General features: G+C 41.5%; 3 protein-coding genes and 1 long non-coding RNA gene across 7 annotated transcripts in view; 1 reads left to right on the top strand and 3 right to left on the bottom strand.

Annotated features, from left to right (window-relative positions):
* Positions 1–30,208: 30,208 nt before the first annotated feature.
* On the top strand, positions 30,209–38,330 carry LOC149979220 (uncharacterized). Its single transcript, XR_016485130.1, has 3 exons — positions 30,209–30,339; positions 30,420–30,469; positions 36,719–38,330. It is a non-coding gene; the product is annotated as an uncharacterized LOC149979220 (long non-coding RNA).
* LOC110537797 (H/ACA ribonucleoprotein complex subunit 2-like protein) lies at positions 37,367–41,297 on the bottom strand. Its single transcript, XM_021624188.3, has 4 exons — positions 40,736–41,297; positions 40,408–40,477; positions 40,201–40,306; positions 37,367–38,329 (listed from the first exon to the last, which is right to left on the bottom strand). Exons 1-4 carry the CDS (start codon positions 40,914–40,916, stop codon positions 38,204–38,206), a joined length of 483 nt encoding a protein of 160 aa, XP_021479863.2. The 5' UTR covers positions 40,917–41,297; the 3' UTR covers positions 37,367–38,203.
* Positions 41,298–47,618: 6,321 nt separating this feature from the next.
* Positions 47,619–60,325, bottom strand: LOC110537796 (grpE protein homolog 2, mitochondrial). Its single transcript, XM_021624187.3, has 4 exons — positions 60,039–60,325; positions 51,175–51,334; positions 50,944–51,025; positions 47,619–50,608 (listed from the first exon to the last, which is right to left on the bottom strand). The coding sequence occupies exons 1-4, from the start codon at positions 60,119–60,121 to the stop codon at positions 50,292–50,294; spliced, it is 642 nt and encodes a 213-aa protein (XP_021479862.3). The 5' UTR covers positions 60,122–60,325; the 3' UTR covers positions 47,619–50,291.
* A 9,581-nt stretch (positions 60,326–69,906) lies between these two features.
* The window catches only part of LOC110537794 (actin filament-associated protein 1-like 1), a 36,639-nt gene continuing 34,456 nt past the window's right edge, over positions 69,907–72,089 (bottom strand). For all 4 annotated transcript variants that reach the window (XM_021624182.3, XM_021624183.3, XM_021624184.3 and 1 more), the window contains exons 15-18: positions 71,845–72,018; positions 71,474–71,664; positions 70,955–71,083; positions 69,907–70,764 (exon numbers count right to left, since the gene is read on the bottom strand). In XM_021624182.3, the coding sequence (XP_021479857.3) occupies positions 70,738–70,764; positions 70,955–71,083; positions 71,474–71,664; positions 71,845–72,018 (521 nt within the window). In that variant the 3' untranslated portion in view covers positions 69,907–70,737. The remainder of the gene's footprint in view (positions 70,765–70,954; positions 71,084–71,473; positions 71,665–71,844; positions 72,019–72,089) is intronic.

The raw sequence follows: 72,089 nt of genomic DNA, 5'->3' as shown, positions 1-72,089 counted from the left end.
AAACCACAGTTCAGCTCATCTCAGCTCAACGCTGATTGCCAAAATGTTTTATCAATGGAGGCCAAATCAAATCAAATCAAATGTATTTCTATAGCCCTTCTTACATCAGCTGATATATCAAAGTGCTGTACAGAAGCCCAGCCTAAAACCGCAAACAGCAAGCAATGCAAGTGTAGAAGCACGGTGGCTAGGGAAAACTCCCTAGAAAGGCCAAAACCTAGGAAGAAACCTAGAGAGGAACCAGGCTATGAGGGGTGGCCAGTCCTCTTCTGGCTGTGCTGGGTGGAGACTATAACAGAACATGGCCAAGATGTTCAAATGTTTATAAATGACCAGCATGGTCAAATAATAATAATCACAGTAGTTGTCGAGGATGTAACAGGTCAGCACCTCAGGAGTAAATGTCAGTTGGCTTTTCATAGCCGATCATTGAGAGTATCTCTGCCGCTCCTGCTGTCTCTAGAGTTGAAAACAGCAGGTCTGGGACAGGTAGCACGTCTGGTGAACAGGTCAGGATTCCATAGCCGCAGGCAGAACAGTTGAAACTGGAGCAGCAGCATGGCCAGGTGGACTGGAGTCATCGTGCCAGGTAGTCCTGAGGCATGGTCCTAGGGCTCAGATCCTCCGAGAGAGAGAGACAGAAATAGAGAAAGAAAGAAAGAAAGATAGAAAGAAAGAAAGAAAGAGAATTAGAGAACATACTTAAAGTGACACAGGACACCGTATAAGAACGGAGAAATACTCCAGATATAACAGACTAACCCTAGCCCCCCGACACATAAACTACTGCAGCATAAATACTGGAGGCTGAGACAGGAGGGGTCAGGAGACACAAATGCTTTCTGGCATCAATCAATCAAATTCTATGCCAGGAACATGTTATACTCTTTTGGTCCAGACAGCATCAGATACAGGGCTAAACATACTGAGACAGATTGATGCTGTTTCCCTCGCTCTGAGGATTTCTCCGGTAAGATTCAGCCACTTGCGAATTGACGGAAAATTATAAAAACACACAGAGAGACGAAAGATAAATTATTTTATCATTTGTATTTTTTTGTTCATCAAATATTTGGGCAGCCTGGCTTCCCTTGGTGTCCAAGAACACATGCAACTGTGCTAATGTAAACTCCAGTGTAATTGTGTTTCCATAGCTCGGGTTCATTTCTGTTTCCATCTACACAGGCCAGCATCCGTGTCTCACTGGGCCATGGATCCAGGGGACCTGCTCTGACTTAGGGCCAAAGCCAGGCCAGCTGGAATTTAAATGTCAACGGCTAACACCTTTTCAAAAGGCAACTGTCTTGATGATGCAGAGGTTGTTGATTCTGCTATACCCAAGTCTTTAGTGGCACACTACTGATGCAATAACAATTACACTAGAGCTTACATTAGCAGAATACTAGCGACACAATGGTGTGGGGTAAGTCTTAGGTGGAAATGCACCGTTAAGGAAGTGGCAGACATTGAAAAATATAGGGGAAGCACTCCCTATGTGTTCAGTGTGTGTCCCACTCCCAGGTCGCCTGCTTGTGGTCTTGTCCCAGCCTGCCTCCCTTGTCACCTTGGCGGGCCGCACTGTGAGCCCCTATACGAACCACCTCGCCCCTATACCCATCCACTCGTCCCACAGGTTTCATTCAATGGGACGGGAGCACACAGGAGTAAACAAACACAAACACACAGAGAAACAGAGATGTTGGCGACTGTCGCCAGCTAACCCCCGCACCACAGTGTCCCTGTCTGAGGAGACGATTACATGTTTGTTGTCTGATGAGAGTCTCTGGTGACAGACTGTGTGACGACGCTCAGATCCACTGATACTCCCTGTCTCTCACATCTTCCATTGCACCCAAACACATCAACACAGTCATCCATCATATCAAACCACAGAGGCGTTTATCCCCTGACAGCGTTTATTGCCATGTATACTGTAAAGTCATAGAGTTACAGCCATAGAAAAAGTATCTCCAGAACCAAATTGCTGCGGTCTGAGGGGCTCCGCAGATTCTAGTGATTCTATTTCTTTGGTAACAACCCAGCTAGCACATAATTCTCTGAGAACCATATGTTTCTTAGAGCTTGGTAAGAGTGTGGTTGTTAACAGAATGTTATGTTTTAATGTCCTCCAACTGGTTTGACATTGGGAATGTTCTTCTGTGGGAATTTCGGTACTCATGGTTCTATTTAAAGTAATGTCCTCAGAAATGTTTCAAGAACATTAAGTAACAACATTCGTCTTTGTGAATTTCAGTACTTCCACAGACCATTGCACACAAGTTTCGATGTGGTTCTATTTAAAGTCATATTTTTGCTACATTCTGGGAATGTTAGAAAAATGTTATGACTTAAGCAATGTTCTCAGAACATTCAGAGAATTTATGGTTCTCTTTTATGTCAGTTCTTGGCAATATTTTGTGAATTGTTAAGTGTGTTCAGGTGTGTTGGCAGGGACCACTAATTGGCCACACCAGGGGTGTATTCATTACAGAAACCGTTTACCGTATAAGAACCAAGCGCAAGAAAACAGAGATACGGGGAGCGACCTATCTGAATTTGTCCAATAGAAACTCTCATTTGCATTTTCCGTTTGGAGTAAATTGTTTCTGTTGCAAAACGTTTTGCAACAGAATATTTTTCAAAGGGTTAAACTAAGAACATTAACAACAACAGTTACTGTATATTAAAAATATTGTTTAAACGTCTTAAAGTATATAAACTTAACTGTTGGAACCAAGACTTAAAAATAACTGAAGGTGGGAAAGTTGGAGCATAACTAATGAAATTACAGTTAAGAAAAATGTATGCTTAATCCAATAGTGACTCAATAATCCATGCTTTCCAGGAATGTTATCAAGTCAAAAAGTTATGGACGGAGCTATAAAGTTGTCTTTCAGAAGTATTACAATGTAAACATACTTTGAATCCATCTGCATATTTCAAGACATGGCATATGGGGGTGTAGTGAGATACCCAAAAGGGCTAGATGATTCTCTTCTCATCACTCAATCAATTCGCCATCATTAACACAATGGAAAAATCAAAATAATTATTATTTGAAATATTGAAATAGCATGGGCGACTGAGAAAAATGAATTGGTACAATTTAAGGCCAATTGACAAACAATAATGCAGGCATTAGGGATGGGTGATGTGAGCATGAGGGTCTGGGCAGATGATATGTAGTCGTTGTTTGTGTGCATCTGTAAGTTGTTGTTCGTATGTATAAGTTTGTATCTGGAATGGGGGGGAAAAGGTCACAACATTTAGAGAATGTTATTTAATTACCTTCAAATAACCTATCATTTCTGTTCTTAGAGCATTAAGAAAACTTTCAGGTAACAGGAGTAAAACATTCTCAGAACCTCCCTGCAACCTAAAAATGAACGTTGCCAGAAAAGGCTAAATGTTCACTTCTGTTCTCAGATCGTTCCCACAGCCAATGTAAAAACCAAAAACATACGTTCCCACAACTTCCAAGGAACCAAATGTGCTAGCTGGGAATCAAGTGAGTCTGGGTCTTCCAACATTCAGACACTTATCTCTCAGCACCTCACCATTGTTGGAACAGAGCCAGGAAGGGGGAACAGAGACAAACTGCAGGGGTAAACTCCATATAAACTCCGGTATGGCCTCTAGGCCATACCGCCAGGTATCACACACACAAGTTTAACCTCCACAACCACTGTGCTGTTAAACATACTGAGCTGTCCAGGTACAGTAGATGGATTGGAAAGGCTCGGTGTAGATAATAATCACATTTCCCATTGACCTTTCACCTGTTACACTTTTCTGATAAAATGTAATCATACTGTCTGATAGCCTTTTGCTCACATCAGATAAGAGACAGAAACAAGCCCTGGCAGTCATTTTATCTGTAGCCAGCTTTCTATGGTCATACACGTTGCTTTGATCAGATTGCAAGTCAAGAATGGAACTTTTCGTTGCACTCAGGTGTAAGGCTGTGGTGGTCACGAAATTTAGTCAGCCAGTGATTGTCAAGCAAATAACTGTCGGTCTCACTTAGCATCTCCTGGCTCCATACACAGCCTACAAGCCACTTGATGCAGACCTTTGGAACATCTACATTTTAAAAAGTAGAATAAATCCATGTAATATAGCCTACACCTTCCCAATAAATCCATAATTTATTTTAGACAGGTCTAAAGAAGCATGATATTAATCAAATGTAGTCTATTTCAGAAGAACAGAATAGTAAAACTCTTGAGTTGTCCTTATGCTAGGTCCTGATCTGGTTATGCCAAATGGCTGTGGGCTACACTAGTTAATTTAGCAGACACGATTATTTTAGAATTACGTGTAATTATTTTAAAGTATGAAGAATACAACTGAACAGAGCTGAATGAAATATAAATTATATTTTCTCCAAGCGATTTGAGGGTGTGCGCACATGCGGCTATTCTGTGTTGAGCGGCTAACAAAGAAACATGCTTACCTTAGTTATTAACGTAACTTTAGTTGTTCTACAAACGTTGGGCTATTTATTTTGATGTTTAACACATTGTAAGACTGCATGATGCGACTAATGATGATTAGAAAAAAGTCGCATGAAAAGGCATGAGCTCTGCTTTGTGTTTTGCGGAGGCTGTCGCCTTCTTCAGGCTCGCATTCACAATTTGACAATCACTTGAAAATACCTCAAATAGTGTGGCCGTAAGTGCACCCTAAAATAGTGTGGCCTCTCAGTCACACGGCTATCCTTCATGTGATTGTCCTTAAGGTCCTTAACCAATTCCGAGGTGCAATATTGAAGATATTGGAAGAACATTCCACATTTACTTTTCGTCAGCCAACAATATGAGTAGGCCTAACGAACAGCAAAAGCACTAGTCTATGTCAATCTACTATCCCCCACACTGTATTGCAAAAGACGGACCTATTCTATTCTGTGCAATAAATACATATTCCAAACATAGTCTGGGACAGTTGTGGGATGAGATAGATCCCAATTTAATACAACCACTAGCATACATTTTTTTAATGCAATGTGGCTGACGCAACAGGTCAGAGTGTTTAGCTTTAAATGTTTCTTAAACTATTAGGCTATCTCTTCACATTATAGGCGTAGCAATGCGCACATGGCAGTAATGCTTTTATTATTAATGTGCATTTTTATGGTGAAAATTACCTTCCCCAAACGTGAAACTCACGCGCTGCTTATGTATGCCAGTTAGCTCCCATGTAAAGCGTATTAAATGCGCTTAATTTTAATACATTATTTGGCCACTTTAGCTGTGATACAAACCTTATCAAAACATATAGACCTATGGGCTAGGCTACATGAGGTGTGCGACTATGATTAGAAAAAGTAGCAAAAAAATGCATTATTTTCTTGCCTTATTCTGGGCAACATTCACAAGTGATAATATATAATTTCGAAGTGATAGGCTAGTATTGTCACCATCAGCCTATTCTTGATTCAATCTTGTCTTTCCATATGCTAAATAATATACAGTACCAATCAAAAGTTTGGACACACCTACTCATTCAAAGCTTTTTCTTTATTTTTACTATTTTCTACATTGTATAGTAATAGTGAAGACATCAAAACTATGAAATTACATGTAGTAACCAAAAGTGTTAAACAACTAAAAATATATTTTATATTTGAGATTCTTCAAAGTAGCCACCCTTTGTCTTGATGACAGCTTTGCGCATTATTGGCATTCTCTCAACCAGCTTCACCTGGAATGCTTTTTCAACAGTCTTGAAGGAGTTCCCACATATGCTGAACACTTGTTGGTTGCTTTTCCTTCACTCTGTGGTCCAATTCATCCCAAACCATCTCAATTGGGTTGAGGTTGGGTGATTGTGGAGGCCAGGTCATCTGATGTAGCACTCCATCACTCGCCTTCTTGATCAAATTGCCCTTACACAGCTTGGAGTTGTGTTGGGTCGTTGTCCTGTTGAAAAACACATTTTAGTCCCACTAAGCGCAAACCAGGTGGGATGGCGTATCGCTGCAGGATGCTGTGGCAGCCATGCTGGTTAAGTGAGCCTTGAATTCTATATATAAATCACCAACAACGTCACCAGCAAAGCACCCCCACACTATCACACCTCCTTCTCCATGCTTCACGGTGGGAAATACACCTACGGAGATAATCCATTCACCTACTCTGCGTCTTACAAAGACACGGCAGTAAGAACCAAAAATTTAAAAAATTGGACTCATTAGACCAAAGGACAGATTTCCACCGGTCCATTGCTCGTGTTTCTTGACCCAAGCAAGTCTCTTCTTCTTATTGGTGTCCTTTAGTAGTGGTTTCTTTGCAGCAATTTTACCATGAAGGCCTGATTCATGCAGTCTCCTCTGAACAGTTGATGCTGAGATGTGTCTGTTACTTGAACTCTGTGAAGTATTTATTTGGGCTGCAATCTGAGGTGCAGTTAACTCTAATGAACTTATCCTCTGCAGTAGAGCTAACTCTGGGTCTTCCTTTCCTGTGGTGGTGCCCATGAGAGCCAATTTCATCATAGCGCTTGATGGTTTTTGTGACTTCACTTGAAGAAACGTTAAAAGTTATTGAAATTTTCCGGATTGACTGACCTTCGTGTCTTAAAGTAATGATGGACTGTCGTTTCTCTTTGCTTATTTGAGCTGTTCTTGCCATAACATGGACTTGGTATTTTACCAAGTAGGGCTATCTTCTGTATATATCTTCTAAATATTGTGCAACATGAGCTCATGGTCTCTCGTGAAGTGTTTGATGAGATTTTCGATTACATTTGAATTTGTATCAGAGTGATTAGAGGGACAATATAGTGCCAGGCAGTTAGCAAGTTTGGTAGGCTACTAACGACCATCAGCAGCATCAGAGCATGGAGAAGCCTAATTACCGTGACCAAATGGTCACGTGGAATTTGACTGCCTTCATGACTGGTGACTGCCGTGTGGTGGTAATACAGTCACTGCAACAGCCCTACTCAGGTGTAAACTGCTGGAGCTGACAGGAGTTTATGAACAGTGAGACAGAGGTGAGGGATTTGAGAACAAGTCCCCACAAGCAGACAGAGAAAGCAAATACAGGTCGCCTCAACGTTGTCCAGTTGGCTCACTGACAACCTACTTTTACACACAAACTTACACAGATGCACAAGAACACACACACTGCACAAGCAAAGGCACAAACATGCGCAAGCACATACACATACAGAGATGGCAAATTATAATGCAGTTTTTTTAGTATTTGACTGAAATACTGTATATGACTGACAGCACAGGGGGATGTTTAAGAAAACAGTTTAAGTCGTTTAAAGGATCTTTTCCAGTAAACTTCACACTCCCCCTCCCCCTTGGCAGTATGTTAGACGGTATCCTAGCTATCTCATTTGGTTCCTTGGAAGATATGTAACAGATGTTTTTGGTTTCACATTAGTTGTAGAAACGAAGCCATTCTGAGAACAGAACTGACAATTTCGCCTGTTCTGGGAACATTTATTTTTAGTCTAAATGGAGGTTCTGAGAATGTTTTACTCTGGTTCCTTTCATTGAAAGTTTTCATGGGAGTTTTTATTAGCCCTCTGAGAACATTAATTATAGGTTATTTTAAAGGTAATTAAATAACCTTCTGAGAACAATCTCAAAATGTTGTGAAGGTTTTATGATATTATTGAGTTTTCTTAACACACTAAGAACCGAATTTAAAGGTTATTTGGAGGTTTTTGAACAACTTCCTTAAAACGTTCACTGAATTTTTCAATAAGGCTTTTAATAACACTGCTAGCTTATTTTGTGTTAACCCTTGAAGTCCAAGCATAGACAGGGCACATGGAAATGAATCTGCTTAGCCATGCATTAATCATGCAAATATGCCTTAAATCATGCAAACACATTTCTTTTTTATTGTGGCATTGTGATCTTATGTTCTCTATCATTGGAATGAATCCACTGCACCAACAGGATGGAGCTAGCATGCCATGTTCTTTTAAGTATACAAAACTGTTTGTTTTAGTACACATGTCAAACTCATTTCATGGAGGGTTGAATGTCTGCAGATTTTCACTCCAACCTTGTACTTGATTGATGAATTGAGGTCACTAATTAGTAAGGAACTCCCCTCACCTGGTTGTCTTGAAAGGAAAACCCCAAAACCTGCAGACCCTCGGCCCTCCATGGAATGAGTTTTACACCACTGTTTTAGTCTATTCAAAAGACCCCATTTCAAGGGAACAAGAACTCATTAAGATCAGGGTTGGCAAATTAGTCGGTGCACTTAACAAGATAGAGCAAGGGTATTCAACCGGGGGTCCGTGGCCCCCTAGGGGTCTGCGGTGGTATTTGATTTAATAAATAAATAAAAAGTGAACATTTTCCACCCAATGTTTTTGTGAATCTTGCAAGGAACAACAAAACAAACTAATTTAAACAAATAACCAAAAAATGGTTTAACAAATCAACATATATTTTATATTTGAGATTCTTCAAAGTAGCCACCCTTTGCCTTGATGACAGTTCAATAAAGGTTAAATAAAAAATAATAATCATAGCACACTCTTGGCATTCTCTCAACCAGCTTCGTGAGGAATGCTTTTCAAGCAGTCTTGAAGGAGTTTGCACATATGCTGAGCACTTGTTGGCTGCTTTTCCTTCACTCTGCAGTCCAACTCATCCAAAACTATCTCAATTGGGATGAGTTAGGGTGATTGTGGAGGCCAGGTCATGTGATAAAGCACTCCATCATTCTCCTTCTTGGTCAAATAGCCCATACACAGCCTGGATTTCCATCGATCTAATCTCCATTGCTTGTGTTTCTTGGCCCAAGCAAGTCTCTTCTTCTTTTTGGTGTCTGTTAGTAGTGGTCTCTTTGGGTGGGCTATTTACCGATGGACTATGTATAGCTGCAGCGATCGGTTAGCTGCTCAGATAGCAGATGTTTAAAGTTGGTGAGGGAGATAAAAGTCTCCAACTTCAGCGATTTTTGCAATTCGTTCCATTCACAGGCAGCAGAGTACTGAAAGGAAAGGCGGACAAATTAGGTGTTGGCTTTAGGGATGGTCAGTGAGATACACCTGCTGGAGCGCGTGCTACGGGTGGGTGTTGCCATCGTGACCAGTGAACTGAGATAAGGCGGAGCTTTACCTAGCATGGACTTCAAATCAAACAAAATTTATTTATATAGCCCTTCGTGGATCAGCTGATATCTCAAAGTGCTGTACAGAAACCCAGCCTAAAACCCCAAACAGCAAGCAATGCAGGTGTAGAAGCACGGTGGCTAGGAAAAACTCCCTAGAAAGGCCAAAACCTAGGAAGAAACCTAGAGAGGAAGTGGGGTGGCCAGTCCTCTTCTGGCTGTGCCGGGTGGAGATTATAACAGAACATGGCCAAGATGTTCAAATGTTCATAAATGACCAGCATGGTCCAATAATAATAAGGCAGAACAGTTGAAACTGGAGAAGCAGCACGGCCAGGTGGACTGGGGACAGCAAGGAGTCATCATGTCAGGTAGTCCTGAGGCATGGTCCTAGGGCTCAGGTTCTCTGAGAGAGAGAAAGAAAGAGAGAAAGAGAGAATTAGAGAGAGCACACTTAAATTCACACAGGACACCGAATAGGACAGGAGAAGTACTCCAGATACATATGAACCTAGCCCCCCGACACATAAACTACTGCAGCATAAATACTGGAGGCTGAGACAGGAGGGGTCAGGAGACACTGTGGCCCCATCCGAGGACACCCCCGGACAGGGCCAAACAGACTTGTAGATGAAGTGGAGCCAGTGGGTCTGGCGACGAATATGTAGCGAGGACCAGCCGACTAGAGCATACAGGTCGCAGTGGTGGGTGGTATAAGGTGCTGTAGTAACAAAACGGATGGCACTGTGATAAACTGCATCCAGTTTGCTGAGTAGAGTATTGGAAGTTATTTTGTAGATGACATCGCCAAAGTCGAGGATCGGTAGGATAGTCAGTTTTACTAGGGTAAGTTTGATGGCGTGAGTGAAGGAGGCTTTGTTGCGGAATAGAAAGCCGACTCTAGATTTGATTTTAGATTGGAGATGTTTGATATGAGTCTGGAAGGAGAGTTTACAGTCTAGCCAGACACCTAGGTACTTATAGATGTCCACATATTCTAGGTCGGAACCATCCAGGGTGGTGATGCTAGTCAGGCGTGCGGGTGCAGGCAGCGAACGGTTGAAAAGCATGCATTTGGTTTTACTAGCGTTTAAGAGCAGTTGGAGGCCACGGAAGGAGTGTTGTATGGCATTGAAGCTCGTTTGAAGGTTAGATAGCACAGTGTCCATAGAAGGGCCAGAAGTATACAGAATGGTGTCGTCTGCATAGAGGTGGATCAGGGAATCGCCCGCAGCAAGAGCAACATCATTGATATATACAGAGAAAAGAGTCGGCCCGAGAATTGAACACTGTGGCACCCCCATTGAGACTGCCAGAGGACCGGACAACATGCCCTCCGATTTGACACACTGAACTCTGTCTGCAAAGTAGTTGGTGATCCAGGCAAGGCAGTCATTAGAAAAACCGAGGCTACTGAGTCTGCCGGTAAGAATATGGTGATTGACAGAGTCGAACGCCTTGGCCAGGTCGATGAAGATGGCTGCACAGTACTGTCTTTTATCGATGGCGGTTATGATATCGTTTAGTACCTTGAGCGTGGCTGAGGTGCACCCGTGACCGGCTCGGAAACCAGATTGCACAGCGGAGAAGGTACGGTGGGATTCGAGATGGTCAGTGATCTGTTTGTTGACTAGGCTTTCGAAGATCTTAGATAGGCAGGGCAGGATGGATATAGGTCTGTAGCAGTTTGGGTCCAGAGTGTCTCCCCCTTTGAAGAGGGAGATCTCCTGGCTGAAAGTGGAGGAGAGATTGACTTCATCAATAATTTTATTTATGAGAGGTATTGACATGTTGAATGCAACAATGTCTAAACTATTGCACACAGTTCGGACACTCATGCATATCCCACAAGACATGCCACAAGAGGTCTCTTCACAGTCCCCAAGTCCAGAGCAGATTATGGGAGACACACAGTACTACAAAGAGTACTACAAAGAGCCATGACTACATGGGACTATTCCATATCAAGTAACTGATGCAAGCAGTAAAATTAGATTAAAAAAACTGATAAAAAAAACACCTTATGGAACAGCAGGGACTGTGAAGCAACACAAACATTGGCACACACACATGAATACACACACACACACACGATAACATACGCACTATACATACATATGGATTTAGTACTGTAGACACAGTTGAAGTCGGAAGTTTACATACACCTTAGCCAAATACATTTAAACTCAGTTTCCACAATTCCTGACATTTAATCCTAGTAAAAGGATTCTTAAAATAAATAAAAGTTGAAATTGAAATTGAAGTTGAAATATTCTCTCTACTATTATCAGAATAATAGTAGAGAGAATGATTTATTTCAGCTTTTATTTCTTTCATCACATTCCCAGTGGGTCAGAAGTTTACATACACTCAATTAGTATTTGGTAGCATTGCCTTTAAATTGTTTAACTTGGATCAAACTTTTCGGGTAGCCTTGCACAAGCTTCCCACAATAAGTTGGGTGAATTTTGGCCCATTCCTCCTGACAGAGTTGGTGTAACTGAGTCAGGTTTGTAGGCCTCCTTGCTCGCACACGCTTTTTCAGTTCTGTCCACATATTTTGTATAGGATTGAGGTCAGGGGTTTGTGATGGCCACTCCAATACCTTGACTATGTTGTCCTTAAGCCATTTTTGCCAAATGACGCCAAATATGCTGGGGTCATTGTCCATTTGGGAGACAACATTTGCGACCAAGCTTTATCTTCCTGACTGATGTCTTGAGATGTTGCTTGAATATATCCACATAATGTTCCTCCCTCATGATGCCATCTATTTTGTGAAGTGCACCAGTCCCTCCTGCAGCAAAGCACCCCCACAACATGATGCTGCCACCCACGTGATTCACGGTTGGGATGGTGATCTTTGGCTTGCAAGCCTCCCCTTTTTTCTCCAAACATAACGATGGTCATTGTGGCCAAACAGTTTTGTTTTTGTTTCATCAGGCCAGAGGACATTTCTCCAAAAAATCTTTGCCCCCATGTGCAGTTGCAAACCGTAGTCTGGCTTTTTTTATAGCGGTTTTGGAGCAGTGGCTTCTTCCTTGCTGAGCAGCCTTTCAGGTTATGTCGATATAGGATTTGTTTTATTGTGGATATAGATACTTTTGCACCTGTTTCCTCCAGCATCTTCACAAGGTCCTTTGCTCTTGTTCTGGGATTGATTTGCACTTTTCGCACCAAAGTACGTTCATCTCTAGGAGACAGAACGCGTTTCCTTCCTGAGCGGTATGACGGCTGCATGGTCCCATGGTGTTTATACTTGCGTACTATTGTTTGTACAGATGAACGTGGTCCCTTCAGGTGTTTGGAAATTGCTCCCAAGGATGAACCAAACTTGTGGAGGTCTACAATTTTTTTTTCTGAGGTCTTGGCTGATTTCCTTTGATTTTCCCATGATGTCAAGCAAAGAGGCACTGATTTTGAAGGTAGGCTTTGAAATACATCCACAGGTACACCTCCAATTGACTCAAATAATGTCAATTAGCCTATCAGAAGCTTCTAAAGCCATGACATAATTTTATGGATTTTTCCAAGCTGTTTAAAGGCACAGTCAACTTAGTGTATGTAAACTTCTGACCCACTGGAATTGTGATACAGTGAATTATAAGTTAAATAATCTGTATGTAAACAATTGTTGGAAAAAGGACTTGTGTCATGCACAAAGTAGATGTCCTAACCGACTTGCCAAAACTATAGTTTGTTAACAAGAAATTTGTGGAGTGGTTGAAAAATGTGTTTTAATGACTCCAACCTAAGTGTATGTAAACTTCCGACATCAACTGTATGTGGTAGTGGTGGAGTAGGGACCCGAGGGCACACAGTGTGTTGTGAAATCTGTGAATGTATTGTAATGTTTTCAAATGGTATAAACTGCCTTAATTTTGCTGGACCCCAGCTGCTTTGGCAACAGCTAATCTGGATCCATAATAAATACAAATACAACATTCAAAACTTACATAGTGTGTTTAGGAATAGTTCTAAGTGAATGAAGATATGAAAGTTGTGTGTGGAAAAGATTTGGATACTAAGCTGATTGAAATATGGATAAGAAGAGGACTGAAATTTGGAAAATAAGAGTAATGAAATTTAGCTTTTAAGTACTGAGTGAATGAGAGCTGTCAGGGGACTAGCTCCGGTGTGAAAGACGTCTGAATGAATACCCCAACCATTTCTGTGTGAGCTGAGTTTTCCAGTTCTGTTTGAGCTGAGTTTTTCAATCTGTAACGTTATTCTGTTATTCGGTTCTGTTATCTAGGGGTTCCATCCACCACCGCTCATCGTGGTCTGGGACTACTAGCACAAGTGTTATTGAGCACGGGGTGTTTTATACGTATAGGAAGTAGCGGCAAGAGAACCGTTGAAGATACATATGATGTAGGATGTAACGATAGAAAAGTATACGTGGTCTGAACCATTGATAATAGCACGGGGTGTTATTGTTATTGTAGGCATTTAGTAATTGTTGAAGATGCACATGGGGTGGGGTGGGTGTAAATACCTAAGTCCACCACCGCCCGTCGGATCTACAGGTATATTATAACATGTCTCAGGATCTCAATCGAGCCTCATCAATTTACAGAAAAACTCATAATAAACATTGATAAAAGATACATCTGTTATGCATGGAACTTTAGATAAACTTCTCCTTAATGCAACCGCTGTGTCAGAGGATAACATGTCTCATTAGTAACGAGGATAACATGTCTCATTAGTAACGAGGATAACATGTCTCAGATGGTAACATGACTTATTAGAGATAACATGACTCATCAGTGGAGTTTGATGTAGAACGTTATTATGTATGTGGAGACGAAAGGAGAAAGTACTATTTCCGAATATGCTGTTACTAGAGATAAAGTAACATATGAGAAGTATAATGGGTTAAGAGAGATAAAGTAACATATGAAGAGTATAATGGGTTACTAGAGATTTGATGAATTAACAATAGAAAAATGTATAATATACAACTTGTAAGGGGTGTAAAACGTATTAAGAGAAATTAATAGTATAATGGGTTACTATATTTTATAAAGTAACAATATAGCAATGTATAATGTGTTACTAGAGTTTAACTTGCTAGGTAGAGACTTAGTATGGACAGAGCACGCCATCTATGAAAGTTGATCCCAGAAAGTGACTCTAATCTCGAGAGCTACCTTAAAAATGGAAGCTCCCTCCAAAGTTAATTCTCGTCCCTTCTGAATTGGCAGATGTTTTTTATAAATTCAGTGCACTACATGTTAATCCTAAAATAATAGACATTTAATAAGTGTAAAGCAGAAAGTGAATATCCAACAGAAATTGGTCATAAATATTAGGATTAACATTGTTAGGGTAGACTAAAATGAAAACAATGTCTTCGAATATGGAGAAAGTTATCATGTTTGCTTTGTTTTTTAACCTTTAAATAGGGAGAAAAGCAGAACATTGTTTGAGAGTGATCCGAGTTTCTTAGCAGTGGAGATTGAGAAGGTCTTCCTATTGGGATGAAGGGAGTCATTGAGGGATACAGATATGGAGACTAGTGAAAATAACAATACATTTTTTATTTAACCAGGCAACCAGGCAAGCTGGGTCAATTGTGCGCCACCCTATGGGACTCCCAATCATGGCTGGTTGTGATACAGCCTGGAATCGAACCAGGGTCTGTACTGGCGCCTCTAGCACTGAGATGCAGTGTTTTTGACCGCTGCACCACTCAGGACCCCAATATTACCATTCAATAAAGTGAATGGTAATATTAGTGGCTTTCAGATAGCACTCTAATAATGTAATATCTTAGTAATTTGATGAGTAAATGTTTCAGTACAAGGTCACATGATGAACAGGGACTGATATTAAATTAGAGGCCGCCATCTGGTGTTTTGGTTAGAGATAAGTTTCCTTTGGAATAATAGATAGCCGCCAGTACTCACTGAACTCAAACAGGCTGTAAGGGGGACAGTGGGGAAATTTGGGAAAGAGGTTATGAATAATTGAATAAGAGACGTTTTTGACAATTTCCAATTATTATTACTCAATTCTATAGTTTGCAAAAAACAGAAGCGATTTAACAAAGTAATGTCATCTAAAACAATTATCTGTTTCCATTACGTGGAACTGTGTCCAGAATTGAATTAGATTCAAGTAAATGATTTAGTACTCCCAAATATTAAGCTGATAAGCTAGTCTTAGCAGGTTTGTTAAATAACTAGTTTCATATTTTGACTAGTTTATGTCCCAGGGACAGTTAGTAAAGATCATATGTCAATGCAACAGGTTATCAACAGGTCAGCATTATAAACATCATCTGATGTGTCTGAAGTATAGTTCTGTATACGCATGGTTTTATCACTTCCTGCCCAAGATGCAGTAATCTCGATTAAGATTAATAATTTTTAGGACTGATTAAGATGTGCAAACTAAGTACATGTTTATTTTCTTTTCCCAGGACTTATGGAATGTCCTCTACCATTTTATTTTCATGTTTATCAATGATTCTGTATCGCTCCCTTTGAAATGCTTTCTGAGGCAGGTGCCTTGGGAGTTATTATAAAGGTACCCAGATCCGTCTGTTATCCTGTCTCAGATAGCGGAACCCCTTGCCAACAGCCAATGAAATTGCAGGGCGCCAAATACAAATCAACAGAAATCTCATAAATCAAATTTCTCAAACATACAAGTATTAGGCACCATTTTAAAGATGAAATTATCGTTAATCCAGCCACAGTGTCTGATTTTAAAAATGCTTTACAGCGAAAGCTCCACAAACGATTATGTTAGGTCACCACCAACTCACAGAAAAACTCTGCCATTTTTCCAGCCAAAGAGAGGAGTCACAAAAAGCACAAAGAGATAAAATGAATCACTAACCTTTGATGATCTTCATCAGATGACACTCATAGGACTTTATGTTACACAATACATGTATGTTTTGTTCGGTAAAGTTCATATTTATATCCAAAAATCTTATTTTACATTGGCGTGTTACGTTCAGATTGGGTCTGCTGAATGGTCAGGATTTCTCCCTAAGGATTAGCCCTCTGACATCCTAAACCTGCAACTCTGCAGTGAGATCGCCAAGATGATAGGGGAGTATAAGCCAATTTACAGTGTGTTGTTATTCTCTTTATACTGACTTGCCTAGTTAAATAAAGGTTTTTGTATTAAGAATATTGGTAGTAGTAATAATTTGTCATACAGTGAGAAATTGGTCTGGATTTCCTGAATCAGAAATGCCCTAAACTAAACTGTTGTTCTGGTCTGTCCTCTCTCTAAGTTTTGGTGAATATGAGCACAGATGGTATCTAGATGCATGGAAGGGATAATTTGAAGAAGAACCGTGTGAACCTCACCCCCTCTTACTGGCTGAAGTAATGGCGACAATGTTGTTCACTGTGATCCTTCTCCACTTCTGCCGTGAGACTTGAGTCCGATCAGCAACCTGTACACAGCATCCAGTCGAAGCTATTAACTGCCCTTTCTCTCATGTATTTTCTCTCAGGAGTGTGACATGAGTCCACGTGGTGTGAGCATGGAGATCCTGTCTAAACTTATCTCATGATGCTGGTGTACTGGTAGGAAAATGGACAAAACATAATGGACCGTAAAGGACAGTGGCGGCTCAGTTGAGAGAAATCGGGACATTGTCAAGGGCCATCCACTTTCAACAAGTGCCATTAGGAGGATGAACTGAAACACTATCTGAAGGGAGGGGGGGTGGTCAACCGTGCCCGTAATTGATTTTTGATTGTGGAGGTGTCCACACTGCAAAATGTATAATACTTTAGACTAGAAATGCATTGAGATACCGATCTGTCATTAACATGCCACTTGTGACAAAAGCTCCAGCTGAAATGTCATTGCCAGGATCCATAAATTAAAGTGTGTAATGAAGCATATGTGTAACTGTATGAAGCGAAGGTCTTAAGCCATGGTTTTACAAATTGGATTGTACAACTCAGAAGGAAGGGTTTGAAAGTGTCTGTCGTTTTATGTGTTGATTTGGTTTACTTACTACTTTGATTGTAGATTTTAGCTTTATTATGATGATTATGAATGAAATTAGCTTGACTCCCGTTAATTTAAGTTGAACCTTTATTATGATATATTATAATGATGTATTTTGATATAGAAGCTCAAATATAAATACTTACATTAAAATGTAATGATAATTATCACAGATGGAATGTGATGGAACATTTTTAAATTGTGATTTTCTAATATCCAATTTCTGTTTTCTATGTTTGTGCTTTTCTAATAACCAATTTCTGTGTTCATGCAAGTGACTGATCATTTATTTTTGCTTATTTGAGCTGTTTTTGCCATAATATGGACTTGGTCTTTTACTAAATAGGGCTATCTCCTGTATACCATCCTTACCTTTTCACAACACAACTGACTGTCTCAAGTGACTGATTGAACAAATCCTCACTATCAGTATCTGCAATTTGTCAGTACGCCCAGAACCTTGTTTTGAGAACGAAACCATATTTCAGTTTCAAGGTTTCAGCTTGGAGTGAAGAAGCCTTATGAGGTATTGGTCTGTCACATGCATGAGCCAGTATTGATCAGTCACATGCACAAACCAAACGTTAATTAATTAATTATGAATGATGAATAAGCTAAGTACTGAAATTCCCAAAGAAGAAACGTAACATTCTAGGAACAATTCTAGAACATTACTTTAAATATAACCATGATGAAACCTGTAGACAATTTTAGAACATTCCCAATGTCAAACTATTTGGAGAATGTTCCTGGAACATTACCAAAACATTTATTAAATGTAACCATGTTTGAACTTTTAGGAAATGTTCTGTTAAAGTAATGAAATAGCAAGAAACCAAAAAAAATTCAAGTTATTTAAATGTGCTGAGAATGTTCCAAAGCCAAAACTCTCCTGCATCATTACCAGAAGTTGGGAGTTGTAGCAATGAGACAAGATAGTAGCCACTAAAAAAACAATTGTTACCACGAAATTGGGGAGAAAAAGAGTTAAAATAAAAAATAAAATAAACATAAAAAAGAAATTGTTGCAACCCCTATTACTAGCCTTTTCAATCTCTCTTTTGTGTCGTCTGAGATTCCTAAAGATTGGAAAGCAGCTGCGGTCATCCCCCTCTTCAAAGGGGGGGACACTCTTGACCCAAACTGCTACAGACTGCTACATCTATCCTAAGGTCTTCGAAAGCCAACAGATTACCAACCATTTCAAATCCCACCATACCTTCTCCGCTATGCAATCTGGTTTCAGAGCTGATCATGGGTGCACCTCAGCCACGCTCAAGGTTCTAAATTATATCTTAACCGCCATCGATAAGAAACAATACTGTGCAGCCGCATTCGTCGACCTGGCCAAGCCTTTCGATTCTGTCAATCACCACATCCTCATTGGCAGACTCAACAGCTTTGGTTCCTCAAATGATTGCCTCGCCTGGTTCACCAACTACTTCTCCGACAGAGTTCAGTGTGTCAAATCTGAGGGCCTGTTGTCCGGACCTCTGGCAGACTCTAAGGGGGTGCCACAGGATTTAATTCTCGGGTCGACTCTCTTCTCTGCATATATCAATGATGTCGCTCTTGCTGCTGGTGAGTCTCTGATCCAACTCTACGCAGACGACACCATTCTGTATACTTCTGGCCCTTCTTTGGACACTGCGTTAACCAGTTGCATCTCTAGGGGCGCTATTTCATTTTTGGATAAAAAACGTTCCCGTTTTAAGCGCGATATTTTGTCACAAAAAGATGCTCGACTATGCATATAAAAGAAAACACTCTGAAGTTTCAGAATCTGCAAAGATTTTGTCTGTAAGTGCCCCAGAACTCATTCTACAGGCGAAACCAAGATGATACGTTAAACAGGAAATGAGCAGAATTTCTGAAGCTCTGTTTTCTAATGTCTCCTTATATGGCTGTGAATGCGACAGGAATAAGCTTAGACCTTCTGCCGTTTCCCCAAGATGTCGGCAGCATTGTGACGTATTTGTAGGCATATCATTGGAAGATTGACCATAAGAGACTACATTTTCCAAGTGTCCGCCTGGTGTCCTGCGTCGAAACTGGTGCGTAAAGCCATGTGCAAGTATTTTTCCATTTGATTGAGAGGGGAAACCATGCTTCCACGAACGATATATCATCGAAGAGATATGTGAAAAACACCTTGAGGATTGATTCTAAACAACGTTTGCCATGTTTTCAGTCGATATTATGGAGTTAATTTGGAAAAAAGTTCGCGTTTTGAGGACTGAATTTTCGGGTTTTTTTGGTAGCCAAATGTGATGTACAAAACGGAGCTATTTCTAATACACAAATAATATTTTTGGAAAAACTGAGCATCTGCTATCTAACTGAGAGTATCCTCATTGAAAACATCTGAAGTTCTTCAAAGGTAAATTATTTTATTTGAAGGCGTTTATGTTTTTGTTGAAATGTTGAGTGCTGGATGCTAACGCTAATGCTAACGCTAAATGCTACGCTAGCTAGCTACTTTTACACAAATGATTGTTTTCCTATGGTTGAGAAGCATATTTTGAAAATCTGAGATGACAGTGTTGTTTACAAAAGGCTAAGCTTGAGAGATGGCATATTTATTTCATTTCATTTGCGATTTTCATGAATAGTTAACGTTGTGTTATGCTAATGAGCTTGCTGATAGATTTACACAATCCTGGATACAGGGTTTTTTTTTTTTAGCTAAACGTGACGCAGAAAACGGAGCGATTTGTCCTAAACAAATAATCTTTCAGGAAAAACTGAACATTTGCTATCTGAGAGTCTCCTCATTGAAAACATCTGAAGTTCTTCAAAGGTAAATGATTTTATTTGAATGCTTTTCTGTTTTTTTGTGTAAATGTTGCCAGCTGAATGCTAATGCTAAATGCTACGCTAAATGCTACGTTAGCCATCAATACTGTTACACAAATGCTTGTTTTGCAATGGTTGAGAAGCATATTTTGAAAATCTGAGATGACAGTGTTGTTAACAAAAGGCTAAGCTTGAGAGCTAGCATATTTATTTCATTTCATTTGCGATTTTCATGAATAGTTAACGTTGTGTTATGGTAATCAATCAATCAATCAATCAATCAAATTTATTTTATATAGCCCTTCGTACATCAGCTGATATCTCAAAGTGCTGTACAGAAACCCAGCCTAAAACCCCAAACAGCAAGCAATGCAGGTGAAGAAGCACGGTGGCTAGGAAAAACTCCCTAGAAAGGCCAAAACCTAGGAAGAAACCTAGAGAGGAACCAGGCTATGTGGGGTGGCCAGTCCTCTTCTGGCTGTGCCGGGTGGAGATTATAACAAAACATGGTCAAGATGTTCAAATGTTCATAAATGACCAGCATGGTCGAATAATAATAAGGCAGAATAGTAGAAACTGGAGCAGCAGCACAGTCAGGTGGACTGGGGACAGCAAGGAGTCATCATGTCAGGTATTCCTGGGGCATGGTCCTAGGGCTCAGGTCCTCCGAGAGAGAGAAAGAAAGAGAGAATTAGAGAGAGCATATGTGGGATGGCCAGTCCTCTTCTGGCTGTGCCGGGTGGAGATTATAACAGAACATGGCCAAGATGTTCAAATGTTCATAAATGATCAGCATGGTCGAATAATAATAAGGCAGAACAGTTGAAACTGGAGCAGCAGCACAGCCAGGTGGACTGGGGACAGCAAGGAGTCATCATGTCAGGTAGTCCTGGGGCATGGTCCTAGGGCTCAGGTCCTCCGAGAGAGAGAAAGAGAGAAGGAGAGAATTAGAGAACGCACACTTAGATTCACACAGGACACCGAATAGGACAGGAGAAGTACTCCAGATATAACAAACTGACCCTAGCCCCCCGACACATAAACTACTGCAGCATAAATACTGGAGGCTGAGACAGGAGGGGTCAGGAGACACTGTGGCCCACTCCGAGGACACCCCCGGACAGGGCCAAACAGGAAGGATATAACCCCACCCACTTTGCCAAAGCACAGCCCCCACACCACTAGAGGGATATCTTCAACCACCAACTTACCATCCTGAGACAAGGCTGAGTATAGCCCACAAAGACCTCCGCCACGGCACAACTTAAGGGGGGGGGGGGGGGGGGCGCCAACCCAGACAGGATGACCACATCAGTGACTCAACCCACTCAGGTGACGCACCTCCTCCAGGGACGGCATGAGAGAGCCCCAGTAAAGCCAGTGACTCAGCCCCTGTAATAGGGTTAGAGGCAGAGAATCCCAGTGGAAAGAGGGGAACCGGCCAGGCAGAGACAGCAAGGGTGGTTCGTTGCTCCAGAGCCTTTCCGTTCACCCTCCCACTCCTGGGCCAGACTACACTCAATCATATGACCCACTGAAGAGATGAGTCTTCAGTAGAGACTTAAAGGTTGAGACCGAGTTTGCGTCTCTGACATGGGTAGGCAGACCGTTCCATAAAAATGGAGCTCTATAGGAGAAAGCCCTGCCTCCAGCTGTTTGCTTAAAAATTCTAGGGACAATTAGGAGGCCTGCGTCTTGTGACCGTAGCGTACGTGTAGGTATGTACGGCAGGACCAAATCAGAGAGATAGATAGGAGCAAGCCCATGTAATGCTTTGTAGGTTAGCAGTAAAACCTTGAAATCAGCCCTTGCTTTGACAGGAAGCCAGTGTAGAGAGGCTAGCACTGGAGTAATATGATCACATTTTTTGGTTCTAGTCAGGATTCTAGCAGCCGTATTTAGCACTAACTGAAGTTTATTTAGTGCTTTATCCGGGTAGCCGGAAAGTAGAGCATTGCAGTAGTCTAACCTGGTAGTGACAAAAGCATGGATTAATTTTTCTGCATCATTTTTGGACAGAAAGTTCCTGATTTTTGCAATGTTACGTAGATGGAAAAAAGCTGTCCTTGAAATGGTCTTGATATGTTCTTCAAAAGAGAGATCAGGGTCCAGAGTAACGCCGAGGTCCTTCACAGTTTTATTTGAGACGACTGTACAACCATTAAGATTAATTGTCAGATTCAACAGAAGATCTCTTTGTTTCTTGGGACCTAGAACAAGCATCTCTGTTTTGTCCGAGTTTAAAAGTAGAAAGTTTGCAGCCATCCACTTCCTTATGTCTGAAACACATTCTTCTAGCAAGGGCAATTTTGGGGCTTCACCATGTTTAATTGAAATGTACAGCTGTGTGTCATCTGCATAGCAGTGAAAGTTAACATTATGTTTTCGAATAACATCCCCAAGAGGTAAAATATATAGTGAAAACAATAGTGGTCCTAAAACGGAACCTTGAGGAACACCGAAATTTACAGTTGATTTGTCAGAGGACAGACCATTCACAGAGACAAACTGATATCTTTCCGACAGATAAGATCTAAACCAGGCCAGAACTTGTCCGTGTAGACCAATTTGGGTTTCCAATCTCTCCAAAAGAATGTGGTGATCGATGGTATCAAAAGCAGCACTAAGGTCTAGGAGCACGAGGACAGATGCAGAGCCTCGGTCCGATGCCATTAAAATGTCATTTACCACCTTCACAAGTGCCGTCTCAGTGCTATGATGGGGTCTAAAACCAGACTGAAGCATTTCGTATACATTGTTTGTCTTCAGGAAGGCAGTGAGTTGTTGCGCAACAGCCTTTTCTAAAATTTTTGAGAGGAATGGAAGATTCGATATAGGCCGATAGTTTTTTATATTTTCTGGGTCAAGGTTTGGCTTTTTCAAGAGAGGCTTTATTACTGCCACTTTTAGTGAGTTTGGTACACATCCGGTGGATAGAGAGCCGTTTATTATGTTCAACATAGTAGGGCCAAGCACAGGAAGCAGCTCTTTCAGTAGTTTAGTTGGAATAGGGTCCAGTATGCAGCTTGAAGGTTTAGAGGCCATGATTATTTTCATCATTGTGTCAAGAGATATAGTACTAAAACACTTGAGTGTCTCTCTTGATCCTAGGTCCTGGCAGAGTTGTGCAGACTCAGGACAACTGAGCTTTGAAGGAATACGCAGATTTAAGGAAGAGTCCGTAATTTGCTTTCTAATAATCATAATCTTTTCCTCAAAGAAGTTCATGAATTTATCACTGCTAAAGTGAAAGTCATCCTCTCTTGGGGAATGCTGCTTTTTAGTTAGCTTTGCGACAGTATCAAAAAGGAATTTCGGATTGTTCTTATTTTCCTCAATTAAGTTAGAAAAATAGGATGATCGAGCAGCAGTAAGGGCTCTTCGGTACTGCACAGTACTGTCTTTCCAAGCTAGTCGGAAGACTTCCAGTTTGGTGTGGCGCCATTTCCGTTCCAATTTTCTGGAAGCTTGCTTCAGAGCTCGGGTATTTTCTGTGTACCAGGGAGCTAGTTTCTTATGAGAAATGTTTTTAGTTTTTAGGGGTGCAACTGCATCTAGGGTATTGCGCAAGGTTAAGTTGAGTTCCTCAGTTAGGTGGTTAACTGATTTTTGTCCTCTGGCGTCCTTGGGTAGGCAGAAGGAGTCTGGAAGGACATCAAGGAATCTTTGTGTTGTCTGTGAATTTATAGCACGACTTTTGATGATCCTTGGTTGGGGTCTGAGCAGATTATTTGTTGCAATTGCAAACGTAATAAAATGGTGGTCCGATAGTCCAGGATTATGAGGAAAAACATTAAGATCCACAACATTTATTCCATGGGACAAAACTAGGTCCAGCGTATGACTGTGACAGTGAGTGGGTCCAGAGACATGTTGGACAAAACCCACTGAGTCGATGATGGCTCCGAAAGCCTTTTGGAGTGGGTCTGTGGACTTTTCCATGTGAATATTAAAGTCACCAAAGATTAGAATATTATCCGCTATGACTACAAGGTCCGATAGGAATTCAGGGAACTCAGTGAGGAACGCTGTATATGGCCCAGGAGGCCTGTAAACAGTAGCTATAAAAAGTGATTGAGTAGGCTGCATAGATTTCATGACTAGAAGCTCAAAAGACGAAAACGTCATTTTTTTTTTTGTAAATTGAAATTTGCTATCGTAAATGTTAGCAACACCTCCGCCTTTGCGGGATGCACGGGGGATATGGTCACTAGTGTAGCCAGGAGGTGAGGCCTCATTTAACACAGTAAATTCATCAGGCTTAAGCCATGTTTCAGTCAGGCCAATCACATCAAGATTATGATCAGTGATTAGTTCATTGACTATAATTGCCTTTGAAGTAAGGGATCTAACATTAAGTAGCCCTATTTTGAGATGTGAGGTATCATGATCTCTTTCAATAATGACAGGAATGGAGGTGGTCTTTATCCTAGTGAGATTGCTAAGGCGAACACCGCCATGTTTAGTTTTGCCCAACCTAGGTCGAGGCACAGACACGGTCTCAATGGTGATAGCTGAGCTGACTACACTGACTGTGCTAGTGGCAGACTCCACTATGCTGGCAGGTTGGCTAACAGCCTGCTGCCTGGCCTGCACCCTATTTCATTGTGGAGCTAGAGGAGTTAGAGCCCTGTCTATGTTGGTAGATAAAATGAGAGCACCCCTCCAGCTAGGATGGAGTCCGTCACTCCTCAGCAGGTCAGGCTTGGTCCTGTTTGTGGGTGAGTCCCAGAAAGAGGGCCAATTATCTACAAATTCTATCTTTTGGGAGGGGCAGAAAACAGTTTTCAACCAGCGATTGAGTTGTGAGACTCTGCTGTAGAGCTCATCACTCCCCCTAACTGGGAGGGGGCCAGAGACAATTACTCGATGCCGACACATCTTTCTAGCTGATTTACACGCAGAAGCTATGTTGCGCTTGGTGATCTCTGACTGTTTCATCCTAACATCGTTGGTGCCGACGTGGATAACAATATCTCTATACTCTCTACACTCGCCAGTTTTAGCTTTAGCCAGCACCATCTTCAGATTAGCCTTAACGTCGGTAGCCCTGCCCCCCGGTAAACAGTGTATGATCGCTGGATGATTCTCAAGTCTAATACTGCGGGTAATGGAGTCGCCAATGACTAGAGTTTTCAATTTGTCAGAGCTAATGGTGGGAAGCTTCGGCGTCTCAGACCCCGTAACGGGAGGAGTAGAGACCAGAGAAGACTCGGCCTCTGACTCCGACCCGCTGCTTAATGGGGAAAACCGGTTGAAAGTTTCTGTCGGCTGAATGAGCGACACCGGTTGAGCGTTCCTACAGCATTTCCTTCCAGAAACCGTGAGAAAGTTGTCCGGCTGCGGGGACTGTGCCAGGGGATTTATACTACTATCTGTACTTACTGGTGGCACAGACGCTGTTTCATCCTTTCCTACACTGAAATTACCCTTGCCTAGCGATTGCGTCTGAAGCTGGGCTTGTAGCACAGCTATCCTCGCCGTAAGGCGAGTACAGCGACTACAATTAGAAGGCATCATGTTAATGTTACTACTTAGCTTCGGCTGTTGGAGGTCCTGACGAATCGTGTCCAGATAAAGCGTCCGGAGTGAAAAAGTTGAGTAGGAAAAAACAAAAATATAAACGGTAATTAAAAAGTAAAAACCGTAAATTTGTCAGGTAGCAAAACAGGTTGGCAACAAAACGCACAGCAACTCAAAAACAAGTCTGCAAGTCGTGACCGGAAATGACGTTGAATTGTTTGACTCTGTCGCTAATAGGAAATCTCTCTCCCATCATTAATGAGCTTGAGTCTGTATTCACGATCCCGGATCCGGGATGGGGAGATCAGAAAGGTTAACAACCCTCCAGACGAGCTTCAATGCCATACAACTCTCCTTCCATGGCCTCCAACTGCTCTTAAATACAAGTAAAACTAAATGCATGCTCTTCAACCGATCGCTGCCCGCACCTGCCCACCCGTCCAGCATCACTACTCTGGATGGTTCTAACTTAGAATATGTGGACAACTACAAATACCTAGGTGTCTGGTTAGACTGTAAACTATCCTTCCAGACTCACATAAAACATATCCAATCCAAAGTCAAATCTAGAATTGGCTTCCTATTTCGCAACAAAGCATCCTTCACTCATGCTGCCAAACATACCCTCGTAAAACTGACCATCTTACTGGTCCTCGACTTTGGCGATGTCATTCACAAAATAGCCTCCAGTGCCATCCGTTTAGTCACCAAAGCCCCAAAAACTACCCACCACTGCGACCTGTATGCACTCGTTGGCTGGCCCTCGCTTCAAACTCATCGCCAAACCCACTGGCTCCAAGTCATCTACAAGACCCTACAAGGTAAAGTCCCGCCTTATCTCTGCTCACTGGTCACCATAGCTGCACCCATCCGTAGCACCCGTTCCAGCAGGTACAGTGCCTTGCGAAAGTATTCGGCCCCCTTGAACTTTGCGACCATTTGCCACATTTCAGGCTTCAAACATAAAGATATAAAACTGTATTTTTTTGTGAAGAATCAACAACAAGTGGGACACAATCATGAAGTGGAACGACATTTATTGGATATTTCAAACTTTTTTAACAAATCAAAAACTGAAAAATTGGGCGTGCAAAATTATTCAGCCCCCTTAAGTTAATACTTTGTAGCGCCACCTTTTGCTGCGATTACAGCTGTAAGTCGCTTGGGGTATGTCTCTATCAGTTTTGCACATCGAGAGACTGACATTTTTTCCCATTCCTCCTTGCAAAACAGCTCGAGCTCAGTGAGGTTGGATGGAGAGCATTTGTGAACAGCAGTTTTCAGTTCTTTCCACAGATTCTCGATTGGATTCAGGTCTGGACTTTGACTTGGCCATTCTAACACCTGGATATGTTTATTTTTGAACCATTCCATTGTAGATTTTGCTTTATGTTTTGGATCATTGTCTTGTTGGAAGACAAATCTCCGTCCCAGTCTCAGGTCTTTTGCAGACTCCATCAGGTTTTCTTCCAGAATGGTCCTGTATTTGGCTCCATCCATCTTCCCATCAATTTTAACCATCTTCCCTGTCCCTGCTGAAGAAAAGCAGGCCCAAACCATGATGCTGCCACCACCATGTTTGACAGTGGGGATGGTGTGTTCAGCTGTGTTGCTTTTACGCCAAACATAACGTTTTGCATTGTTGCCAAAAAGTTCAATTTTGGTTTCATCTGACCAGAGCACCTTCTTCCACATGTTTGGTGTGTCTCCCAGGTGGCTTGTGGCAAACTTTAAACAACACTTTTTATGGATATCTTTAAGAAATGGCTTTCTTCTTGCCACTCTTCCATAAAGGCCAGATTTGTGCAATATACGACTGATTGTTGTCCAATGGACAGAGTCTCCCACCTCAGCTGTAGATCTTTGCAGTTCATCCAGAGTGATCATGGGCCTCTTGGCTGCATCTCTGATCAGTCTTCTCCTTGTATGAGCTGAAAGTTTAGAGGGACGGCCAGGTCTTGGTAGATTTGCAGTGGTCTGATACTCCTTCCATTTCAATATTATCGCTTGCACAGTGCTCCTTGGGATGTTTAAAGCTTGGGAAATATTTTTGTATCCAAATCCGGCTTTAAACTTCTTCACAACAGTATCTCGGACCTGCCTGGTGTGTTCCTTGTTCTTCATGATGCTCTCTGCGCTTTTAACGGACCTCTGAGACTATCACAGTGCAGGTGCATTTATACGGAGACTTGATTACACACGGGTGGATTGTATTTATCATCATTAGTCATTTAGGTCAACATTGGATCATTCAGAGATCCTCACTGAACTTCTGGAGAGAGTTTGCTGCACTGAAAGTATAGGGGCTGAATAATTTTGCACGCCCAATTTTTCAGTTTTTGATTTGTTAAAAAAGTTTGAAATATCCAATAAATGTCGTTCCACTTCATGATTGTGTCCCACTTGTTGTTGATTCTTCACAAAAAAATACAGTTTTATATCTTTATGTTTGAAGCCTGAAATGTGGCAAAAGGTCGCAAAGTTCAAGGGGGCCGAATACTTTCGCAAGGCACTGTATATCTTACTTGTCACCCCCAAAGCCAATTCCTCCTTTTGCCGCCTCTCCTTTCAGTTCTCTGCTGCCAATGACTGGAACGAACTACAAAAATCTCTTGAACTGGAAACACTTTTCTCCCTCACTAGCTTTAAGCACCATCTGTCAGAGCAACTCACAGATCACTGCACCTGTGCATAGCCCATCTATAAATAGCCCAAACAACTACCTCTTCCCCTACTGTATTTATTTTTTTAGCTCCTTTGCACCCCAGTATTTCTACTTTGCACACTCATCTACTGTCAAATCTACCATTCCAGTGTTTTAATTGCTATATTGTATTTACTTCACCACTATGGCCTATTTAATGCATTTACCTCCCTTATCTCACCTCACTTGCTCACATTGTATATAGACTTATTTTTCTACTGTATTATTGACTGTATGTTTGTTTTACTCCATGTGTAACTCTGTGTTGTTATATGTGTCGAACTGCTTTGCTTTATCTTGGCCAGGTCGCAGTTGTAAATGAGAACTTGTTCTCAACTTGCCTACCTGGTTAAATAAAGGTTTAATAAGTAAATAAATAAATATGGGTGCCCGCGGTCAGAGGGCATGCCTGTGTGGTGATACTGATGATTTGTCAGCACAGATGATTTGTTAACATAGTGGGTTAGAATAATTAACGAGGCAGGTTAGGTGAATTAACATGGCAGGTTAGGAGAACTAATGCAGCAGGTTAGGTGAATTAATGTAGCAGGTTAAGACAATGAGGTTAAGGTTAGAAAAAGAGTTAGGGTTAGGCTTAGCTACGATGCTACATTTATCAACAACTGTTGTCCCTGACGCAATCACTAGATGGAGCTGTATGCCTGCGAGATCTAGCCACGACAATATAAACATAAACAACCCAGATGTGGAGACAAATCATCAGTATCATAACACCTGCCTCACGCCCGGGGCTGGGAATTATTGCTCAACAGAATGTGATTAAAATCAATAAACCTCCCACTATACCTCCTCCATCACTCAGTGCAGACATCCACACACCTGTCTGATGAACTGACTGTACTGCAGAGAGGGAGGGAGGGATAGAGAGAGGGAGAGGGAAAGAGAGAGACAGAGAAGAGAGGGGGAGAGAAAGAGAGAGAGAGAGGGGAACAGTATAACATTTGATCCCCGTCTTGAACGAAGTGTTTAAAATAAACAAGAACAAAATCAACCAGTGAAAAACAGGTGTCAGCTTGAGTGGGGTGGTGAACATGTTGGTTGTTATCGGTGTGCCCAGCAGTGTGACCTGGGGCAGAGTTGTACGCTCGGTGAGATTAGGGGAAATGGCACGTGTTAGGCTACGGTGAGTTAGAGAGGGGGTAGGCAGGCAGCAGGTGCACTGTTGAAACAATAAACATCCTCACGGACAGAGCCAAACTCCAAATAACTCATCCAGCTCATAGCACAGAGAGGAGAGGGAGAGTGCCAAGGTGATGACTAGGCTGTATGTGTTTCATAAGTCATGCCACAGGAGGAGGCGGCCTTTGGTGCCACGGTCTGCCTGCCTGCCTTCTCTCTCTGTTTTTCCATCTCTGCTGCTCATCCATGGATCTCCCTCTGACAGCCCGCTTAGATGTTGAACATGTCAATATAGCACTATACGATGGAAGATGACAGAGAGGAACACGACGAGAAAATAGGATCAGATGAAGGGAGACAAGAAATGACACATCAAGACAGCATCCAAATGACATGGTCACTGTCAAATGCTCTATTAGTCTTTGTCCAGAAAACACGCTGTAGGGGGTCCAATCAAAAACGCATATTTTGAACAATGGGCAAAAATATATTAAAACAATGGTCCAACCCTCATGTCTATATCATAATCCATTCCATAATCCAGGCTCAACGTTGAACTTTTCATCTTTCTTCGCAAATCCAGAGGACATAAAACAATATTGAGGTAAGATAGACATACATTTTGAGACATGAGATGTAGTATTTTCATATTTTAGTATAATATGCTTTCATATTAATGAGAAATTCCTGTTCTTTTTTGATCTATGTGAAATGTCAACGGAGCACTGAGCATTCCTCAAACTTTCTATTTTCAAAGCCTTATACATGTAATTCAGCTCGTGTCATGCTAATTTAGCTTTTTGCAACCTGTGGAAACAGCTTTACAGATGACTACAACATGTAAAATCCTCAAAAGTCACAGAGAAAGCGGCCCCGCTCTGTCAACAGAGCTTGGTGCTTATAGAGTACCAGAGTATGAGTCATAATACCCATAAAACCTAGCGGTCAAACAAAGTAATGGCTCCAATTGTTTTTCCACCATTCATTTTTTTCCAAAGGGTATTTTAGAAAAACTTAAAATAAGGGCTGTGTTTTGTGTAGGCTTACCCTGGCGTGATGTTTTGATAACCATGTAAATCTCTCTCGGACAAGGTGACTTTTATCAATATATTTTCCTGTATTTACCCCCAAAAATGAAATGCTAATTAGCTGCTAATGTGGCTATCATACAGATATACAAATGCCATGATGATCTGGATGAGACTGCCAAATCGAGGCAAAGGTAAGAATCTCTGGATTAACTATCTAATGTTAGATAATGTAGTAATTAATAAATTGGCTAAATTTCCTTACATTTGTAAATTCTGTGAACTGTCTTTTGCAAGTTTTACATTTACACAATACCTGTTAGCAAAGGCGACAGCAAAACATGATGTGCAGGAGCTTGCAGGGATTTGTAGTCTTGCACAATGTCTACTTTGAGGCTAATCAGCATTTTTGATTTCTGAGAGTAAATAGAGCCGAATATATTGATAAAAGTCACCTTGTCCGATAGAGATTTACAGTTATCAAAATGTCACACCAGAGCAAGGGGAAGTCTACACAAAACACAGCCCTTACTTTAAGTGTTTCTAAAATTCCCTATGGGAAAAATGAATGATGGAAAACTATTGGAAACATTTCCCTGCTAGGTTTCTATTATCGGATATATTAGGTTACAAAATCCGACTTTTTGGATATAATGTTAATGATATGTTAGAGAAATAACCCCCTGAAAGATTCAGAACATGAAGAATCATATTTGTCTTGGTAAAATGTATTTTATAACATAAGGAAGTAACATTATCACCAAAGCGTGTTTTCACCCACTCTTGGCAGTTGTGAAGTTGTAAACTCAACTACGGCTGTAACATCTGCCACAGAGGTTCAGCTAGGCTGCACATAACAGGGAATTGAGGGCTATGAGGAATGTTTGGAGCACAGAAAAAAACACTTTATGGATTTCTTAACACACACAGACATTCTGAAGAGATCAGGTTTTATGTAAGAGAGCAAACCTCATCCCACACCTGAAGGCCCAGCTCGATCCACCCACCATGATGTTTACTTAAACAGACTTGACCTATGAGGTTTGTTTGGTAAACGGAGAGAGAGCACCACGCAGTTCTGTTCCTGTCACCCTGCTCCTGGACACAGGCTACCCGTCTCCTACTCCTCTGATGCCGAGGTGTTCTGTTGTGCAAACAGGGCCACTAACAGCCAGGGATGTTTCACACAGGAAGGACATCCACACGTCCTTGGTTGGTCATAACCTCCACCTCTCCAACTGCACAAAGTTGTTCTGTTCTCCAACTACTGTGTGTCATCCAATGGTAAATTAAACAATCTAAAGTACTTTTCTAGTCTCTGAAGCCTGTCAACAAATTTCCCTCAAGTTCTTAAATAAATGGTGTAAAAAATAAAATAAATATGTATCCTAAAACCAAATGACCCCTCAAAAACAGCATACGTTTCAGGCACTAAAGTAAGAGTACACTTCTCTTTAATGAAACAGCCGAGATAAGGCCCTTACAACCAAATCTGTTAGTACTAGTCAGGGTTTATATATGTCATACTATGAGAGCACGTTAAATCTTACCTGAGAAAATAAAAGACAATAGTATATTGGTAAAAATATCTAATGAACTCCCCCTCCCTTGAAGTTGTTTGCCTCCAATTTAGGTGGTCTCAAATAAAATATCTAAATTCAAAGCTAAATAATATCCATAGATATCCACCAGATTCGGGAAGAGAGCATCCAAAATGGAAAGGATTATCTCCATCCTTGTCATTCCATGTCAAAGAAATACATTTGGAAAGTAGTAGATATCTTCAGCTCAAGTTCCTTCTTGGATGTGGTGCCCCGATGGACTAAAATATCTTGCTGCTTTTACACACGATTTGTGGAAAATAATTAAACTGTCAAAACAGAGAAAACACGCAACATAAAGCTTGGCCTGGTGGGGACTGAGCAGAGGGGTACACAATGATAATTTTCAACCGCCCACACATGCAATATTTCCTTACCAAATACAGAGCAGTGCTACCCCGATTCACTCCATTCAGTTCACACAATGGTTTACTGTGAGAGGGAAAGTGGACATAACATTGACATTTTTTTAAAGCTCAGAACCCAAGCACCATTACATTATGAAAGCCATACTTTAAATGTAAAGTAAACGAATGAATGGGTTTTAAACTAAGACCGAATAACAGCAGGTGAAACCCGACTAAGCTGACACCTAAAGGAATGTCTACATTGAAACATGACTGCCACCTTGTGGTTGTTGTAATAGCATCCTTGACAGTGATGGGAGTATGGTTCCACTCAGTATCATAGGATAATTTTGCCCACAACTTGCTCCAATAGCAAGGGTGATAGATGCAAAAATATTACATTATTGAGCTAAAACTGGCGAGTGTAGAGAATATAGAGATATTGTTATCCACGTCGGCACCAACGATGTTAGGATGAAACAGTCAGAGGTCACCAAGCGCAACATAGCTTCTGCGTGTAAATCAGCTAGAAAGATGTGTCGGCATCGAGTAATTGTCTCTGGCCCCCTCCCAGTTAGGGGGAGTGATGAGCTCTACAGCAGAGTCTCACAACTCAATCGCTGGTTGAAAACTGTTTTCTGCCCCTCCCAAAAGATAGAATTTGTAGATAATTGGCCCTCTTTCTGGGACTCACCCACAAACAGGACCAAGCCTGACCTGCTGAGGAGTGACGGACTCCATCCTAGCTGGAGGGGTGCTCTCATTTTATCTACCAACATAGACAGGGCTCTAACTCTTCTAGATCCACAATGAAATAGGGTGCAGGCCAGGCAGCAGGCTGTTAGCCAGCCTGCCAGCATAGTGGAGTCTGCCACTAGCACAGTCAGTGTAGTCAGCTCAGCTATCACCATTGAGACCGTGTCTGTGCCTCGACCCAGGTTGGGCAAAACTAAACATGGCGGTGTTCGCCTTAGCAATCTCACTACGATAAAGACCACCTCCATTCCTGTCATTATTGAAAGAGATCATGATACCTCACATCTCAAAATAGGGCTACTTAATGTTAGATCCCTTACTTCAAAGGCAATTATAGTCAATGAACTAATCACTGATCATAATCTTGATGTGATTGGCCTGACTGAAACATGCCTTAAGCCTGATGAATTTACTGTGTTAAATGAGGCCTCACCTCCTGGCTACACTAGTGACCATATCCCCCGTGCATCCCGCAAAGGCGGAGGTGTTGCTAACATTTACGATAGCAAATTTCAATTTACAAAAAAAAAATGACGTTTTCGTCTTTTGAGCATCTAGTCATGAAATCTATGCAGCCTACTCAATCACTTTTTTTATAGCTACTGTTTACAGGCCTCCTGGGCCATATACAGCGTTCCTCACTGAGTTCCCTGAATTCCTATCGGACCTTGTAGTCATAGCAGATAATATTCTAATCTTTGGTGACTTTAATATTCACATGGAAAAGTCCACAGACCCACTCCAAAAGGCTTTCGGAGCCATCATCGACTCAGTGGGTTTTGTCCAACATGTCTCTGGACCCACTCACTGTCACAGTCATACGCTGGACCTAGTTTTGTCCCATGGAATAAATGTTGTGGATCTTAATGTTTTTCCTCATAATCCTGGACTATCGGACCACCATTTTATTACGTTTGCAATTGCAACAAATAATCTGCTCAGACCCCAACCAAGGATCATCAAAGGTCGTGCTATAAATTCACAGACAACACAAAGATTCCTTGATGTCCTTCCAGATTCCCTCTGTCTACCCAAGGACGCCAGAGGACAAAAATAAGTTAACCACCTAACTGAGGAACTCAATTTAACCTTGCGCAATACCCTAGATGCAGTTGCACCCCTAAAAACTAAAAACATTTCTCATAAGAAACTAGCTCCCTGGTACACAGAAAATACCCGAGCTCTGAAGCAAGCTTCCAGGAAATTGGAACGGAAATGGCGCCACACCAAACTGGAAGTCTTCCGACTAGCCTGGAAAGACAGTACTGTGCAGTACCGAAGAGCCCTTACTGCTGCTCGATCATCCTATTTTTCTAACTTAATTGAGGAAAATAAGAACAATCCGAAATTCCTTTTTGATACTGTCGCAAAGCTAACTAAAAAGCAGCATTTCCCAAGAGAGGATGACTTTCACTTTAGCAGTGATAAATTCATGAACTTCTTTGAGGAAAAGATTATGATTATTAGAAAGCAAATTACGGACTCCTCCTTAAATCTGCGTATTCCTTCAAAGCTCAGTTGTCCTGAGTCTGCACAACTCTGCCAGGACCTAGGATCAAGAGAGACGCTCAAGTGTTTTAGTACTATATGTCTTGACACAATGATGAAAATAATCATGGCCTCTAAACCTTCAAGCTGCATACTGGACCCTATTCCAACTAAACTACTGAAAGAGCTGCTTCCTGTGCTTGGCCCTCATATGTTGAACATAATAAACGTCTCTCTATCCACCGGATGTGTACCAAACTCATTAAAAGTGGCAGTAAAAAAGCCTCTCTTGAAAAAGCCAAACCTTGACCCAGAAAATATAAAAAACTAATCGGCCTATATCGAATCTTCCATTCCTCTCAAAAATTTTAGAAAAGGATGTTGCGCAACAACTCACTGCCTTCCTGAAGACAAACAATGTATACGAAATGCTTCAGTCTGGTTTTAGACCCCATCATAGCACTGAGACGGCACTTGTGAAGGTGGTAAATGACATTTTAATGGCATCGGACCGAGGCTCTGCATCTGTCCTCGTGCTCCTAGACCTTAGTGCTGCTTTTGATACCATCGATCACCACATTCTTTTGGAGAGATTGGAAACCCAAATTGGTCTACACGGACAAGTTCTGGCCTGGTTTAGATCTTATCTGTCGGAAAGATATCAGTTTGTCTCTGTGAATGGTTTGTCCTCTGACAAATCAACTGTAAATTTCGGTGTTCCTCAAGGTTCCGTTTTAGGACCACTATTGTTTTCACTATATATTTTACCTCTTGGGGATGTTATTCGAAAACATAATGTTAACTTTCACTGCTATGCGGATGACACACAGCTGTACATTTCAATGAACCATGGTGAAGCCCCAAAATTGCCCTTGCTAGAAGCATGTGTTTCAGACATAAGGAAGTGGATGGCTGCAAACTTTCTACTTTTAAACTCGGACAAAACAGAGATGCTTGTTCTAGGTCCCAAGAAACAAAGAGATATTCTGTTGAATCTGACAATTAATCTTAATGGTTGTACAGTCGTCTCAAATAAAACTGTGAAGGACCTCGGCGTTACTCTGGACCCTGATCTCTCTTTTGAAGAACATATCAAGACCATTTCAAGGACAGCTTTTTTCCATCTACGTAACATTGCAAAAATCAGAAACTTTCTGTCCAAAAATGATGCAGAAAAATTAATCCATGCTTTTGTCACTTCTAGGCTAGACTACTGCAATGCTCTACTTTCCGGCTACCCGGATAAAGCACTAAATAAACTTCAGTTAGTGCTAAATACGGCTGCTAGAATCCTGACTAGAACCAAAAAATTTGATCATATTACTCCAGTGCTAGCCTCTCTACACTGGCTTCCTGTCAAAGCAAGGGCTGATTTCAAGGTTTTACTGCTAACCTACAAAGCATTACATGGGCTTGCTCCTACCTATCTCTCTGATTTGGTCCTGCCGTACATACCTACACGTACGCTACGGTCACAAGACGCAGGCCTCCTAATTGTCCCTAGAATTTCTAAGCAAACAGCTGGAGGCAGGGCTTTCTCCTATAGAGCTCCATTTTTATGGAACGGTCTGCCTACCCATGTCAGAGACGCAAACTCGGTCTCAACCTTTAAGTCTCTACTGAAGACTCATCTCTTCAGTGGGTCATATGATTGAGTGTAGTCTGGCCCAGGAGTGGGAAGGTGAACGGAAAGGCTCTGGAGCAACGAACCGCCCTTGATGTTTCTGCCTGGCCGGTTCCCCTCTTTCCACTGGGATTCTCTGCCTCTAACCCTATTACAGGGGCTGAGTCACTGGCTTACTGGGGCTCTCTCATGCCGTCCCTGGAGGGGGGTGCGTCACCTGAGTGGGTTGATTCACTGATGTGGTCATCCTGTCTGGGTTGCCCCCCCCCCCTCCTTGGGTTGTGCCGTGGCGGAGGTCTTTGTGGGCTATACTCAGCCTTGTCTCAGGATGGTAAATTGGTGATTGAAGATATCCCTCTAGTGGTGTGGGGGCTGTGCTTTGGCAAAGTGGGTGGGGTTATATCCTTCCTGTTTGGCCCTGTCCGGGGGTGTCCTCGGATGGGGCCACAGTGTCTCCTGACCCCTCCTGTCTCAGCCTCTAGTATTTATGCTGCAGTAGTTTGTGTCGGGGGCTAGGGTCAGTTTTTTATATCTGGAGTACTTCTCCTGTCCTATTCGGTGTCCTGTGTGAATCTAATTGTGCATTCTCGAATTCTCTCCTTCTCTCTTTCTTTCTCTCTCTCGGAGGACCTGAGCCCTAGGACCATGCCCCAGGACTACCTGACATGATGACTCCTTGCTGTCCCCAGTCCACCTGGCCGTGCTGCTGCTCCAGTTTCAACTGTTCTGCCTTATTATTCGACCATGCTGGTCATTTATGAACATTTGAACATCTTGGCCATGTTCTGTTATAATCTCCACCCGGCACAGCCAGAAGAGGACTGGCCAACCCACATAGCCTGGTTCCTCTAGGTTTCGGCCTTTCTAGGGAGTTTTTCCTAGCCACCGTGCTTCTGCACCTGCATTGCTTGCTGTTTGGGGTTTTAGGCTGGGTTTCTGTACAGCACTTTGAGATATCAGCTGATGTACGAAGGGCTATATAAATACATTTGATTTGAGCTGTATGTTTACAGATGAGGGCATTTTGTTTAGAAATACTAGTCTAAGTTGTCAAGACAAAAAAACATCTAAAAATGTGATTGTCTGCTGTTCCCTGCTACCAAACAAACATGCCCTACTACCTTATTGCTTCCACCACACTGGTCTTTCAATAATGGCAATCTCAAATGCCCACTTAGGCTTTTGTCAAACATTTGTCATTCATTTTCTCAGTCACCATCATTGGATTCATGATGCAAACGTATTCCCCCTCAAAATGCAGACTTTGCATCGAGATTTACAAAAGAAACAAGTATTTATTGCATCAATACAGCATTGCATCACATACTAATTTACCTTCCTCAAAACAAAATCAAAATAACCTTTATGCAAAAGGAAATGTCTATATGCCTGTAAAAAACACAAGACAAACAATGAATCAAACTTTACCTACCAAATTTCAAAGTAGGAGATATATGACACAGTAGTTCACAACTACAATGAGAATGGGATTGCAAGAAATGATTTCATGTTTAACTGAGCAGGCATCCTGTAGTCCCATGTGGTCACTCAATTAGAACTGTCTGTTCAAGCGAACAAAAAAGTACACACGAGATAATCTCAGCATATTATCTGTAACCTAATCCTGATCATTCAAATACAAAGAGGCTGGTCACAATATAGTACTGCAGAATCAGTCGGTGCAGACTTCTTTTCATATTTAAATGACAAATGTATGTTTTAAAACAATGCAAGCCATAATAGCGACAACATTTATATCACAACAGTTACACACTAGATTTTTCCAAATGTACTTGGCCGTAGACAATGCATGGCTCCCACAGAATGAGGAAAATAAAGTTATGTCCAGCTACAGTTAAGACTGCATATACTTAACACCAAAAGAATGGGGGTGTCATCTACCTTATGCCCTGTTGACATTTTACGGGGATCACTGCTAGTGTATGATATTCCCGGTTCAACGTACACAGCGAGATATACTACAACACCCTGTAGCTTGGCTCAAGTATGAAAGTCCATTTCACTCACTCGTTAATTCTGCCTACAGCCAGACATTCTCAGATACCATAGGGGTTTGCCTGTCCATCTGAGTCCACTAGCCAGTGACATGGTTCAGAGGGGTTTAGGCAGGGCAGAAACCTCATCGAAACACTCATCATAGGCCTCCTTATAGTCCTCATGAGATTTGATCATGATGACGCAGGTGGGCCGCTTTGAGCCAGCAGACGACCCAAGGTCCTGAGGAGACAAATAGCAGGGTTAGAAGGCAATCATTCACATCACCATATGTTTAGTCGTATTAGACATGAAACCCCCGAACAAATGGGACGGTATGTGATTTACTGCTGTAAAACTAACACGTCAGCAATTCATAGTAAGCTATAGGTATCTGTCAATATAAAGGAAACACTTGAGTAAATGAGGGATACAAAGTATTTAGAAAGCAGGTGTGGTTCCTGAGTTAAGGAAGCAATTAACATCCACATAATACTTAAGGTCATGTATAAAAATGCCCAGGTGTCCATTGTGTTGGCAACCATGGCTAGAAGAGATCCGACCTTGAAAGAGGGGTCTCAAAGGATATTGGATATTTGTAATGATGACAATTACAACAATACTGAATGAACAATGAACACATGCAATATGTGCCATGTAAAAAAGATAACGTTTGGCTTCCTTGCTCAGAACATATGAAAGCTGATGGTTCAATATTCCCAGTTAAGAAGTTTTAGGTTGTAGTTATTATAGGAATCATGACACGTCGACTATTTCTCTCTATACCATTTGTATTTCATATACCTTTGACTATTGGATGTTCTTATAGGCACTTTAGTATTGCCAGCCTAATCTCAGGAGTTGATAGGCTTGAAGTCATAAACAGCACTGTGAGTCAAGCATTGCTAAGAGCTAAGCATTGCTAAGAGCTAAGCATTGCTAAGAGCTAAGCATTGCTAAGAGCTAAGCATTGCTAAGAGCTAAGCATTGCTAAGAGCTAAGCATTGCTAAGAGCTAAGCATTGCTAAGAGCTGCTGGCAAACACAGTAAAGTCTGAATGAATGCTTACGAGCCTGCTGCTGCCTACCACCACTCAATCAAATATCAAATCATAGACTTAATTATAATATAATAAACACGAGCCTTTGGTCATTAATATGGTCAAATCCGAAAACATTCATTTTGAAAATAAAAAGTTTATTCTTTCAGTGAAATATGGAACCGTTCCGTATTTTATCGAACGGGTGGCATCCATAAGTCTAAATATTGCTATTACATTACACAACCCTCAATGTTATAATTATGTAAAATTCTGGCAAATTAGTTCGCAACGAGCCAGACGGCCCAAACTGTTGCAAATACCTTAACTCTGCGTGCAATGAACACAAAAGTTGTAACACAATTTTAACTAAATATGCAGGTTTAAAAAAAAATATACTTCTGTGTATTGATTTTAAGAAAGGCATTGATGTTTATGGTTAGGTACATTCGTGCAACAATTGTGCTTTTTTTGCAAATCCGCTTTTGTTAAAACGAAGTAGGCTGTCATTCGATTATAAATTAACAGGCACCGCATTGATTATTTGCAACGGAGGACAAGCTAGTTAACCTAGTAATATCATCAACCATGTGTAGTTAACTAGTGATTATGTTAAGATTGATTGATTTTTATAAGATAAGTTTAATGCTAGCTAGCAACTTACCATGGCTCCATGCTGCACTCGTGTAACAGATGGTGAAGCCTGCCACGCAGCCTCCTCGTGGAATGCAACGTAAACGGCCATAATCAGCATCCAAAAATGCTGATTACCGATTGTTATGAAAATTGAATTTAATCGTCAGGGCCGATTTTCAAGCTAACACTTATGGGAGATTCTGGATCAGCACCTGAGACGGCGTTTTCCACCACTATCAAGAAAACACCAAATAATGGCGTTGCATCTCCAATAGTTTTAGACACTTGCAGAATCTAAAGATGCATCGATGCAGTTCTGACAGCTTGTGGTGGCCCAACACCCTATTAAGACACTATGCTGGTGTTTCCTTTATTTCGGCAATTACCTGTATATGGTTTACATTTTCCTCCAAGATGTATAGGTAAAATGGTTACTCACCACTTTTGAGGGAATGTAGGCATATGGCAAACTCCTGTCCTCACACATGACTGGTAGATGGCAGTAAACATCGATTGGAAGAGTATCCCCAGCCAACACCACAATGCTGTAAAATAAGTTTGAATATATCAGTTATCTGACTGATACACCTGAACAGGGGATAATGCACCACGCAGCCAACATTTGCACACTGAGAACAAAACTTACCCAGTTTCTCCTTTGTTGATGAACTTCTGGACTTCTTTCACTCCTCTGCGAATTTGTTTGAGCTTGGATGCTGAAAAGGGACAGAAGAGCGTTGGAAATAAGAAACCTGCTAGTCTTGTTGGTTGACAGTGTGTGGCAACAAACATTTGTTGCCGAATTGCTAGCTAGGACACGTGCTAACGTAGCATGCTAGATAACTTTCAATATTTACCAAGCTACACCACTTAGCTAGTTAACTTCCTGACTGTATATCGATAGCAAATCCATGTAATATCTTAGCATGTATCTGGCAGTAGGTACATGAAGCTAATAAGACTGGTTAAATTACCCTTTTTTACACATTTGTAAAGTTTCTTGCTTAGCTTCTTGGTGGCAAGTGGATTCGCGATTGGGTTAATGTTTGCGATCAACTCTAGATACGATTTCTCTGTCACTCCGGTCTCCGTCCCTCCGGTTTCCGTCGCTCCAGCATCCTCCTTGATGGCCTTTTCCTTCTTTACCTTTGTCATGTTTTCGATTAAACAAATAATATTAAACAAAACGTTTGCTTGCTGTTTGCAGCGTGCTTTGCAAGGGGAAAAAAAATGCTACACACGTGCTGCCTAAAAAGGTTTCCGGTAGTTGCGACGTGTTTCCGACACGCATGTATTTTTGGAGGGCGGACTACACCCAAAAAGTTGTATTGCCGCCACTTACTGTGCGAGAGGAAAACAAAAAGATCCCACAAAACGGGAACATTGTGTAGGTGGGGGAAAAATATATTCGGATGACCAACAACAATAAAAACATCCTATTTATTTAGTTAAAAACAAAAAAGCCAGGGGAGGGTGGGATATCTTCCAATGCCAGTACCCCATGTAGGTTCTCTTTCAAGTATTTGTTTGGGATATGTTTTTAGCGTATTAGTCAGAAGCCTTTATTACACTACGCCAGCCATAATTGTCTGGACGTCGAGACGTGTGGAAGGGTGTCCCTCCTACCATATAAAAGGTTTGATGCAGCGTCTCTGAGTCATTCAAACACGTCTTCTCGCTTTTCATCAGAAAGCTTACCTCAACGCAACTGCATTTTCCTAACTTGTCTGTGTCTAGCCATATATAAGACAAATGCTGGGACGGCTCCAGGAGAGCTCCTGATTGACATGTGTACTATGGTGCATTAAGTTTGTTGGAACCTCTCCAACTTGCTGATAATAAAGAGGGATTCATTTTAAGATTGGCTTAAGGTGTCCCTGGTGTTGAATTTCCACCACAGCACCAAGGAGCCGGCAGGCCCCTATCCCCACCCAGCGGGTAAGAAGGAAGAAGTGGATGGCCTAGCGGTGTCCCCATCACCAGAGAGGCGAGAACGGCCTTCCCTAGGCACGGTTCTATCTCCTCCGCCAATCCTGAATTTGTTCCAGGGTGCAAGTTCCCAGGCACCTCAGTGTTCTTTCCGGCGTACTAGGCCCATGACGGTGGCAACAGAACACAGCCCAAAGAGAAGAGACAATGTTCAGGTGGATGCTCCTACAAGGCCACCCTCTTATCTCATAAACACTCCACAATGTCAGTTCACATTAAAAAAAATTACTCTAGCGCAACCAGAATACAGGCCAAGGGCACCATAGATAGGTTGTTTCTCATAAAATCAAAACAAACATGGTGCCTCCCTATAACGCCACCTGAGGGAGCTATCGCTCCTTCTGTGATGATAGGCCACATAATAGCTCTCCCAGTCATGGACTGTCGTACACCCTCCCCGCAACAGAGGGTGTTGCTGCTTCGTCTGTGGGGGGAATTCCCATCAGCCCTCTCCCAGAGTGGAGAGAGAACTGGCGGGCATGCACAGTTTCAAACTGGGTACAGGTCATGATAGACAAGGGCTACAGACTACAATTTGCTGTCACCTCACCTCGATTCAAGGGAATCACTCACACTCAGGCTCAGGGGGAATCAGCGCTTGTCCTCAAGGAGGAAATCACATCGCTAATTGGGAAATGGGCAATAAGAATTGTTCCTCCCAGCAATGCCACAGTGGTTTTAACTCAAGATATTTCCTAGTTCCAAAAAAGGTGGACAGCATACGCCCGATCCTAGATCTACGTGCTTTGAACAGGCACATGAGAAAGTACACGTTCAGAATGTTGACACACACTGCTCTGCTACGTTCACTAAGAGACTTCCCAAAGTCTTCTCTTTGGGCTGTGTTCTGTTGCCACCGTCTTGGGCCTAGTACGCTGGAAAGAACAGGTTCGTATCCGTCAACCTAAAGGACACTTACTTTCACATCTAAATATATCCTCCTCAGAGGAAATTTCTCAGATTTGCTTTTCTAGGTGTAACCTCAGAATTTCTGGTCCTCCCTTTCAAATCAAATTGATTTATATAGCCCTTAGTACATCAGCTGATATCTCAAAGTGCTGTACAGCAACCCAGCCTAAAACCCTAAAAAGCAAGCAATGCAGGTGTTGAAGCACGGTGGCTAGGAATTTTTTTGGGGGTTCTAGTCAGGATTCTAGCAGCTGTATTTAGCACTAACTGAAGTTTATTTAGTGCTTTATCCGGGTAGCCGGAAAGTAGAGCATTGCAGTAGTCTAACCTAGAAGTAACAAAAGCATGGATTCATTTTTCTGCATCGTTTTTGGACAGAAAGTTTCTGATTTTTGCAATGTTACGTAGATGGAAAAAAGCTGTCCTTGAAACAGTCTTGATATGTTCGTCAAAAGAGAGATCAGGGTCCAAAGTAACGCCGAGGTCCTTCACAGTTTTATTTGAGACGACTGTACAACCATTAAGATTAATTGTCTGATTCAACAGAAGATCTCTTTGTTTCTCGGGACCTAGAACAAGCATCTCTGTTTTGTCCGAAAGTTTGTAGTAGAAAGTTTGCAGCCATCCACTTCCTTATGTCTGAAACACAGGCTTCTAGCGAGGGCAATTTTGTGGCTTCACCATGTTTCATTGAAATGTACAGCTGTGTGTCATCCGCATAGCAGTGAAAGTTAACATTATATTTTCGAATGACATCCACAAGAGGTAAAATATATAGTGAAAACAATAGTGGTCCTAAAACGGAACCTTGAGGAACACCAAAATGTACAGTTGATTTGGCAGAGGACAAACCATTCACAGAGACAAACTGATATCTTTCCGACAGATAAGATCTAAACCAGGCCAGAACTTGTCCATGTAGACCAATTTGGGTTTCCAATCTCTCCAAAAGAATGTGGTGACCGATCGAATCAAAAGCAGCACTAAGGTCTAGGAGCACGAGGACAGATGCAAAGCCTCGGTTTGATGCCATTAAAAGGTTATTTACCACCTTCACAAGTGCAGTCTCAGTGCTATGATGGGGTCTAAAACCAGACTGAAGCATTTCGTATACATTGTTTGTTGTCAGGAAGGCAGTGAGTTGCTACGCAACAGCCTTTTCTAAAAATTGAGAGGAATGGAAGATTCGATATAGGCCGATAGTTTTTTATATTTTCTGGGTCAAGGTTTGGCTTTTTCAAGAAAGACTTTATTACTGCCACTTTTAGTGAGTTTGGTACACATCCGGTGGATAGAGAGCCATGTATTATGTTCAACATAAGAGGGCCAAGCACAGGAAGCAGCTCTTTCAGTAGATTAGTTGGAATAGGGTCCAGTATGCAGTTTAGAGGCCATGATTATTTTCATCATTGTATCAAAGAGATACAGTACTAAAACACTTGAGTGTCTCTCTTGATCCTAGGTCCTGGCAGATTTGTGCAGACTCAAGACAACTGAGCTTTGAAGGAATACGCAGATTTAAAGAGGAGTCCGTAATTTGCTTTCTAATAACATGATCTTTTCCTCAAAGAAGTTCATGAATTTATTACTGCTGAAGTGAAAGCCATCCTCTCTTGGGGAATGCTGCTTTTTAGTTAGCTTTGCGACAGTATCAAAAATACATTTCAGATTGTTCTTATTTTCCTCAATTAAGTTGGAAAAATAGGATGATCGAGCAGCAGTAAGGGCTCTTCGATACTGCACGGTACTGTCTTTCCAAGCTAGTCGGAAGACTTCCAGTTTGGTGTGGCACCATTTCCGTTCCAATTTTCTGGAAGCTTGCTTCAGAGCTCGGGTATTTTCTGTATACCAGGGAGCTAGTTTCTTATGAGAAATGTTTTTAGTTTTTAGGGTGCAACTGCACAGTGCTCCTTGGGATGTTTAAAGCTTGGGAAATATTTTTGTATCCAAATCCGGCTTTAAACTTCTTCACAACAGTATCTCGGACCTGCCTGGTGTGTTCCTTGTTCTTCATGATGCTCTCTGCGCTTTTAACGGACCTCTGAGACTATCACAGTGCAGGTGCATTTATACGGAGACTTGATTACACACAGGTGGATTGTATTTATCATCATTAGTCATTTAGGTCAACATTGGATCATTCAGAGATCCTCACTGAACTTCTGGAGAGAGTTTGCTGCACTGAAAGTAAAGGGGCTGAATAATTTTGCATGCCCAATTTTTCAGTTTTTAATTTGTTAAAAAAGTTTGAAATATCCAATAAATGTCGTTCCACTTCATGATTGTGTCCCACTTGTTGTTGATTCTTCACAAAAAAATACAGTTTTATATCTTTATGTTTGAAGCCTAAAATGTGGCAAAAGGTCGCAAAGTTCAAGGGGGCCAAATACTTTCGCAAGGCACTGTACATAGAAGGTTGGCTGCTGTGCGCTCAATCGAGACAAGATGTCTTAGAACGCAGTTAGCTGCTCTTGGAACACCTGACATTTTGAGGTTTCAGAATAAACACAGTAAAGAGCTTTCTGATTCCCACGCAGACAATCTCTTTCCTAGGCTTAACCCTAGATTCGGTATCATTCAAAGCTCGCCATTCAGTGAAAGAATTGCTTAGCACTATTTTGCAGAGGGAACCTGGTCTCTTTCAATACATGCCTGAGGCTGCTAGGTTTGATGGCAGCGGCTTTGGTAGTCATCCAATTAGGACGCCTGAATATGACTGGGTTTCAATGCTGGGTAACTTCTCTAGGTCTGAGCCCATTACGTCACAAACATCACGGTGTACAGGTCGCCATAGATTACACAGTAGTACTGCACTCCTGGAGAAACCAGACGTTTCTGTCACAGGGTGCTCAGATGGGCACTGTTTTATCCGGAAAAGTAGTCATGAGGGACGCGTCTCTTTAGGGTTAGGGTGCGACCCACGAGGGAAGAATGGTCAACAAAGTGTGGGGACCTCATCTCCGTTCTACTGCCATAAACTGCCTGGAACTTCTTGCTGTGTCCCTGGCATTAAAATCATTTTTCCTATTTCTGGAGGGTCGTGCACTAGGAGTACTAAATCTGGGGGCAGATTTACTCTCCAGGGGGAACCCCCTATATGGGGAGTGGAAGCTCCACCCAGAGGGAGCCAATCAGGTTTGGACTTCGGCATTCCAGCAGTGACCTTTATGCATCAAGGGAGAATACACAGTCTCCCTGTTCTTTTCCCTGAGGGATCGGGATGCACCGATGGGAGTGGACACGTTGGCGCACAAGTGGTTACGAGTCCTCCTGTATGCATTCCCCACACTGTCCCTGATTTCTCCCACCCTATCCAGGGTGCGGGAGAAGGGTCTCTCTCTCATACTAATAGCACCACATTGGCAAGAGAAACATTGGCTAGCGGAGACCACGCAATTAATTTGCAGTCAACTGCGGCCCCTCCCTCTGTGTCGAGACCTACTGTGCAGGGAGATTTTTCATCCTCACCAGAACGGTTGGCACTCTGGGCCTAGCCCGTGAACGGTTCAATTTGAACACTGCCGGGCTTCCCCAAAATGCCATTTCGACTATTCAGAGTGCTAGAGCCCCACCAGGTCCCTTTAAGATTGTAAATGGCGCATTTGAGAAATGGTGCACTAAATCACAGATCACAGTGCAATTCCAGTGCTCTGTCCCGGTAATGCTGTCATTTCTACAGGCATTATTAGACAAAGGAAAGCCTTTTTCTACTATTAAGGTATATCTGGCAGCTATTGTGGCTTGTCATGTGGGATTTGGGAGTACGACAGGGGGGCAACACCCCCCTTGTCGCCCGTTTTATGAAGGTTGCACGTCGTTTGCGTTCAGTATCCAAAAAGCTTGCCTCATCACAGGACTTGTCAGTTGTTTTGGATGCTCTATGCCAACAGCCTTTTGAGACCTTGGATCAGGTGGATCTGAAGATGCTTTCATTTAAGACAGCGCTATTACTAGAACTGGAACATCAACGGTTGCATATGTTGTGCCCAGTAAGCACGCATCTACATGGACAGGACTAAAGGGTTCACAAAATCTGATCAGCTGTTTGTTTCCTCTGCGAAACCTTACACAGGTAAAGCGCTCACTAGTGAGAGAGTAAAGGTCTTCTGTCTCCTGCTGGCTACGGGCTCATTCTACTAGAGGAATGGCTACGTCCTGGGCTTTATTTAAGGACATATCTATCCAAGATATTTGATCAAGAGCGAGTTGGGTTTCACCTCATACATTTGCAAAAATGTTATAGACTCAATGTCACTGCACCGACCCTGGCACATACTGTTTTATGTGTAGGATCTTCTGAGGGGAAATGCCCATTTGTGTGATATATCGCACGGGGCAGTCGGTCATCAGGATGAGCTTGTCTGGCAATACAGGAGACTGTATATCCCATGAGGGAAATACCGAAACAAATATTTGAAAAATATGATAGTATGAGTGAGGCATTTCACCAGACCACCCTCCTTGAGCAAAGAAGAGGTGTTGCTTATTTTTGAATGACTCAGACACACTGTATCTGACCTTTTATAGGGTAGGAGGGACACCATTCCCCAATGCACACGTCTCGACGTCCAGCCAACTATGGCTGGCGTAGTGTAATAAAGGCTTCTGACGAATACGCTAGGGGCGTATCCCATAAGTGAAATACCTCACTCATACTATCAGAGAACCAGGGTTACGATTGCAACCTGAAGTTTTTCGCTGCAGGCCCAGAAATGTTTTTGCTGGCGCCACAAATATGTCCAGTTTCTTTGATTTCACAGTTATTAACTGTGGCAATGAATGCCACAAATGTCAGGAGGTCTATGTGTAGACATCCCCAGATGTCTCCCAATTCCGTGGTATCCAATTGGTAATTACAGTTGAAACTACACTCTTTCGTCCCATGCCCTCCTGCACACACAGCAAAATAATTTATATTTGTCAAATGGCAGTCAAGCATTGATTATCATGTCACCAGAATAAGACCCTCAATATTTATTGGAAAGGCACATTAAACTCATCACTGTGCACTTTATCTACCCTGTGAAGTTCATAACTTATGTAATCATCAGCCTAATAGTACCACACACCATATTATGTCACTCCAAGTTTACTTTGATATGACAGTTATTATATAAATATTTGCACACAAAAGGTGTTTCCACCGACATTTCTCACATAATTAATTTGACAGACAAAGATCCCACCATGTCAAACAAACACTATCGGTCAGCCTTCTAAAATTGTACCAAAACTTTGTTTCCATCACAGCTGTCATTTAATATATATATATATATATATATATATATACGGTATGACTTTACTTGCATAAAAACTGTGGATGGAAACATGACAAAGTCCACTTCACAAATAATGTTTGATACTCAGGCTGCGGAGTAGGACTACCGATCTTCACTACCACCGGGCCTTCAGAAAAACTAAATCTTTCTACCCTTTTCGACAAGCAAGAAATGTCCTGTTCCTGGTGTTCTCTTCTTCCAACTTGAGGGCTAGCTTCAAACCTCCCTTTTCCAAATCTAAAAATGGATCACCTTGCAGAACCCACCTCCACATTTCAAATTATTAAACTCAAGTGAAAATAAATGTATTGGAAAAATTGTTTAAGGCAATAATGTGATGTACTGTGGTAGTCTGAAAGCAAAATAGTTTGTTAGAGAACACCATAACTTCTCAACCACACATGTGTGGTGCTTCATTTATAGGCAAAATGACTTGATAGAAAATGTTATCCATACTATCTATATGTTTTAAAAGGCTCAAAGATCCTTCTTAAAAGTGGCTTTAACTGAACCTATTTCGTAGCTGCATCATACACAATACTCTGTGGGTAATGTTAAACATTTGTCTATATAAATACATAAATCCCAACATTGTCAATGTAAAAGGTGCCACCTTCATCATAAGGGACAATTACAGGTAACAGCACATTCTACGTAACCATCCCATCCTCTAATATCACAGATTATCTCAAACGTCAAGAACTTAATTACTTACTTGCTCACATACAGAAAAAACAAAACAATTCCGAAGTGCAGCGTGATTAATGTGACCTCTAGAAATGTACACAGTCCACATAATAATGTGGGAGAAATGTATGTGGACCTGAAACCAGAGACGTTCACAGTATTATAAGGGGTCCTTAAAGGAAACCTATCTTCCATTCACATTAGTAAACAAAAATGTTTTCCTCAACCAGGTCTTATGCAAATATGCAGTATAACAATATCCTCAAGTACCTTTACATATCTTTAAATGCTAGTAAAATAGCTAACGCCAGTGTTTTCCATAAGCACATGGAGTAGCCAGCCAAATAGAAAAAGCAGCCAGCCAGGGAGATCCGGGCCTGAGAGGTCAAGGTGGGCATGCCCCCTGAGATTTTTTTTTGACAAAACAAGCTATTTTGGTGGCCTCTGGTACATTCTAATGTCCTGATTCAATCCAATATACACAGCTAAATTACGTTAATAGTGGGCTCGGTTTCCCAAAGGAACAAAAGGCTTACGTGTGTTTTAACTATGCATCTTTCCCACAATAACCAAAGATGTAAAATACCACGCAGAAAGAACATTCGCCAAGTGTGTCGTTGGAGCATGTGTCGATACTGATAGGATCAAAAGAAAGGCAGCGATTTGTTTCCGTTCACCAAACAGATCCATTCAAAAAGACCCTACACTGGCAAGTCTTGTCATGGGCTACGAATCCTAGGAAAAATAGAAAACAAGATATTTTGTTTCTTTGACCCGATGCGATACAATGGACATATAACTACCCTGTATTATTTATGAATAGTGAAGGGATATAGGAGATTGACTTTATTCCGTCAGTTCGACACCTTTTATAAACTAGTAAAACACTTGCAGTTCGGTCGTCAATCAAAGCACAGTAAACAGCCTACGCGCCTCACTCCGTGGCTGTATTGGCCTATGAAACACGCGAAAGAAAAATGAATGTGCCATAAAACAATAAGTGGATTTCAACTCATTGTTACCACTTTATATGGGATGTGTTAATTCACTCACAGGAGATGGAAAAATAAGCATCATGCTCTCCCTCCTCCGTGAAAAGATTAGACTGCAGCCAACCACAGTATACAAAAAAATAATAGGTATTGAGAGCTGGGACAGACAGCAGAGGGACAAACCATCAGTTTCCCTGTCATTGCTCACTTTTTGACTGACAGGTACCTGTCCTATCAATACATCACTAGAAGGTGCATGTCATTCATTCAAGTGGGAGAAGGCTATACCGACTTTTCTGACTAGCGAATTGAAACTTCTAAATTAAAAGCCTAGTTAGTTTATGAAGTAGCCGGCTTACAATGAGTCTTATCGGCTATTTAGCCGACGACCGGCACTTATGGAAAACACTAACACATTCACATGATTAGGCACAATCTAAAAATGATTATATTCTAGAAGAATGTGAACAAGCCCATTATTTTCAGATTGTAGAATATAGAAAAAGGGTTAAATAAGTTGTTATTTGCATGACTGTACATAATGAGAACTTAACCAAATTGGAACAACCCACTAAAACAGTAAAATCATTCAAAAACAAAGGATTGCTGCAAAGCTAGAACTGTAAGGTGCAGACAGTAGAGTACTACAGCGAGGGCAGAGACTAGCACAAGCCCTAGTCCTGCTTCATCACAGCGATGCCCACCTGGGCATGACGAATGGTGCGTCCGTGGAGCTTGTACCCATCCTGTTTCACTACAGTAACGGTGCTGGGCTCCCCTCCCTCAGCAGGAGTGTGGCACACTATCTCATGCTGGTAAGGGTCGTATTTATCCCCAACAGGGCTCATCTTATTCAGGCCGTGCTTTGTGAAGATCCCCTGCAGCCTGTCCTGGACCTGAGCCAGCCTCTGGCCCTCCTCTTCCTGCAGGTTGTCTGTCTTCTCTAGCAGGTCAGCCACCTCAACCAGTTCATGGCAGAAACTCTGGATCCCTGTTTGAGTGGTGGTAAGGGAGAGGAATTAGAACTGCACAAAGTAGAGCAGTGGGGTATTTCTTTGCGGGGAACAATATACAAAAGTTGAGAACGATCATTGGAAAAACAATTTTATTGAGGAAATTTATTTTGTAGTAAATGTAGTTTATTTTCATTTTATGAATTGAAGGTTATTTATTGATGTACAAATGTCATTAGATTTGGGGAGGAATCGGCAGAAATTCTGGTGGGAAAAAAATGGGGTTCCCCAGAAATTCAGGCGAAAATGAATACCACTGAAGTAGAGGGACCATACTAGGTATGATGTCAGGGTAGGAGAAAAAACATCTCACCAAAAAGCTTGGCGTCTTGGACAAACTTCTGAGTTCTTTTTCGAACATTGTCAGAGTCAGCCATGGCCCTTTTGTATCTTTCCTGAAATACAATACAGTATAGTATATCATACGTGATTAAATTCTTTGTATTTCCAGGGGAAAATCTAAACAAATCTATGCCGGCTGTAGGTAGCACCAGTCAAGACAAAGAATCTTCCTCCTTACTCTCACCGCCATCGAGGCTCTTACCGTGAGCTCCCTAACCTGCTCCTCCAGCTTGCTGGCCCTCATCTCCAGCAGTTTCACATTGGTCATCGCATGGCCGGAGTCATCTGTGGTGTCATCACCATTGCAATTATCACCTGTTCCCCAATGCTTTGCCGCTGTGCTGTACAGGCCAATCAAAGCCCTGGAAAGCAAAACATTATTCAATTGTGCACCTAGCGAGAGACCATTTGGCTAGCGGTGTTTCTGTAGTGTAGGCTACAATGTAGGCCTGCTACATGTAATGGCAGAGCTTGGAAAACAAATGCCCTCCTGATAAATACAAATCATCATGAAATCCTTCTGCCAGGAAGGCCCTACTTTGCAGTCAACATTTAGTTGTTTTTTTGGGAAAGGCTTTAGAAATGAATTCAAACAGCACATGACTGAATTGCGCATCTTGAAGATTTAACCAACACTTTGGACCAATTTTTTTGTAATGTTTTTAGTATTTTATCCCCCTTTTATCCTAATTCCAATCTTGTCTCATCGTTGCAACTCCCCAACGGGCTCGGGAGGCGCAGGTCGAATCATGCGTCCTCCGAAACATGAACCACCAAACCGCGCTTCTTAACAACAGCCCGCTTAACCCGGAAGCCAGCCTCAATGTGTTGGAGCAAACACCGTACAATCGACGACCGAGGTCAGCCTGCAGCCACCCGGCCCGCCACAAGGAGTCTCTAGAGCGTGATGAACCAAGTAAAGCCACTCAGGCTAAACCCTCCCCTAACCCGGACGATGCTGGGCCAATTGTGCGCTGCCCTATGGGACTCCCAGTCACGGCCGGTCATTGTTCAATTCTGTGAGCTGCTCCATGCAACAACCAGTTGAAAGCTGAGCGCTCTTGCTGCCAATGCCGCCTGATATTCCACTGAAACTAGCCATGTGTGTGGCACGCATGTTGATATATTTCACGTGCTTTGCGATTGTGTAGGCTACTTTGTGCATAATTTCTCTATTGCACTACATAATTGATACGGCATACACCAGCACTACACTGCTTTGATACACATCAGTGGGGATTAAGAAGTGAGTATATGCAAAAAAGTGGGTATACGGCAGCATATACCCTCCACTACACCACTGGAGCGAGGGATAAATACCCAAGATGTGGAGATGATGGGGAACAGTGTGTATATCACGGTCTTTGCCAAAACTTTGCAATGTTTAGATCCATTTTTAGATGAACTTCTGAGTATTGTTCCGTTGCCTTTTTTCAGTATGTTGTCAAAAACGCTTTTTTAACTATTGGGATTTTTGTAGATGATATGTAGCAACGCCTGGAGTAGATCCACAGATAACGTAATCTCTATTGTACTCAACACTACCCTTTCCCCACCTGGACAAAAGGAACACCTACGTGAGAATGCTGTTCATCGACTACAGCTCAGCGATAAACACCCTAGCGCACCTAAACCGCATCACTAAGCTAAGGACCTAGGGACTAAATGCCTCCCTCGGGCAACTGGATCCTGGACTTCCTGACGGGCCGCCCCCAAGTGATAAGGGTAGGCAACAACTTCTGCCACGCTGATCCTTAACACGGGGGCCCCTGAGGGGTGCGTGCTGAGTCCCCTCCCGTTCTCCCGGTTCACCCATGACTGCGTGGCCAAGCACGACTCCAACACCATAATTAAGTTTACTGACGACACAACAGTGGTAGGCCTGATTACCGACAACGATGAGACAGGCTATAGGGATGTGGTGCCAGGACAACAACCTCTCCCTCAACGTGATCAAGACAAAGGAGATGATCGTGGACTACGGGAAAAGGAGGGCCGAGCACGCCCCCATTTTAAATCGACAGAGCTGTAGTGTAGCAGGTTGAGCGCTTCAAGTTCCTTGGTGTCCACATCACCAACAAACTATCATGGTCCAAACACACCAAGACAGTCGTGAAGAGGGCACAACACCTATTCCCCCTCAAGAGACTGAAAAGATTTGGCATGGGTCCTCAGAGCCTCAAAAAGTCCTACAGCTGCACCATTGAGAGCATCCTGACTAGTTGCATCACCACCTGGCATAGCAACTGCTCGGCCTCTGACCACAAGGCGCTACAGAGTGTAGTGCATACAGCCCAGTACATCACTGGGGTCAAGCTTCCTGCCATCCAGAACCTCTATACCAGGCGGTGTCAGAGGAAGGCCCTAAAAATTGCCAAAGACTCCAACCACCTTTGTCATAGACTTTTCTCTCTGCTACCGCACGGCAAGCGGTACTAGAGTGTCTAGGTCCAAAAGGCTTCTTAACTTCTTATGGATAGGGGGCAGCATTTTCACGTTTGAATGAAAAGCGTGCCCAGAGTAAACTGCCTCCTCAGTCCCAGATGCTAATATATGCATAATATTAGTAGTATTTGGATAGAAAACACTCTGAAGTGTCTAAAACTGTTTGAATGATGTCTGTGAGTATAACAGAACTCATATGGCAGGCAAAAAACTGAGAAAAAATCCAACCAGGAAATGGGAAATCTGAGGTTTGTAGGTTTTCAACTCAGCCCCTATTGAATATACAGTGGGATATGGGTCATATTGCACTTCTTAAGGCTTCCACTAGATGTCAAAGGTCTTTAGAATGTTGTTTCAGGCTTCTACTGTGAAGGGGGGCCAAATGAGAGGGGATTGAGTCAGAGATCTGCCAGCAGCCTCGGTCTCGTGACGCGCGGTCATGAGAAAGTTACCTCTCGTTCCATTGCTTTCCTACAGACAAATGAATTCTCCGGTTGGGACATTATTGAACATTTATGATAAAAACATCCTAAAGATTGATTCTATACATCGTTTGATTTGTTTCTATGACCAGTAATATAACATTTTGGAATTTTCATCCGACATTTCTGCTGGACTTGCCCGCGCCTCGTGAGTTTCGATTTGTAGACTAAACACCCTAACAAAAGGAGGAATTTGGACATAAATTATGGACTTTATGGAACAAATCAAACATTTGTGTTTACTGGGATTCCTGGGAGTGCATTCTGACAAAGATCATCAAAGGTAAGTGAATATTTATAATGCTATTTCTGACTTATGTTGACTCCAACATGGCGGATATATTCATGGGTTGTGTATGTCGTCTGAGCGCCATACTCAGATTATTGCATGGTTTGCTTTTTCCGTAAAGTTTTCTGACAGCAGTTGCATTAAGGAGAAGTATATCTTTAAATCTGTGAATAACACTTGTATCTTTTATTAATGTTTATTATGAGTATTTCTGTGATTTGATGTGGCTCTGTGCAAATTCACGGGATGTTTTAGAGGCAAAGCCAAATGTAAACTGAGGTTTTTGGATATAAATATGAACTTGATCGAACATGCATGTATTGTTTAACATGTCCCGGGAGTGTCATCTGATGAAGAATATCAAAGGTTAGTGATTCATTTGATCAATATTTCTGCTTTTTGTGACTCCTGTCTTTGCTTGGAAAATCGCTGTATGCTTTCTGTGACTAGTTGCCGACCTAACATAATGATATGATCTGCTTTCGCCGAAAAGCTTTTTTGAAATCGGACACTGTGGTTGGATTAACAAGAACTGTATCATTAAAATGATTCCTAATACTTGTATGTTTGAGAAAATTGAATTATGAGGTTTCTGTTGATTGAATTTGGCGCCCTGCAATTTCATTGGCTGTTGGTGAGGGGCTCCGCTAGTCCTAGACAGGTTTACAGCTTATACCCCTAATCAAATGGCTACCCAGAATATTTGTTGTGGTTTTTTTACACTGCTGCTACTCACTGTTTCATTATCTATGCAGTCACTTTACCCCTATCTACATATTACCTTAATTGCCTCGACTAACCTGTACCCCCCACACATTGAATCAGTATCAGCCTCGTTATTGTATTCTTGCTCTTAATTTTTTTAAACTTTTGTTTATTTAGTAAATATTTTTCTTAAAACCTGCATTGTTAGTTACGGGCTTGTAAGTAAGCATTTCACGGTACAGTCTGTCGTATTTGGCACATGTGACAAATACAATTTGATTTGAAGAGGGGGATCCCAGCTTTCCATCCCTACTTTTTTTCAGAAATTCTAAATATGCGCTTACAGCACCATTTTAAAACAAATACTTTTTAGCAGCATGGCTAAGCACATTACCTCTTGGCAATTCACAGTGAGTGTATAGAGGAGAGTGGGGCAAAATGTAACACTGGTCAATTGTAGAGTAACTTGGGATAAAACGCCACCCTACCGCAACATTTTTTGGGGGCGTGACTTAAAATTGTGATGAGACAGATTACATATTTAGAGTGCAAGAGTAGTGGCAACCAGGTAAAGTGTTGGGTGAAAACATTGTGACATTAAGTAATTTCTATGTGAAGTACAGGCAGGGGACTTGTTATCCCAGTTGGCGGTTTACTCCAAGTTACACAAACAGGTAGGCCTACATTATATTCACTGTGTTTATGCAAGTTTTTGGGGAAATCTTTGCCTGTGTGTGTGTAGGTTACCCGCCCCTCCGAAGCATGTTTCCGAAATTAGGGACAGATATTTTTAATTACAGAAGAAATAACTAGCATTGAAAAAGTTAATTGAGGATACTATAGTTTTCACGTTTCACATTGCATTTATTAACTTAAAAAAGGTAAGAAGTGTTTTTAATTCAAGTGCTGCTCTGCACCCAGAAGCTTGTTAGCTAGCTAGCTAACATTAGCTCTGGTCCAACGTTAAGCCAACTCTCTGAAGTTCAAAGCATACACATTAAAACCAGTAGATAGTGATAGCGCTGATGTCATCCACTTATTCCTATGGAAAACTCCCAATGGCACATGAAGCCAGAAGTATGAATTTGAAGCTTACCATTTTGCTGAATGGCACAAAAAAAGTGGCCATAACTAGCAAAGGATCATGGTCGGTGTAGTCGTTTTCATCCTGCCTGAGAGAGTCAAACCAAAGCTGCTAGACGTCAGCATCAATACCGGTAACATTTGGCTCTGGAAAACGTACCTCAATCCAGGAATGAGAAATGCATTGCACTCCAAATTGTTCCACTATCCCAACTGTTACACAGAAGATTGAAGGACTGCTAACTTAAAAACTAGCAGTCGTTTAATCTTCTCTGTGTAACAGTTGAGATAAAGGGCAATTCGGAGTACAACGCATTTCTCATCCCTGGATTGAGGTACAGTGGGGCAAAAAAGTATTTAGTCAGCCACCAATTGTGCAAGTTCTCCCACTTAAAAAGATGAGAGAGGTCAGTAATTTTCATCATAGGTACACTTCAACTTTGACAGACAAAATGTGAAAAAAGCCAGAAAATCACATTGTAGGATTTTTTATGAATTTATTTGCAAATTATGGTGGAAAATAAGTATTTGGTCACCTACAAACAAGCAAGATTTCTGGCTCTCACAGACCTGTAACTTCTTCTTTAAGAGGCTCCTCTGTCCTCCACTCATTACCTGTATTAATGGCACCTGTTTGAACTTGAAGAAATCAACTGTGGGAGCAAATATTAGGAAATGGAAGACATACAAGACCACTGATAATCTCCCTCAATCTGGGGCTCCACGCAAGATCTCACCCCGGGGGGTCAAAATGATCACAAGAACGGTGAGCAAAAATCCCAGAACCACACGGGGGGACCTAGTGAATGACTTGCAGAAAGCTGGGACCAAAGTAACAAAGCCTACCATCAGTAACACACTACGCTGCCAGGGACTCAAATCCTGCCGTGCCAGACGTGTCCCCCTGCTTAAGCCAGTACATGTCCAGGCCCGTCTGAAGTTTGCTAGAGAGCATTTGGATGATCCAGAAGAAGATTGGGAGAATGTCATATGGTCAAATGAAACCAAAATATAACTTTTTGGTAAAAACTCAACTCGTCGTGTTTGGAGGACAAAGAATGCTGAGTTGCATCCAAAGAACACCATACCTACTGCAGAGCATGGGGGTGGCAAATGTTTTGGGGCTGTTTTTCTGCAAAGGGACCAGGACGACTGATCTGTGTAAAGGAAAGAATGGGGCCATGTATCGTGAGAGTTTGAGTGAAAACCTCCTTCCATCAGCAAGGGCATTGAAGATGAAATGTGGCTGGGTCTTTCAGCATGACAATCATCCCAAACACACCGCCCGGGCAACGAAGGAGTGGCTTCGTAAGAAGCATTTCAAGGTCCTGGAGTGGCCTAGCCAGTCTCCAGATCTCAACCCCATAGAAAATCTTTGGAGGGAGTTGAAAGTCTGTGTTGCCCAGCAACAGCCCCAAAACATCACTGCTCTAGAGGAAATCTGCATGGAGGAATGGGTCAAAATACCAGCAACAGTGTTTGAAAACCTTGTCAAACATTTTCTGTAAGTCTTCACCTCTGTCATTGCCAACAAAGAGTATATAACAAGGTATTGAGATAAATAAGTATTTGGTCAATAACTAAAGTTTTCCACCATAATTTGCAAATAAATTAATCAAAAATCCTACAATGTGATTTTCTGTCTTTTTTTCTCATTTTGTCTGTCATAGTTGAAGTGTACCTATGATGAAAATTACAGGCCTCTCTCATCTTTTTAAGTGGGAGAACTTGCACAATTGGTGGCTGACTAAATACTTTTTTGCCCCACTGTATGTTTTCCAAGCCATATCTCGCACCGGCGCCACAATGTCTTAATATACATAGAAATGCTGTCTGACCCTAGTGCAGGCTGTAAGCAAGCTGGTCAGATCTGCTGGCTAGACCTGCCATAGGATATGAACAGTGAGCTCAGTTACATGCATACAATAATGCGATTATTGTGAATAGTCAGATTAATATAATTTGTTTAAAACGTTTACATCCTTTGCAAGAATAACGATTTCCCTAATAATCCTGTTTACATGGACACCTCTGAAATCAGTCTAGCCGATGAGACTTTGATAAATGCAGAAAATCGCCAATCAAAACAAACTTTCTACCACATTGACCATGTTATTTTTGTGAAGAATGTTTTATTTTTATGTGAAAACTATTTCTAAGATGCATACTTTCAGTTTTAGAAACTCACTTCACTCACACATAAGAGGGAGACTTGCGCTACCGGTGCGGCACGTGTGCAGATCAAATTTGCCACTGCAACGCCGAATTACATCTCCTAATAGTTTGAAAGATTGCTCAGAAAACCAGGTGTTTTAATTGGTGTATGCTTACTTCGATTTTGACCTTAAGCCAAACAAGATAAGCAGAGTATGGTGTTTACAAGACTACTTCCATAACTGCCATAATCAGTTTAATATTGAATTATTAGTGTGTATGTAAACATAATCTGTGACAATAGTTGGCTGCTATTTAACTGATAGTTTGTCGGTCAAATCTGTGTCTTGGTGTGTATGGCCGGCAACTTTCATAGAGAAACCCCCCCTGAACTTTTTGGGCCATTTGAGAAAGAAAATGACAGCTGCGACCCCCAGCACATATGACAAAATCAACAGTACAACACCAAAGATATTGATCTGTTTTAAGCAACTCATCTTGTTGACCAAAAAGCTTTATACTAACATTCCCAATTTTTGGTCAAAAGGGATGTGTAATTCCCACTGAGGTATAAAGAAAGGTAATTCCCCCCAATTTGATGTGGTCAAAACGTTTGTTTATGTCATGTAATAACATACTGTCCACATCATGGAAAATAGCGTAATATAAATTAATTACATATTCAATTATTTTGCTATATCTTTATTTAAGATGATAGTAAATGAAGCAAACGCAAGATTTTTTTTCTTCTGTAATCACATTTCTCACTAGTTTAACCATTTAGCTAAAAATTTAAAAAATGCACAAAGTAACTGTGTGCTCTAGTTTAGAAATAACTCCCATATTGAATGTGCAGATCCTGGTTCTAATGTCAGTAGCCAGGTTTCCATCCAACCTTTTAGAGTAAAGTATATGTAGGATAAACAACGTAATCACAGGCCTGGTGGAACTACAGATTTCTCGTAAACATTCCAAATGTCAACAAAACAAAATATGCTAGACAATGTCTTTCTGTGTCGGTAAAATTAATTATGCGAGAAATGGCGGTGGAAACTCTTTTAGCGCACATATTGATATAATAACCATCATATCGAAGTAAACTTAGAGTCACGCGATGACATGTGTGGTCCTACCACTACGACTCGGTAAAGTATGCAGTTTATTATACTACAGATCAAATAAATTATGAACTTCACAGGGTGGTGAACGTGCAAGGTGATGCCCCTTTTCATAAATATCGAGGGTTTTATTCTGGTGACAAGACAATCGATATTTGTTTGACAAATAAAAATAATTTCGCTCTTTTGTCCATACTAATCTCATCATGTAGGCTATACCCTACACCCGCACTGTTTATGCAAGATGTTGGCTAGAGTGCATATGCCAACATCAGTGGGCACATTCGCTACATAACGCACATTTTCTTTGTGACAAAATCGCCAGTAGAGTTAAATGCGATAGAAACCTATTTAACTTGTATTTGTTATTCGGCACATGGTAATTTAACCCCAAAATGTATGTTGAAATCATCACGCAAAGACTGGTCAATATGATGGAAACATTTCTGGTGGGAAAATGCACATTGTTTTTATGCAGATTTTAGAATAGTCGCCAATTGGGATGGAACGCTATTTTATGGCAGCAGCCCATTCCTTCGACTTCCCTACAAATAACTAGTTAACTCGTTATGAAGCATAAATTAGTTAGCTAGCGAACACTGACTTAATCTAAAACTGTCAAAAGTGAGCTAACCGTTAGCGCTATTAAATGAACTAATTTTGTTAAAAGCAACGTTAGCTCGCTAGCTAGCTTTTGTACAGCAAGCTTGTTCCCGCAGCGTTGAAAGTTGTCTTTACTTTACACTGTATTTTTTTTCAATAGCTAGAGGGATATGTTGACAAACCTCACCTGTGATCATTCGACAAAAATAGTTGTAATCTGCAGGCGCAGTTGAGACTTTTCCGAGCCAAGAAAAGACAGCGCACGGCCATATTATTCAGACTCTGTTAGCTAGTTACATTCAATTACAGCAGAACAAAGCCAGACCTGTGGAGATAAACCACTTGCAGGGGCACACCGTCGGCTGTGGGCGGGGTCGTTCCCCACCACCACAAGTTTTCATTTGCGGAGGCTTTCCAGACAGACAAGCGATGGGCAAAGCTGGGTTCGTTTGCTAGAGTGGGTTCTTCTTCGATGAGGTTTAACGGTGGTTGGCATCCAATAAATGTTGCATCACCGCCACCTACTAGACTGGAGTATAACTCCTTTATACTTTGCTTATCAAAAAAAAAAAAAATACAACAAATACCCTACCATCTAACACTACACTCCCACTACACTAACACTACACTTACAAATTGATGATTTGGGGTGTTTAATTAAACTTTTGTACACCTGTGGTGTTCCCGGTCAAAAATGACCAGTCAAAAGAAATTAATGGGTGAGATTACAATTAGCACCCCTACTCTTACGATAAGTGCCATGGGATCTTCTGTTTCTCCAATCACGCCACCCTGTCTGCGTCGCACCAAACAACGAGCATCACCAACACGGGGAATCTTCCCCTTCAGTTGGTCAGCTTTCACATTTACCTCTACCAAAGTAATCACTCCTTTCAATGGCGCCCTTTTCTTGAGAGCAAAACAATTCACATCTCTTGTCCCCATTTGTTTAACATGGAGCGCCTGCTCCCTCTGACCAGCAGAAACACATACAAGACAACCTCTGGTTACCCTCACTGATTCCACAGCACCCAACTCTGTTTTCATCCGTGCTGAAATCTCAAACGAATCAGCCAAAAGGCAAGGGTCCACTTTTTCCAAAAACTTCACTCCTACCATCACAGACTCATCTTTATCCTGACCTCGGTTTCCGAGAACTTCGCCACACCTACCAAGTCTTCTTGAACTGCACTGTTGGTTAAGGGCTTGTAAGTAAGCATTTCTACACTAGTTGTACTCGGCGCATGTGATAAATAAAGTTTGATTTGATTTTGTTCTTGACTTGTGAAGGGACGCCATTTAACTGGCTGTCACAATCTCCGTACAATCAGCACAAACCCCTCTTTCAGTGGGTTCGCCTGTGCATGTCAGTACAAAAACGTTTTGCAAAGTTGCAGTTAGAAATGCCATGCATAGAACTGACATGATTCCTTAGAATCAGAGGCATGTTTGCAGTGGTGGAAAACATACCAAATTGTCATACCTGAGTAAAAGTAAAGGTACCTTCATAGAAAATGACTTAAGTAAAAGTCACCCAGTAATATTTTACTTGAGTAATAGTCCAAAAGTAGTTAGTTTGAAATATACTTAAGTATCGAAAGTAAATGTAATTGCTAAAATATACTTAAGTGTCAAAAGTAAAAGTATAAATAATTTAAAATACCTTATATTATGCAAACCAGAGGGCACAATTTTCTTGTTTTTATTTTTTTTACGGATAGCCATGGTCACACATCAACACTCAGACATAATTTGCAAACGAAGCATGTGTGTTTAGTGAGTCCGCCATATCAGAGGCAGTAGGGATGATGTTCAGTTGATAGTGCATGAATTTTACCATTTTCCTGTCCTGCTAAGCATTCTAAATGTAACGAGTACTTTGGGGTGTCAAGGAAAATGTATGGAGTAAAAAGTACATTATTTTCTTAAGGAATTTAGTGAAGTAAAAGTAGTTACAAATATAAATAGTAAAGTACAGATACCCAAAAAAAACTACTTAAGTAGTACTTAAAAGTATTTTTACTTAAGTACTTTACACCACTGCATGTTTGTTCAACATAATACATTTCTAGTTGAACGTTGGACAACGTTGTGTCCGTCCTCTTGCTGAACGCGGCCCTGGCCTTCTCCCTACCTATGTGAAGCTAGCCACAATAACGAGTTTGAGGTTCCCCTTCAAAATAAAAGTCTATCGTTTGAAAGTGATGCAAACAGATACAAATTTGAAAGATTCAAAGAGAAGAATCATTCCGTATTTGTACTAGGAATAGCCCTTGATCATGACTCTAAGTTCCATTACATTACACATAAGAGTCATTGGACGAAGGCGTCTTCTGTGTAGGTGGGAGTTTTGTTTACAGCCGCAACGATCGGTCTGAACATTAACACGCATCGCTTGCAGTACGGTTTTGAAAGCAGAAATAATAATAATTTTTAAAAGTTTAATTATACCCACCCTTACGGTTCTTGCACGGCCATATTTCCTTGTTACAGCGCTTGTTAACGGAAAACAGACGGAAGACAGAGTGGATTACCTGTGCTAATTAGCTATCTGCATCTTCAAACACCTGTGTGTAAACGGGAGACGGGCGCCACAAACGTGTTGTCACTGAAAAATACTGTTGACTGCAACTGTTAAACCCGCTTATATAAGTGTGTAGTTTGTACAGTAAGTGTGTATTTTGCATTTGTGAAATTATTTTGATGTGATATTAAAAGTACAGGGATTTATGTTTCTAGAACCGTATTGCAATTGAGAATCGACTCACTGTTTTTTTGCTTCCAGAGACAATTTTCCCTTTATACAGAACATGTAAGGTCCTTGGACTAAGGAGTAACGTTAGGCTCCTTTTGTCCAATATTGGGCTAGACTAGATAATGCTAGAGAATGTTACATAATTTAAGATTAAATACAATAATTAATGAGTTTGACAATAAACAGAAAACACTGTTTAAATTACATTGTACTGCACTATACAGCCTTAGCTATGAATTGTGCACCCTGAAACAAGGTATCAGCTTACACAGTGACACCCACAGAAAACAATTCTCAGGAGTTTCCACAAATATTAGCAATTTAGCTCTTATTGCAGGACTTTGACTGTGGGAAATCACCTTCACAGTCAGCCTATTGTGCCTATTGAAATTGCACTGTACAGCCTAACCTATGGACTGTGCACCCGTGGAATGGGGTATCAGCCTACTCAGTGACACCCACAGGTCATAACTATATAGAATTTACACAAATATTAGCATCTTAGTTCTTATTGCAGGACTCTAAAACCACTGTGAAATAAGCCACATTAGCTCACCAGTCAAACTTCTGCTATATGTGTATTAAACATTCATAGCTAATGTAGCTCATTTCACAGTGGTTTCAGAGTCATCCAGTAAGAATTAAGATGCAAATATTTGTGTAAACTCTACATAGTTCTGATCTGTGGGTGTCACTGAGTAGGCTGATGAAAAAACATTAACACAAATTAAGATTTGTATTTTTTTTCCAAATGTATATGACAATTTAAAACACATGTGGACACAAGGCATTTAAAATAATCGTGGATGACACTAAATCAAATTAAAAAATACTATTTCCACTTATACAAAATTATCTAGAATAATAAAACAAAGACGTTGATACAAACGCCATCGTAGAGTTCCTTCACAATGAGAATGGCTGGTGCTACTTTGTAGAAAATAAGTGTTAAAAATAAGTGCTAAACAAAATATATTTTATATTTGAGATTCTTTAAATAGCCACCCTTTGCCCTGATGACAGCTTTGTGCACTCTTGGCATTCTCTCAACCAGCTTTAACTGGAATGCTTTTCCAACGGTCTTGAAGGAGTTCTCACATATGCTGAGCACTTGCTAGCTGCTTTTCCTTAACTCTGCGCTCCGACTCATCCCAAACCATCTTAATTGGGTTGAGACCGGGGGATTGTGGAGGCCAGGTCATCTGATGCAGCACTCCATCACATTTCTTCTTATAAAATAGCCCTTACACAGCCTGGAGGTGTGTTGGGTCATTGTCCTGTTGAAAAACACATTTTAGTCCCACTAAGCCAAAACCAGATGGGATGGTGTATCGCTGCAGAATGCTGTGGTAGCCATGCTGGTTAAGTGTGCCTTGAATTCTAAATAAATCACAGACAGTGTCACCAGCAAAGCATCCACACACCATAACACTAACACCTTCTCCATGCTTTACAGTGGGAAATACACACGCGGAGATCATCCGTTTACCCACACCATGTCTCACAAAGACACAGCGGTTGGAACCAAAAATCTCAATTTTGGACTCCAGACCAAAGGACAGATTTACACCGGTCTAATGTCCACTGCTTGTGTTCCTTGGCCCAAACAAGTCTCTTCTTCTTATTGGTGTCCTTTAGTAGTGGTTTCTTGGCCGCAATTCAACCATGAAGGCCTGAGTCACACAGTTTCCTCTGAACAGTTGATGTTGAGATGTGTCTGTTATTTGAAATCTGTGAAGCATTAATTGGGGCTGCAATTTCTGAGGCTGGTAAATCTAATGAACTTATCCTCTGCATCAGAGTTAAGTAATTAATTAGCATTTTATTGCATGACATAAGTATTTGATCACCTACCAACCAGTAAGAATTCCGGCTCTCACAGACCTGTTAGTTTTTCTTTAAGAAGCCCCCCTGTTCTCCACTCATTAGCTGTATTAACTGCATTTGTTTGAACTCGTTACCTGTATAAAAGACACCTGTCCACACACTCAATCAAACAGACTCCAACCTCTCCACAATGGCCAAGACCAGAAAGCTGGTCTTGGCCATTGTAGACCTGCACAAGGCTGGGATGACCTACAGGAAAATAGGCAAGCAGCTTGGTGAGAAGGCAACAACTGTTGGTGCAATTATTAGAAAATGGAAGAAGTTCAAGATGATGGTCAATCACCCCCGGTCTGAGGCTCTATGCAAGATCTCACCTCGTGGGGCATCAATGATCATGAGGAAGGTGCGAGATCAGCCCAGAACTACTTGGCAGGACCCGGTCAATAACCTGAAGATAGCTGGGACCACAGTCTCAAGGAAAACCATTAGTAACACACTACGCCGTCATGGTTTAAAATCATACTTAAAAATCATACAATGTGATTTTCTGGATTTTTGTTTTAGATTCCGTCTCTCACAGTTGAAGTGTACATATGATAAAAATTACAGAGCTCTACATGCTTTGTAAGTAGGAAAACCTGCAAAATCGGCAGTGTATCAAATACTTGTTCTCCCCACTGTAACTATAACCAGTCAGACATTTCCGAGTTTCCTAGTTCCAAGTAGTACGTGAACGTGGCATAAGAACCACCACACACGGAAGACGACGGCCATCTGTGACCATAGCAACGGAGTAAACTAACATTTTCCATGTGTGGAAAAGTGAATCGCTACAACACCGTAAGCCTGCATGAAAAGTATTTACAGACTACAGAAATTATGAACCCAAAAATCATTTAGAAAACAATGTTTTGTATTGTTAGATGTGACTCTGCAAACCTATAATGTTAACTAGCTAGCTAGAGTGGCTAGCTAGCTGATCTGTTACATGTACGTGCTGACGTATATCACCACGCAGGCTACGTTGTGTCGAGCGTGGTTTAATGAGCCTCAACCAATGAAAATGTATGGTGGGCAAGACCGGCCTAGGCCAACCACACCCAGTTCCATGTGCAGTGGCATGGGTTATTTGGACCCGCCCCTGCCGGTTCCCACTAGCTTCTATACACGTGCCAAACTCATTCCACGGAGGGCCGAGTGTCTGCAGGTTTTTGCTCCACCCTTGTAATTGATTGATTAATTAAGGTCATTAATTAGTAAGGAACTCCCCTTATCTGGTTGTCTAGGTCTTAATTGAATTTAAAAACTCCAAAACCCGCTGATACTCGGGTCTCCGTGGAATGAGTTTGACACTCCTGCTCTATAGGCACTGTAATATATTAGCACACTGAGGCAGGGATGCTTTGTAAAATAACATTTATCTGATGTCATGGTGCAAGTACAGATGATCATATGTAGTAATTAGTGACAGCTCCACCATCAGGCACTCCAGGTAAATATATATATATATATATATATATATATATATATATATATATAATCATGTAACTCAGCAAAAAAAAGAAACGTCCTCTCACTGTCAACTGCATTTATTTTTAGCGAATCAAAAGTAACAGTCAGTATTTTTTGTGGCAACCAGCTGCATTAAGTACTGCAGTGCATCTCCTCCTCATGGATTGCACCAGATTTGCCAGTTCTTGTTGTGAGATGTTACCCCACTCTTCCACCAAGGCACCTGCAAGTTCCCAGACATTTCTGGGGGGAATGGCCCTAGCTCTCACCCTCCGATCCAACAGGTCCCAGACGTGCTCAATGGGATTAAGATCCGGGCTCTTCGCTGGCCATGGCAGAACACTGACATTCCTGTCTTGCAGGAAATCATGCACAGAACGAGCATGGGAAACAGTGTTTAAACCCTTTACAATGAAGATCTGTGAAGTTATTTGGATTTTTATAAATTATCTTTGAAAGACAGGGTCCTGAAAAAGGAACATTTCTTTTTTTGCTGAGTTTATAGATATGTTATTTTAACTCAGTGTTTCACATTGCAAACAATATGCAAATAAACTTCTTTTTTTTACAGCATAACATAGACCACAATTGTCATCACATTGTTATTATTGTCTTTTTAAATTCTTTTAAATTATTTTCTTCTATTTTTTATTTTAGTCTTTTCAGTACTGATGGTGTTTTGGCATTCTGATAGTTGATTTCACTGGTGTGTCAGTGTTTACATTGTTGCTTTCCACTGTTTGTTTTGGTGTTGTTGGTGCTAGAGAACACACAGGTGAGTAGTTTTCTTCCAGGCTGACACTAGTTTCAGGTTCTCTTTCCACCAGATAAGGTAAGTCCATTATGGTTTCTGAGTGTGTTGTTTCATGGGTTTGTAACAGGTATTTCTGGTTCCTTCTGTAGGTTCGTTTTGGTACTATGTATGACCTTGGCTGGTCACGTTTTCCAAGTGCAATTGCGGGTTGCAATTTGTTGACTTGTCTGATCCTTACTTGTTCTCCTTCCTTCATGACCGAAAGCTTATGTGTGCCTTGGTCAAAGTAGTGTTTTTGTCTCTGTTGTCTGCTTGTGAGACGGCTCCTGACATGCTTTAACAATCTCTTTGAATCCGTAATCTTTGCCTTCAGCCTTCTTCCCATTATTAGTTGTGCAGGTGAGAGACCTACTCCGTCCAGGGGTGTGTTTCTGTAGTCGAAGGAGAGCTATGTAAGGATTTCCGTTGCTGTCTTGTGCTTTTTTGTACAAGTTTTCAGTCTGAACTGTTCTCTCAGCTTAGCTGTTTGACTGTGGAAATCTAGGGCTTGACGTAACATATTTGAACTCCCAGCTGGTAGAGAACTCTGACATTTATTGATTCACCAACTGTCTTCCATTGTCGGAGAACAAAACGTCAGGCACCCCATACCTTGCAAAGATTGACTTTAGTGCCGTAATTATGTGTTTACTTGTTGTTCCACTGAGCTTGGAGATTTCTGGGTATTTTGTGTAGTAATCCACACATAGTAGATATTCTGTGTCGTTGTAATGGAGGAGGTCCACTTCAACTTTGGCCCAAGCTCTCTCTGGGACTGGATGAGACAAGCTCCCTTTGGTTGTTGTTTTTGTGTGTGTTGCAGACTGCACATGAATCTGTTTAGCCATGCCTGGCCAGAACAGAACATCCCTTGCTGTTTCCTTACATTTCACGATTCCCATGTGTGCTTCATGGATTTTTTTCCATAATTTCTTCTCTCATTTTCTGAGGAACGACAGGTTTTGAACTTTTGAACAGCAGTCCATCTGAGTATGTCAAGTCCTCACTATAGGTCCAGTAGTGCTTTCTTTTCTTTGCAACTTTCTCTCTCATGTCTTGCTATCACAAGCCAAGGGCTTGTGGTCTGATTCCACTTGGATCTGGTATTGATGAAATACAGGTATTGATGAAGCTTCTCGCAGCAATACACTATCGCCAGTAGCTCTTTTTCCAATTTTAGCGTATCTCTTTTGACAGTCTGTGAGGGATCTTGACCCGTATGCAATTGGTTGACCATCTTGCAGGACGACAGCTCCCAAGCCTTCTGACCTTGCATCCACAGATAGTGTCAGTGTTTTTGTCACATCGTAGTACTTTAACACTGGCACATTACTGACAGGTCTTTTCAAGCTTTTGAAGCTCTGTTCCTTTGAAGTCTCTCAGTGCTCCTTCCAGCAGATGTCTCAGTGGTGTGCTGGTGGTGGGATGAACTTTGAACTTTGTGAGATAATGCAAAATTCCCATGAACCTCTGAAGCGCTGCTTTGGCATTTCTTGTATTGCTCTGACCTTTTCGGATTCTGGTTTCAGGCCTTCTTTTATTGATGAAAACCTGCTCCAGAGTGCTCAGGAACTCAGACTGGGGCAAAGGTTCACCTTCCAACAGGACAACGACCCTAAGAACACTCTCCAATTTTTTGCTAGATTTCCCTCTAGGTTCAGAGTAGTCGCTGGTCTAATTTGTTCCATAATGTTGAGCTTCCCTTTGTATTACTTTTTAACATCTGACACCATGTAATATATTAGCACACTGAGGCAGGGATGCGGGTAAAATAACGTTTATCTTATGTCATCGGTCAAGTGCAAGTACAGATGATCACATGTACGGTAGTAAATACTAACAGCGCCACCCTCAGGCACACCATGTGCGTACATGACAGGCACAAAGTCAGATTCCACAGCCACAAAATCAACATTTTAGTAATTTAGCAGACGCTCTCATCCAAAGCGACTTAGTGGTGAGTGCAAACTTTTTCACACTTAGCTTTTTGGTCTTAATTTAAGGTTAGGGTTAGGCATAAGGTTAGCAGTATGGTTAAGGTTAGGTTTAAAATACAATTTTAAGAGAAATTGTAGAAATGAGCAGGGTTCATTACTTTGTGGCTATAGAAGCTAGTGAGGAATGCCCCACCCTTGTCCTGCTCCTCCTTCCTACTGTTGGGTTAGTGCTATACAGGGTTCCTTGGGACATCCCTACCTCAAACCCTAACACCTACCCTTACCTAACCTTAACCCTTACCAGGAAGAGTATCTGCTGCTTTCGCAACAGCTAGAGGGGATCCTAATAATATACCAAATACCATAACCATTTTCAATTTGAACTTCAATAGGGTAGGGGCATCCCAAGGATACCGGATAGCAAGGACCCAACTGGTGGAGGTGTGTCATCCCATCATCATTCTTTCAATGAATTCTCCAATAGTCTATTACAGGCGTATGAACAACATCCGGTGAAATTGCAGAGCGCGAAATTCAAACTACAAAATTATAAATATTAAACTTTCATAAAATCACAAGTGTAATACATCAAAATAAAGCTTAACTTCTTGTTAATCCAGCCGCTGTGTCAGATTTCAAAAAGGCTTTATGGCGAAAGCACACCCTGAGATTATCTGAGGACAGCGCCCTGCATACAAAACCATGAAAAACATAATTTAACCAGGCAGGTGCGACACGAAAGTCATATAATAAATTATATAATAAATGCCTTATCTTTGATGATCTTCTTCTGTTGGCACTCCAAAAGATCCCAGTTACATCACAAACGGTCCTTTTGTTCGATAATGTCCTTCTTCATATCCATAAAAACTCAGTTTAGCTGGCGTTCATCAGTCAATAATCCACCCAGTTTCCCTCCATCAAAATGCATACAAAATGAATCCCAAACGTTACTAATAAACTTTTCCAAACAAGTTAAACAATGTTTATAATCAAACCTTAGATACCCTAATACTTAAATAAATGATCAAATTTAAGACGGAGAATCGTTATTGTCTTTACCGGAGGAAAATACCAAAGAACGCGCTCTCACTCACGCGCTTGGAAACACTACAGCCAAGAGAGGTTAACATGTTCTTCCTGCCACACACACACACACACACACACACACACACCCTCTGCTATCCTTTCTGTGACATGACCATCAGATAGGTTTGAAAAAGTCAGACAATTTCAATGAAGAGCTTTTATGTACAATACACATAGAAATAAAGTAAAGTGCACAAGTCATTGGAAGTAAAAGGCTCATTACAGTGAGTGAATTACGTAATAAGGAAACATCATTGTTTAGTCACATAATTAGTCTCACATTTCCATAACAATTCATTTATACAGGTGTCATAATGTGTCTGTTTTTCTGTCTGTGGTCCAGCAAGTTGTTTAAAACAAGATCTGGAATAATGTTTGATGCACTTCATGAAAGTGCATGTTTTGAAATGACTTACATAGTGGATACAGCATAAAACGGTATTTCTATGGGATACAGTATCTCTTTTAGGCAACTATTCCAACAACAAACTCTCACAGTCAATACAATATTCTCTTTCCCTTTATTATCTATTCTTGCAGATATGTGCATAATGTGTATGCATATTCACCCTCTAAAAATCTCTCCTCTCAACATCTCAAGTCCAGCCTGATGTGTCCACATGGAGTCCTCATAACATATCCTCTTCCACACTCTGAAGGAACAACAATACCACATGCAACACAAGCAATTACTGGATCACAAAACAAGTGTCATGCCACAGAATGAGCATTCAGTGATTCCTAGTGACTGATAGGGCTTTGAATTATGTTTTTCAACAATTCCAGAGTTGTCTTCCCCGGTCACAATTTTCTCAGCTCAGCGATGTGCAGTAAATATTTGGCTCTCAAGAGGGAAGTGGAAAAGTTGAAGATAATGGAGTCCCTGCTTCACCCTTCCTCCTTTTCCAAATGAGCTCCAACATGTTCCAAGACAACAAACATTTGACTGACCATCTGAATGAGCAGTGTCTCTCTAAGTCCCCTTTTTGGACTCCCATTCCTAAAAAAAAAAAAAAAACAGGACACGCATTTAGTGTTTGTACGTAAAGTACACCTATGAGGGCTGATCATGCTGTACGTTTGTCACAGTCTGCGTTCTGATTGTGATGTAGAACATTGAGACACAGTGCTACTTGATAAAACAGGCTAATGGCAATGGGTGCCCTGATTCTTGTTTTATGACAGCCTACCTTGGCTTTCTGCATGACGTTCCCCTTGCTAGATGAACAGATGGATGGGGGGCACTTCCGCATCTCCGCAGCACAGTTGACTGGCATGGATGCCTCCGTGTATGTGTTGTCAACTTTACTGATGCGGACCTGGACATACAGTATGAGGAAAGAGAAGTTGAGAATATCTGTTTATGGGTAAATAATACTACTTCGACGTACAATACTCATCAAAACACCTCAGATGGAAATACATGCTAAGACAGTAAGAAATCTTCAACATAAAAACCCTAATAATGCAAAGCCGTGTTGGGGTCAATTCAATTAATTCTCAATCAACTGAAACGTAGAAGCTATTTTTTTTCAAACCTTGGTCCATTTATCTTATTTTAAATTCAAATGACTTCCTGAATTGGTTGCCTTCAATTCGAATTGACCCCAAAAGTATACGGTTTAGCTTATCCACAATAAACCATGGTCTAGAGTAGACTTGATATAACTCTTCGTGATGTGCTGTAGGCTAAGCTGCAGGCCAGGTACCTTTCTGGGTGGTTTGCTAGTAGGGGGTTTGCTCTCTGTGAGCGGCCCCAGCACCCCTCCAGCCAGGGACTTCTTTAGGTTCTCCTTCACCTCATTGAGACGCAGCTCCAGGTCCACCCGCTCCCCCTCCTTCCCCCTGCAGCTTTCCTCCAGCTGGGCCAAACGCTTCTCTAGCTGCTTTTGCTGCTTACCTGAACACAGTCACACACAGTCATCCATTTGTTAGGCTCCATGGCTCCTCAATATGTCTGAGTGATGAATTCCTATACTGTGGCCAAGCAGTAGGTGGACCATTAATCTATGCAAAATAAATGGTCTAGGTTTGCTCTCTCTATTTAAGGAAATTCAATCTGAGATTGAATGTGTTTTACCTGTAACATCCTTCAGTTGTTCCTTCACCTCTTTCCTGTCATTGCGTAATATGAGTAGGGCATTTTTTATGACCTCTCGCTCCTTCTCCATCTGTTCTTTCTCTTTCAGGTACCTTCTGGCATCCTCCTCGGCTCGTGTTTTGCCATACTTCCCTGATACATACTGATTCACATCTAAAGACAGAGAAACCCCGAAAACACATTCTGAGTGGTCACATTTATAAATCATATAAGTATGTTCTAGG

The sequence above is a fragment of the Oncorhynchus mykiss genome, chromosome 12 (genome assembly GCF_057628025.1).
Source record: "Oncorhynchus mykiss isolate SJ-2025 chromosome 12, ASM5762802v1, whole genome shotgun sequence".
Taxonomy (NCBI): Eukaryota; Metazoa; Chordata; class Actinopteri; order Salmoniformes; family Salmonidae; genus Oncorhynchus; species Oncorhynchus mykiss.
This window is presented reverse-complemented; position numbering and strand designations above follow the sequence as displayed.

Coding starts and splice junctions, on each gene's coding strand:
- LOC110537797 (XM_021624188.3), bottom strand. CDS start 40,916: ATGACAAAGGTAAAGAAGGAAAAGGCCATCAAGGAGGATGCTGGAGCG. Junction 40,478..40,735: donor TTACAAATGTGTAAAAAAGG/GTAATTTAACCA, acceptor GTCCCTTTTCAG/CATCCAAGCTCAAACAAATT. Junction 38,330..40,200: donor CCTACATTCCCTCAAAAGTG/GTGAGTAACCAT, acceptor TTGTCTCCTCAG/GACCTTGGGTCGTCTGCTGG.
- LOC110537796 (XM_021624187.3), bottom strand. CDS start 60,121: ATGGCCGTGCGCTGTCTTTTCTTGGCTCGGAAAAGTCTCAACTGCGCC. Junction 51,335..60,038: donor TTTTTGTCGAATGATCACAG/GTGAGGTTTGTC, acceptor TTTGCTTTCCAG/GGCTTTGATTGGCCTGTACA. Junction 51,026..51,174: donor AGCAGGTTAGGGAGCTCACG/GTAAGAGCCTCG, acceptor ATTGTATTTCAG/GAAAGATACAAAAGGGCCAT.